The sequence below is a fragment of the Chelmon rostratus genome, chromosome 19 (assembly GCF_017976325.1).
Source record: "Chelmon rostratus isolate fCheRos1 chromosome 19, fCheRos1.pri, whole genome shotgun sequence".
In the NCBI taxonomy this organism is placed as follows: Eukaryota; Metazoa; Chordata; class Actinopteri; order Chaetodontiformes; family Chaetodontidae; genus Chelmon; species Chelmon rostratus.
Genome location: NC_055676.1, coordinates 12,038,836 through 12,108,464, shown reverse-complemented (window position 1 = coordinate 12,108,464; position 69,629 = coordinate 12,038,836). Strand labels below are relative to the sequence as shown.

The 69,629-nt window shown below is 41.9% G+C and overlaps 6 protein-coding genes across 8 annotated transcripts; 4 read left to right on the top strand and 2 right to left on the bottom strand.

The window, feature by feature from the left end:
• The first annotated feature begins 20,280 nt into the window (after positions 1–20,280).
• Positions 20,281–27,034, top strand: mpx (myeloid-specific peroxidase). Of its 2 annotated transcripts, XM_041960278.1 has the most exons (16): positions 20,281–20,320; positions 20,450–20,515; positions 20,658–20,745; positions 20,873–21,048; positions 21,267–21,399; positions 21,808–21,934; positions 22,026–22,232; positions 22,326–22,689; positions 23,475–23,635; positions 23,718–23,976; positions 24,060–24,230; positions 24,333–24,570; positions 24,859–25,076; positions 25,208–25,245; positions 25,474–25,524; positions 26,122–26,268. In XM_041960278.1, the coding sequence occupies exons 2-16, from the start codon at positions 20,452–20,454 to the stop codon at positions 26,128–26,130; spliced, it is 2,304 nt and encodes a 767-aa protein (XP_041816212.1). In that variant the 5' UTR covers positions 20,281–20,320; positions 20,450–20,451; the 3' UTR covers positions 26,131–26,268. The 2 variants fall into 2 exon arrangements, with proteins under 2 accessions (XP_041816212.1, XP_041816213.1); XM_041960279.1 differs by lacking the exon at positions 25,208–25,245 and having other exon boundaries at positions 25,486–25,524; positions 26,122–27,034.
• Positions 27,035–34,954: 7,920 nt separating this feature from the next.
• On the top strand, positions 34,955–39,801 carry loxa (lysyl oxidase a). Its single transcript, XM_041960123.1, has 7 exons — positions 34,955–35,808; positions 36,091–36,199; positions 36,661–36,798; positions 37,924–38,080; positions 38,764–38,859; positions 39,047–39,162; positions 39,264–39,801. The coding sequence occupies exons 1-7, from the start codon at positions 35,175–35,177 to the stop codon at positions 39,268–39,270; spliced, it is 1,257 nt and encodes a 418-aa protein (XP_041816057.1). The 5' UTR covers positions 34,955–35,174; the 3' UTR covers positions 39,271–39,801.
• Positions 39,802–41,671: 1,870 nt separating this feature from the next.
• snx24 (sorting nexin 24) lies at positions 41,672–48,816 on the top strand. Its single transcript, XM_041960308.1, has 7 exons — positions 41,672–41,842; positions 43,277–43,360; positions 44,885–44,989; positions 45,228–45,322; positions 45,453–45,482; positions 45,722–45,786; positions 45,983–48,816. Exons 1-7 carry the CDS (start codon positions 41,711–41,713, stop codon positions 46,051–46,053), a joined length of 582 nt encoding a protein of 193 aa, XP_041816242.1. The 5' UTR covers positions 41,672–41,710; the 3' UTR covers positions 46,054–48,816.
• On the bottom strand, positions 48,714–55,201 carry ggcx (gamma-glutamyl carboxylase). Its single transcript, XM_041960307.1, has 15 exons — positions 54,999–55,201; positions 54,518–54,718; positions 54,233–54,391; positions 53,112–53,277; positions 52,945–53,023; positions 52,741–52,847; positions 52,471–52,634; positions 52,064–52,365; positions 51,491–51,622; positions 51,035–51,186; positions 50,735–50,904; positions 50,503–50,633; positions 50,270–50,417; positions 49,809–50,004; positions 48,714–49,690 (listed from the first exon to the last, which is right to left on the bottom strand). Exons 1-15 carry the CDS (start codon positions 55,021–55,023, stop codon positions 49,531–49,533), a joined length of 2,292 nt encoding a protein of 763 aa, XP_041816241.1. The 5' UTR covers positions 55,024–55,201; the 3' UTR covers positions 48,714–49,530.
• A 3,044-nt stretch (positions 55,202–58,245) lies between these two features.
• On the top strand, positions 58,246–65,702 carry gmcl1 (germ cell-less, spermatogenesis associated). Of its 2 annotated transcripts, none has more exons than XM_041960003.1 (15): positions 58,246–58,563; positions 59,311–59,488; positions 59,615–59,738; positions 59,840–59,936; positions 60,220–60,317; positions 60,439–60,551; positions 60,665–60,730; positions 61,239–61,323; positions 61,415–61,505; positions 61,610–61,750; positions 62,432–62,501; positions 62,613–62,688; positions 62,785–62,930; positions 63,310–63,397; positions 63,506–65,702. In XM_041960003.1, the coding sequence occupies exons 2-15, from the start codon at positions 59,313–59,315 to the stop codon at positions 63,641–63,643; spliced, it is 1,509 nt and encodes a 502-aa protein (XP_041815937.1). In that variant the 5' UTR covers positions 58,246–58,563; positions 59,311–59,312; the 3' UTR covers positions 63,644–65,702. The 2 variants fall into 2 exon arrangements, with proteins under 2 accessions (XP_041815937.1, XP_041815936.1); XM_041960002.1 differs by having other exon boundaries at positions 59,306–59,488.
• An 810-nt stretch (positions 65,703–66,512) lies between these two features.
• Positions 66,513–69,340, bottom strand: fam136a (family with sequence similarity 136 member A). Its single transcript, XM_041960542.1, has 3 exons — positions 69,088–69,340; positions 68,831–68,971; positions 66,513–67,286 (listed from the first exon to the last, which is right to left on the bottom strand). The coding sequence occupies exons 1-3, from the start codon at positions 69,172–69,174 to the stop codon at positions 67,098–67,100; spliced, it is 417 nt and encodes a 138-aa protein (XP_041816476.1). The 5' UTR covers positions 69,175–69,340; the 3' UTR covers positions 66,513–67,097.
• Positions 69,341–69,629: the final 289 nt, after the last annotated feature.

Here is a 69,629-nt window from a genome sequence, read left to right as displayed (position 1 = left end):
AAGTGCTGTTATTGATAACATTCAAAACATGTTTTGCCAAATGATGAGTTCATTTGTATAAAGGGACACCTGAGACATTATTTCTTGCCAGAGTCAAATGAATTATGGCAATGTTATAAGTCCTTCATTGAGCCATTGGTTTGGAGCTTTAAATATAAGGACACACAGATAAAACATATCCTAGTCAATCTATTTAAAAAGAAAATTCCATCAGATTATTATGTAGATCAAGCAAGTCCAGTCTTTGTTTAACCTTTTATAAATAATACAATTGCGAATCAACTTAATTTTAGCATTTCTCTCATCAGATATCTAATCCAAGATGGCGGCGTGTGCAGACGCAGTGGCTCGTAGATCCCGTGTTTACGTTTTTCATTGTTTGTTTTTACTCATATCTACGTTCACCACTCTTATGCTAAATTAGCATTAGAGGAGCTGTACTGCCTAATCTGCGGGAAGAAGAACGACAACCTGGAGGTTGCTGTGATTGTGGCGGGGGACTTTAATCATGTTGGACTGAAGGCAGTGTTTCCCAAATCTCACAAATACATAAAGTTTCCTACCAGAGACAGTAACATTTTGGATCAGGTTTACTGCAGCATCCCTGCTGCTTACAAGGCTGCAGCAGCTCCACACCTGGGCATGTCAGACCACATCTCAGTGAAACTCATTCCTGCCTGCAAGCCTCTGGCCTGCAGAACAAAGCCGACCACCAGGACAGTACAGCTATGGACTGAGGAGGCCTCCTCTGCACTTCAGGACTGCTTCAAGCATACAGACTGGACTGTGTTCAGAGAAGAGAAAGACCTGGAGGAGTACACATCGTCTGTAATGTCCTATGTTCAGTTCTGCACTGATGCTGTCCTCCCTGTTAAGACCATCACTGTGTTTCCGAACCAGAAAACATGGCTGGACAGCACAGTGCTGTCCCTGCTGAAACCCCCGGGATACTGCCTATAGAGCTGGAGACAGGGTGGCTGATAGCAGGGCTCGAGCAGAGCTGAAGAAAGGAATTAAGCCGGCCAAGCTCTTGGACAAAAACAAAATTGAAGATCACTTCAATTACAACAACCCCTAGAACATCAGAACCATGACGGTCCACAAGCCTAACACTCAGGTCGTCAGCCACGACTCCACCCTGCCTACAGAGGAAGAGATGGACACAGAAAGACAGCAAAGAGGCTTCATCCCCTCGGACCTAGACAGCCTTCATTTTGCCGACAGGTTGAATCGGTCCACAGAGGATGCTGTCTCCATCACCCTGCACACAGCCCTGACCCACCTGCAGCAGCCCAACACCTACTTCAGGATGCTATTTGTAGACTATAGCTCAGCTTGGCGCTGAAGCTACACGCAGTGGGTCTACCTGCGTCTCTGTGCCACTGGATCAGAGACTTTCTCACCAACAGGCCTCAGGTGGTGAGAATAGGGAACACAACATCATCCCCTCTGGTCCTCAGCACGGGCACGCCACAGGGTTGTGTGCTCAGCCCAGCCCTCTTTACCCTGTTAACTCATGACTGTGCTGCCATCCACCCCACCAACACAGGCGTGAAGTTTGCAGTCTCATCTCAGATAACAACGAGACCCACTACAGAGAGGAGATACACCAGCTCACCCAGTGGTGTTCAGCCAACCTGGTGCAGAACAGACCAAGGAGGTCATTGTGGACTTCAAGATTCAAGATTCAAGAGTCTTTATTGTCATTGCACATGTCAATGAAATTTTCATTGCAACCCCCATGTTAGATGGTAAGAAAGATAAGACTAGAAAGAGTGAATAAAATTAAGATAACTACAATAAAATAAAATAAACCAACATGCAATAAAAAAAATATTCGTGAAGCAATTAAAAATATAACAGAATGAAAATATACTTAGGCAATAAAATATACTAAACAATAAACAATAAAATATGGAAGTGAAATGTGCAAACAGAATAAAATATACAAGCAGAATAAAATATAAAATATACACAGTGAAATGTACCGACAGAATAAAATATGCCAATGAAACTGAAATGTGCTGATATACTAAAATGTATATAATTATAGTATACGTGTGTACATAAAAGTCAAGTACACAGAAGGTGCAGGTGGAGGTAGAGGTGTAGGTGTAGGTGTAAAGTGCGGTGTGCAGTGTTCACAGTTCACACAGTCTCTCACTGCAGTGAGGGGCTGCTGGGGGTGATAGCTCTAACAGCTCTGGGGAAGAAGCTGTCCCTCAGTCTGTTAGTGGTGGTGCGGATGTTCCTGTACCGCTTTCCTGATGGAAGCGGTACAAACAGTCTGTGGCCCGGGTGGCTGGGGTCCGTGGCGATGGATCTCGCCCTCTTTCTGACCCGACCTTCATATATAGAGTCTAGGTCAGGGAGGGGGCAGCCCACGATGCCCTGTGCAGTTTTAACCACCCGTGCCAGTTGTTTCCTCTCCTGTGCCGTGCAGCTGCCATACCACACTGTCACACTGAGGCAGAGGATGCTTTCAATTGTGGCCCTGTAGAAGTTAACGAGCAACCGAGAGGAGAGTCCAGCCCGTTTCAGCTTCCTGAGGAAGAAGAGCCTTTGTTGTGCCTTCTTCACCAGGCGGGAGGTGTTCATGGACCAGGAGAGGTCAGATGTGATGTGGAGGCCCAGGAACCTGATGTTGTCCACACGCTCCACCACTTCTCCGTCCATGAGGAGGGGGGCGTGATCCGTCTTCCTGGACCTCCTGAAGTCCACAATGACCTCCTTGGTTTTCCCTGTGTTCAGCACCAGGTTGTTGGCTGAACACCACTGGGTGAGCTGGTGTATCTCCTCTCTGTAGTGGGTCTCGTTGTTATCTGAGATGAGACCCACTACTGTAGTGTCGTCCGCAAACTTCACGACTGTGTTGGTGGGGTGGATGGCAGCACAGTCGTGAGTAAACAGGGTGAAGAGGGCTGGGCTGAGCACACAACCCTGTGGCGTGCCCGTGCTGTGGACCAGAGGGGATGATGTGATGTTCCCTATTCTCACCACCTAAGGCCTGTTGGTGAGAGAGTCTCTGATCCAGTGGCACAGAGACGCAGGCAGACCCACCGTGTGTAGCTTCAGCGCCAGCTTGTCTGGGATGACGGTGTTAAAAGCTGAGCTAAAGTCTACAAATAGCATCCTGACGTAGGTGTTGGGCTGCTGCAGGTGGGTCAGGGCTGTGTGCAGGGTGATGGAGACAGCATCCTCTGTGGACCGATTCCCTCTGTAAGCAAACTGAAGGCTGTCTAGGTCCGAGGGGATGAAGTCTCTGATGTACCTGAGAATAATCCGCTCAAAGCACTTAATGATTACCGGGGTCAGTGCAACAGGCCGGTAGTCATTCAGGCAGGTGATGGATGTCTTCTTCGGTACCGGAATGATGGTGGAGGACTTGAGGCACTCAGGAACCGTGGACAGCTGCAGGGACAGGTTGAAAATGTCCAGGAACACTCCTGCTAGCTGGTCAGCGCATGTCCTCAAAGTCTTGCCTGACACCTTATCCGGTCCTGCAGCTCTGCGGGTGTTGATCCTCCTCAGGGTGGATGACACCTGGTGCTGCTGCAGGACGAGGGGCTGGTGCTGCTCCTCCAGCCGGGGTAGGTGTGTGACTTCTCTGCTGCCTGATGTGTCGAAGCGGGCAAAGAAGCTGTTCAAGGTGTCAGGCAGGGCGGGGTCGTGGCTGGTGAGCTGAGTGTTCGGCTTGTAGTCCGTTATGGTTCTGATGCCTCTCCACATGCTCTGTGGGTTGTTGTTCTTGAAGTGATCTTCAATTTTGTTGTTGTACTGGAGCTTGGCCTGCTTGATTCCTTTCTTCAGCTCTGCTCGAGCCCTGCTATAAGCCAGCCTGTCTCCAGATCTGTAGGCAGTATCCCGGGCTTTCAGCAGGGACCGCACTGTGCTGTCCAGCCATGGTTTCTGGTTGGGAAACACTGTGATGGTCTTAACAGGGAGGACAGCATCAGTGCAGAACTGAACATAAGACAATACAGATGATGTGTACTCCTCAAGGTCTGCCACTTCTCTGAACACAGTCCAGTCTGTCAGTTCAAAGCAGTCCTGAAGTGCAGAGGAGGCCTCCTCAGTCCATATCTGTACTGTCCTGGTGGTCGGCTTTGTTCTGCAGGCCAGAGGCTGCTCAGCCCAGCCCTCTTTACCCTGTTAACTCATGACTGTGCTGCCATCCACCCCACCAACACAGGCGTGAAGTTTGCAGTCTCATCTCAGATAACAATGAGACCCACTACAGAGAGGAGATACACCAGCTCACCCAGTGGTGTTCAGCCAACCTGGTGCAGAACAGACCAAGGAGGTCATTGTGGACTTCAGGAGGTCCAGAAATACGTATCACGCCCCCCTCCTCATTGAAGGAGAAGTGGTGGAGCGTGTGGACAACATCATGTTCCTGGGCCTCCACATCTCATCTGATCTCTCTTGGTCCATGAACACCTCCCGCCTGGTGAAGAAGGCACAACAAACCTCAGGAAACTGTCATGACCCGTGCCTTGTACGCCTGTTTTTGTTTAGTGTTCTCCTGTTGATCTTTTGCCTCATTCAGTTTGTAAGTGTTCATTGTAGTGTTTTCTTAGTTCATCTTCGTTTCTCTGTTCAAGTCTGTGTTATCCCTAATGTCTTTAAAGTCATGCCACGTTTTATGTAAGAGTTTTTGTATTGTCTTAGTCTCAACCCTTGCCCCATCGTGTTTGTGTTTTTGTTAAGTTTCCCATTGTGTGTTGTCTTTGCCTGGTTTTTGTTACTTCCTGTTTTATTTTGAAGGTTCATGTTATGTGTCTTTGTGTTGCTTTACTTCCTGTGTTTTCCCTGATTGTCTGATGTGTTTCACCTGTGTGTCATTCGTGTTTCCTCCCTGTGTATTTAAGTCTGTGTCTTCCCCCCTGTCCTTGTCGGGTCGTTGTTTGTGATACCTTGCTGTCTATGCTCCTCACGATAGTCAAAGTCTGTGTTATTGTCATAATTCTAGCCATAGTCCCTTAGTGAGTGTTTGTCATGTTTCATGTAAGTGTTTCTTGTTGCGTTGCCTTTGTTCATATCCGTGTTTCTGTTCAGGTCTGAGTTGTTCCTTGTTTCGTCTTTGTCTTTTATTGTCCACAGTTCTGGTTAGTTTATCGCCTTGTTCTTGTCTTTGTTCATGTCTTGTTTTATGTAGGATCCCTGTCCTTAGTGTTGCCTGCGTTTCCCTTGATAGTTTAAGTTCCATGCCATGTTCCGTTCATGAGTGTTTGTAAAGTTTATAATTTAGTTTTCTGCCTAGCCGATTTGTTCTCCTCGTTAAGGGCGATTTTCTGTTTGATTACTTTTGTTATTTAGATTCTTGTTCTTCCGTTTGCTGGTAGTGAATTTTGAGTTGTTAGATTTTCATATCTAGTTCTTTCAGTTGTTCAGTTCCGTCTCGTAGCCCTTTGTGTTTTCCTCCTTCGGGAGCGTTTTTGGTTTTCTAGTTTTGTAGCCGTAGTGCTTTAGTTTTGCCATGTTTCATGTATGTGTGTTTCTTGCCTTGCCTTGTCTTAGTCGTGCCATGTTTTATGTTAACACCAGTTGCTAGTCTCGTCTGTGTCTTAACTTGTCTCGTTCCAAGTTAGTTCTTGTGCTGTCCCTGTTTCATCCATGCCCCGTTGTGTTTTGTGTGTGTGTGTTCCTATTGCTCAGTTTTTCCCTGTGTTGCCTTGTATGTATAGCCCTTGTCCCTAGTGTGTGTGTGTGTTAGTTTCCTTAGTTGTGGATTTTCGTTGTGTCTCAAATAATTTGAATCTTGCGCATCCCTTGGTTTGTCTGTGTTCATGTCCTGAGTGAGTTTTCCTTTTATTGTTTTGTCCATAGTCTTACCATGTTGTGTGTTAGTGAGTTTCTTGTGTTGCCTTAGTCTTATCTCTAGCTTCGTTGTGTTGCGTGTTATTGTTAGTCTATGTTCCCCGTTGTGTCTGCATCTGGGTTCTATCCCTGACAGAAACTGAAACGAGCTCAGGGTCAGGAAGAGGGCAAGATCTATTGCCACAGACCCCAGCCATCCGAGCCACAGACTGTTGGTAACGCATTCATCCGGAAAGCGGTACAAGAACTTCCCCCACCACCACCAACAGACTGAGGAACAGCTTCTTCCTCAGAGCTGTCAGAGCTATTGCCCCCCACTGAAGTGAGAGACTATGAGCCACTACACGCTGCACTCTGTCCACCTTCACCTGCACCTTCTGTGTACTTAACATTTAAGTAAACACACGCTTACCTAAATTGTCAGATGCACTCAGTATGTACATTTTGGTATATTTCAGCTGTTGTTGGTATACATAATTGTTTTTGTTTTAGTATATTTTTATTTCAGGTATATTTTTAGTGCATGTTAGTTTCCTTATCTTGTTTCTAACAAAGGGGATGCAATGCAAATTGTCCATGCTCAGTTAGAATAAAGGCAATCTTAATCTGCAGGGTCTGAAGATATTTTTTGGTTTCAGGATTCCTTTCTTTAAAAGCAGTGGTTTTTATGAAGTGCATCTTCAGACTAACCGTTGGTCACCCTTTCATCTTTTTGGACAAGGCCATGTTACTCTGGCGACTCCTAGTGGTATTGTGACAGAGCTACGCACACAGCTACCTCCCTGCCCCAGAGATCTGTTCTGGGAATACTAACATAAATCAAAGTGATGATGATAAAAGTGATGCCTGCACCAGTTTTTACTGTGATAGCCTCATTGTTTCTATGAGAATAGTCCCTGTTTTTCTCTCACTTCTTTCAGTGTGTGTTCTAGAGAATGAGCGATGGACAGTAATGTGCATTTTTTATGAAAAGGAATTCACCTCCAATCTTCCATCTGATGACAAAATTAAGGTCTTAGACGTTCACAGACTGTCACAAAGTTTCATACATGGAACAGAAGTTCGTACAAATTTCTAATCCCGTTTAGTAAAAATTGGACCAATTACACAGAATAATTGCTAAGTTTGTGGTTTTCAGCATTTCTTTTATTTGAAGATCAGTAGTAGTGATCAGTAGCTTGATGTTGAAAGATCTGGGTCATCCATGGGGACACAGAGGCTGACTCATGTTTTGCACCACCCTGAAAAGAGGAGTTAGGAGATATTTTATACAGTGTTGAATATTTAATTTTGTATTAAAATTGTCAAAAAATTGTCAAAACTCCTGCATTAACAGACAAATGAATGAAACATTATACAGTACATACATGGGCCTTCTCAGGCAGATCCTTTTAATTGCATGTGTGGTGCTGATTAGTCGATGAATCGATAAATTGATCTACAGAAAATTATTCCACACCTGATAACTGAAGTCATTTTTCAAATGAAACCGTCAAACATTTCAGTTTCTCAAACATCAAAAGGATTTTCAGCTTCTCTCCTTTTTTTGTGATTGTACTGTTCATTGAATATCTTTGAGTTTTTGACTGTTGGTCAAGCATTTTGAAATACTAAGAAAAACAACGACTGAGAATTATGGGGTTCGACATGAATAATTTTCCAACAGCTACTGTACAAAATGATCAATTAGTCAGAAAAATGATTTGAGATATTACAAGATTAGTTGCCACCCCGAACATGTGACCGAACAAAAGGGCAGCTGTGCTAACTCACCTGCAAAAGTAGCTTCCCACAATCAAGGCAGCGGGAGAGCTGAGCATATGGCTGATGGTACAGCTCCACTCAAGATTAAATCCACTATCTTCTTGCCATACTTGTCAATTATTTGTGTACACTTGTGTTCGACGAAGGAGGGCAGAATATGACAAACCTTCTCCATGGCATGAACCACAGCTTCCTGCAGAAAAACAGGATGTAAAACAGAGATTAATGTGAGCTTGCATATCTGGCACACAGCTGTCAGTGCTGTCTGTGTGCAGGACAAAATGATATTGTGTTTGTTCATGTGCATGTGTGCTCTTTCACAACATGAGTGTGACACACCTCAGTGGCATCTGTAGGAAGCATGTCAATCAAGGCTTTCATCACCATTTTGCAGATAAAGGATGTGAGTGGCCCCTTAGGCAGAACCACCTGTGAGAGTAAAGCACAGAGAGATCAAACTGGGATGTTTCCACAGATAATATTGTTCTATTTTAAATGTTTCCCTCTAAGTTCTACTTAACTGACATTCTCAACTGCAGAATCATTGCTGTGCGTCTTTGTCTGCGGGTCAAAGAGATGAGACATCAGAAATACAAAGAAAGCAAAGACTACAGAGCTCACTGTTATACTGGGAAACGCTCCAGTCTGCCTTACCATGGAGGCAATAATCATGTTGACGGCCAGCGGAAGCATCTTCTTCACCTCTCCTTTGCAAATTTCTGGAACAGTTGGTTGGAACTCTGTCTGTTTATGACACAGCTGTTCATCCATGAACTTATCCTGGAATAAAGGGGTGTATTAGCCACCTGTAGGCACCATTATTGTTCTCTTCTTTGTATGTATATGTGCTTTTGTTTGTCTGGTTGTGTTTGTTTGTCTTTCTCTCTCTCTGCTGTACTTGGGTTGGTCTTGCAAAGATATCTCCGTCACAATGAGATTATTGATATTGATATATTAATGCTAACAAGTTTAAATTTGATCTACGACATTACAACAAATTAATGTGTGTAAGAGGTGTTATGTCAAACACTGTTTCTTGTTGCAGCTTTATTCTTTGCCTTCTGAAGCACTTCACAATGATAATGTAGACAAATCAAATTTTACGTTCTTATTCAAACCAACGACTTGATGATACTATAGCTACTTTTTTTTACTGACCACTAAGTTTTCACCAAAATACTGGAGAGGTCGATGTTCGTGGAAAATTTGAGTTTTTATAATGTGTCTTTCAAAGCTGTTATTTGAGGTCTCTCTTTTTGTTCTTGGACAGCTGGGACGCCTCACAGATCTCTAATCTGCCTTTGTTCAGTGGCTCAGCTCTGGGACTTTTCCATTGATGTGAGTGTGTCTGTGTGTGAATGTATATGTCACTGTGGGTGTTTGCAAGAATATTTCCATGCTTTTGCATCTCTAAATGTTAAGAATGTGCTTCATTGTAAAGACTTTACAGTTACATGAAGTTGTTTTTATGAAACCCCTGCAAGCATAGATGTATTTCAGTTTTGACCTATGAATATGGACAAAAACAGTAAAAAATAGTATCAGTGAATAAATGGTGATCCTCAGTAATAGTTAGTCAACTCTTGTACTCACCTGGAGGTCTGCATTGGAAAACAGGTCAGTAAGGAGTTCAAATATTTCGGTGCAGTTTTGGCAGACTTCCCCATTCTGAGTATCCTATAAAGTCACATGATGAAACTAAATCAGCACCTCAAACTGATGTAATCACTTACAAATATCATATGCCAGATTCTAAGTTGTTGCATGCATGAGAACATTTGTGAAAGATATTTTTATATAGTATAATATTATTATTGTAATAATTATAATTGATTATTTCTGATAGTGACGGTTGTTTGTTGACTCAATTCATGTTTCAATAAGTTGTATTTAGGTTTACATCATATTGTAAACCTGCACATCACAACTGTCACTTATTATCATGATTTCCTTCAAAGTCTTGTTTCCAGTAGAAAAAACAAGTTTTGTTGGAAAAAATAACTCTCTTACGGTTTTCAAAGCATCAGAATCCAGTTTCATGACTTCAGCAGCAGAAGTCAGAGCTGAAGGAGAAAATGTCATAATTAGCAATCAAAATAATCCTCACCAGTGCTGGAAAGTTACTAAGTACATTTACTCAAGTGATGTGCTTAAATACAGTTTCAAGGTACTTACACTTTACTTGCATATTTCCATTTACTGGTGTTTTGTGCTTCTACTACACTACTTTTCAGAGGCAAATATTGCACTTTATACTCCACTTCATTCATCTGATATCTTAAGTTACTTTGCAGATGCACTTTGCAATCGGAGTTCACCGCCTAGCCTCCTGTAGGTGTCGTGGGAAGAAGTAGGTGAAAAACTGTTGAAGGGAGGTTTCCACCTGATGACCCCCAGAGACGTGTTAGGAATCACTGCTCTTTGGCATGTATAGAGGCAGATTAGGGCTCCAAGGTTCTTCACTGATAATGAATCCTCTTTTTGAGCACAAGTATTGTGTTTAAATTAATTCAACAATGTACTGAACATTTTTCTGAAACAAATGCTAATACTTTTGTTCTTGAGTAAAATTTTGAATGCAAGACTTTCACTTGTAACAGAGTATTTCTACACTGTGGTATTGTTACTTTTACGTAAGTCAAAGATCTGAGGTCTTCTTCCCTCTCTGATGCTCACTGTAAAACTGTCATCGTCGTCCTCACGCAGCAAAGTGAATAAAATTTGCAGTCTTACCAGAGCCAAAGAGGCCAACAGAGAGAAGCAATGCAATCTTGAGCGAGGCCATCATGTGTGATTTTGAGGCTGTTAGTTCAATACCTTCCTTCCACAGATCTGTGGAGGGAACAGTGGGTGCAGCTTATATTGGAGAGGGTCCACCTGCCACCCACAGTCCTCACCAACCAGAATTTGGGAGGGAATAAAACCAGTTTGTTACAGTAAACCATTTGTTTGCCAGGCTTTCAGCCAATTTAAATACGTTTCCCAACCGTTTCTTTGTGTACATAAGTATAAAGTACAATTTTTTCACACTGTTTATTTTATGTACATGCAGATCTAGTTGTAGAACTTCATCTTATCCCACATTTTGTTTCATTCTAGTTGTGAATACTCGCACATATTGTGTCATTAGTCCACATTAAGTGCTCATTTACTTAAGATTCCACTTTTTTGTACAATATTAACCACTGTGGACAAAAGACTCCACAGTCTGTTTTGGTGTCACACAGCTACACATTCATTCTCCCTGTACTTTTTAAAGTTATTACTTCCTATATACCTACACCAAAGTTAATTAATATTTCACAAGACTGTGATCACTGACTTCTCCTGCCTTATACGGCCCACACAACATCCGGAAGTTAGACTAGCCAATCACAAAACCCTTTTTTTAACACTGATGTCAATCTCCATTCATCATCTTAGTCTCATCATGACCTGCAAGACAAATGAAACAAATACAAAGCAATCTTGAGCAAGTCCATCCTCTGTCATTTCCAGGCTGTTAGCTGAGTGTCTTCCCTCCTGAGGTCTATGCAGGGAACTGTTAGTGTATCTTATAGGAGCGCCTGCAGAGGAACAATGCCAGAGAGGTTTGGAGGGTCTTCCATCCTCACGCCACTTCACCACCCTCCATTCCACATCACAGATCACTGACCCCACCTCACTCAACTGGAGCCACCGGTTTCTTCAGGTTTGACCTTGGCTTCATTTAACAACAAAAGGAAGGACAAAATCCAATCACTGTCACTGCCTGTTTCCTTTCAAGTTATAATAAATTATTTTGCAGTGAAACATTTTTCTCCTGACTGTCATCTTGCCAAAGTTTGAACTTTGTGCTTGATGGTAGCCCTTGGCTGTGATAGGAGTTCTGCTCAAGACCGAAGCTACCATTCAACTCCCATAGATTCCTCTGCTTTCAACTTTGTTTTCAGGCCCGGTGCCTGTTAGACTTGTGCTAAACCCTGCATCCCTCGATAATTTATTGAACATGGCTAAGAAATCTAGGCTCCACAACCTGGTTCACCAGATTTTGCAGCTGATTTATATTTTGTTTCCTTTTACAAGCTTCAGGCACAAATTTTATCGTTGTGCATGAAAAACTACTTTGACTTTTTCCTGCCTCTCACTGCTTGTTTCCTCCACCTGAAGCTCCCTTTTTGCAAGCTATGGTACATTACCATGTTCCATGTAGTTTTGCACCTGTCATGAGTGAAGCTCCACAACCCTGTTGTACACATCAGTGTGAAAGCTTCTTCTTCTTTTGGCTTTTTTGTTTCCATTGGTCCAGGCTTTCAAAAGGTTTCTCCAATTTTGTTGGAGCTCACCTCTGATTTTTCAGCTGACACAGTAGATATCCATTTGTTTCCCTGGTTGGAAATCAGAAGAGCCAATCTGAGCTTTGATGGGGAAATTAGGAATGGAGGACATTATATTCCTGTGCCAGATCCAGAGAGATGTGAAAAGAAAATTTGGCACAAAAAACATTTTGGACGTATATTAGACTGATAGTTCTCACTGTGTGTGTACATGTTCTTCGTAATGAGGTCCAGTTTCTCAGGTTGGTGTATTTTCGCTTATCTTTTTCGTTTGTCCACAAATGATAACACACAAAATACAAAGTTGGTTTAACCCGGACAAGGGACATCAGGATCAATGGCCTGTGGTCAAGCTGAGTTAGCTTACATCAGAGGGCAGTGTTTGTGTGTAAATGTTGATTTAGAAAAGTAACTGATTCTTCTGCAGTTTTAATATGACACAACAATATGGTGCAATTGTTTTAACATTTTGACTTGACCTTTTCAACTTTACTATCATTCAAATAGAACTGGACAAGTACTCATAACAGCCTGTCTTCAGCCCAAGAGGAGACAGAAAGCTGTAAAATAATGAATGCATGTGACTGTGAAAAAAAGTGCTGTGAGTGGATCCTTAGGGATTCAAATGAAATATAGCAAGACTTGTACTGTTCGTTTGTTGTGGTCCAGATGTTCTGTAATGAGGTTTCTCCAGATTTGTTGGATCACACTCCCTTCAGCTTTTTCAAGTTTTTCTAACTTGATACTCTGAATGATGTAAATTGGAAATTGGAAATAGTCTGCCCACCTTGTCATTGTTTTTTTAGCTGCGTAAAAATAACTGAAGGACTCATAACAGTTCCATGGGTGCATTTCTTCAACGATCTAACCAACCGCTACAGCATCTTTAGTGTCAACTGAAAATGACACTGACAGGATGAATGCAAGGTAATTATTGTATGATTAAACTCTAGAGAGATGTTGACTCAACTCTTCATCCATTTGGAGGCTGGTGGTGGTAATATTGTGTAAACCCACATGTTTGCACCCTTTAACCAAACTGCTTGGATGTTTAATTAACCTTGTGTCCATGACCCAGTTGTGTGGACATTGAAGGGAACTTTAATTAACAACTAGATCAGTGCTAGTAAGAAGGCTGATAGAAACGTGACAAGGTACCAAACAAGGTGCCAAGGCTGACTGGTCTGCATTTTCTCAACATAGTGGCGACAAATCACTTGCTTTGAATGACAGATGCTGGTACCAACATCACCCATTGATAAGTATTATAAAAGGACACATTGGTTGTACTATGAGTGGAGACCTCACTTGCTGTCTGCATTTTGCCACTTCTGCATACAACCACAGAGAACTTACATCCCTTTTTAATATTGATTGAACCATTTTGGACATATTTTAGACTGATAGGTCTCACTGTGTGTGTATATGTCCTTTGTAATCAGGACCACTGTCCATACATTGAATCTCAAGGTTTAAGTAGTCCTGCTTATCTTTTTTGTATGTCCACAATGATGACATCAGGATCAGTGGCCTATATTAGAGACTTTTGTGTCCAATACCCAAAGTTAAATATTAGACAAACAAAGAACATGCTCATCAGTTTATTAAGTAAAGCTTTCATTATGGATGATATGTAGCTGGTGTATGATTAAATACAGATAATAACAATGAAATTGGCTTTGAACTAAATGTAGATGCTATCCCAAAGGAGAATTGTTGAAATGACTTGTAAAGTGAAAACAGGTTTGGTTGTCTTGTTAAAATTTGCGGGTCAGGTCCTGCTCAGAGACCTTTTTAACGTGCAGATCCAAACCTAAAGACATGCTACTCTGTCCTGAACAACCAGTACGCATGTTGCTGCATGCAAGTTGCTCTTTTTTTGTTTGTGGCTGCATAAAGTCTGGTCACTGGCTAACGTGCTTGGGCATGCTGGCTATGATCAAGATGTACTACTGAGCAGGCCATAGCATTCAGATTTAATTGCTTATCAAGCCAGTGGCATTGTCCATGTGAGATACAGTGTACAAGGCCCTCCATTCTTGTGTGTGTTTTTTGTTACTTCTTTTAGGATAGTGTGTGTTTGGTGTGTTTTGGTTTGGTCTGTCTCTCTACTCCAGGCATGTCAAACTGATTCCATAAAGGGCCGTGTGGCTGCAGGTTTTTGTTCCAACCAAGGAGGAGCACACCAGGCCAACCAATCAACATCAAGGGATCACTTAGTTATCAGCTGAAGACTGAGATCAGCTGATTAATTGATTCCAGCCAGGTGTGCTCCTCCTTGGTTGGAACGAAAACCTGCAGCCACACGGCCCTTTATGGAATCAGTTTGACATGCCTGCTCTACTCACTCCTTCTCTCTCCTTGCCCTCTATTCTCTGTCTGCACACCTGCTAAGCTCTGGTTATCAGCCAGCCCAGCAGCACACCTGCGTGCCATCAAGCCAGCACCACCTGAAAACAAGAATCCTAAGTGTCATGACCCGTGCTCTGCACGCCGGTTTTTGTTAAGTTTCCCATTGTGTGTTGTCTTTGTCATGGTTTTCTCACATCCTGTTTTATTTTGAAGGTTCATGTTATGTGTTTTGGTGTACTTTATTTCCTGTGTTTTCCCTCCCTTGTCATTAGTGTTCCCTCATTGTGTATTTAGGTCCGTGTCTTCTCCACTGTCTTTGTCGGGTCGTTGTCTGCGCTACCTTGTGGTCTGTGAATCCTTGTTGTCCACGTTCCCTTGTCATAGTCCTAGCCTTAGCCACAGCCACAGCCATAGCCAGTAAGTGAGTATTCCTTGTGTTTTCTTAGTTCATGTCCGTGTCTCGGTCCATGTCTGTGTTACCCCTTGGTTTGTCTGTGTTCATGTCCATGTTGTGTTTCTTGTGAGTTTTTCTTGTATTATATTTCTATAGACAAGATTTGTTTTGTTTTCGCTAGTTAAAGCCGAATTTCAGTTCTTGGTTAGATTGTTCCTTGGTTTTGTTTTGTTTAATAGTAGAGTTACTTTTCCTCTGAGCTTTCAGGAGTGATTTTTGTTTGTCGTTTTGGAAGTTAAGTTCTCAAGGTCTGTCATAGTAGTTTGTTTCTTCCTCCTACGGGAGCATTTTCTGTTCGTTATTTTAGTCATTGATAATTTGCTCATAGTCTTGTCTTTGTATATAGTCTTGCCATGTTATGTGTTAGTGAGTTTCTTGGGTTGTCTTAGTCTTGTCCCCCACTCCGTTGAGTTTGCGTGTTTTATGTTCATTCATTGTTTCCCTGTGTTGCCTTCGACGTATGAATAGCCCTTGTCCATAGTGTGTGTGTTATCCTGGTTCCCTTAGTTGTGTTTCTTTGTGTTTTAATAAATTTAATTGAACCAAGTGCCCCCTTGTGTGTCTGCATGTGGGTTCAACCCCTTAGTTCTTTCTTAGTCCCCACTTTCCTGACACTAAGGCCCCGTTTACAACTGACATTAACATGCAGTCGAGACACATTCACATTCACAGTTCACATTTGTGTCTATCATGTATCTCCAAAGTGTGCAGATGACTTTGTTACTACCTATGTCTCTTCCCCTGCACGGTGAAGGAAGCCCACGCACAGTTATTACGTGTTGCCATGTTTGCTTCACACTGGCTAACAGCTAGCTAAGAAAACAAAACTGTGTCAGGAACTAATAATGATGTGCAGGCTATTCCAGCTGTTGAGACTGACAGGACAAACTGCAACTGGCAGATGAGTGCAGGACAAGATGACATCAGTGCTTTTCTCCATTTTTTAGGGCATTAGTGCACTGCAGCCAAAACAACCACCACATCCTGCACTGATGATGCATGTACTTATCGCGTCTGGGATACGTCAGGAATTAGTGAAAGGGTGGAGTTTTTTAGCTGATTTATATCTCAAACTCTCATAACGTCGTCTGGAGCAGGTTAGGTGTCCAACCAACCTGCCTCACCAGTTTGCCAAGCCCATCCGCCAGCTCACATACCTGGGATACCCTCTACCAAGCCCTTCCCCTGGATTTCTTTCCCCCTCACCCTTTCCCCCTCACCCTTTCCCAACTCAAGCCAGTCATCTACCAACCATCACTGCCAGTTTCAAATGAAAGATTTGTCTGTTTGGGTTCTGACTTAATTCATGACATAAACACAAGCTGAAAAAGACAGTCTGACTTCCTACTGTCATGCATAGTGTTATCATGTTGAACATGGCTTCCATATCACATCATGACCTACTTTGTCTGTGTCAGAAGTAGACCATGGTTCCCTCTATTTTTCTCAGTGAGCCCCATACTTCCAGAGTCACTTCTAGTAGGAATGACTGCGTATACCAGACATATCTTGCTGGGTACTGCCACTTGTTCAAAAGGATTAGCTACTGAATTGAACACTAGTTGTTGAGCAATAAAAATACACATGCCCTAGACTAACTGTGCGCACATTTGTCGAATTGGTGCATAATTACCATTTGTCTTGCTTGAAATGATTTCCCAACACCCCACTTGGCTTATCTTTATGACCAGTAGTTTATGGGGGAGGAAGTGTGTCATTCTAGTGATAAAAAAAAATCAGATGTGTGTGCCTATGTGGCATTTTTATACTACGCAGTAATATAAACCAGCTTGAAGTGAAAAATCAATTTAATCTCTGTTCTACTTTGATGTTGGATATTTGAGCACTTTTACGACATTGAATTGTACTTCCTGTTGTGCATGTAGTCGGGAAAGTGGCCTTTAACATACTTAAGGGGAAGTACAAACAGAGGGGTGCTGACAGACACTAACAATAGAACGTTTTAGAAGTGTGTTAACGTGCCTTTGAGGTACCTGGCGTCACAATAGTTGTCTGAGAAAAATAGTAGGCGGGATTCCATGACAGCATTTTTGTTCTTCTCTCAGTTTCCACGTTGGTGCTCTTTCTTTGTGATAGTTCAGCTTGTGAAATCATTCTGCACATCGCCACTTCCTCCTGCCTCAGAATTTGCAACAGAATCTGCAAGTTAGTGAATTACGGGCTGTTCTCTGCCGAATGCAAAGCCCCCTTCAACAAGGAGATGCAAAGGCCTTTTTGTCTGTGCTGTTTTAGACTGATCAAAACAGTTACCTCAAAAGGGCCACCAAACATAAAAAAATTAGTGCCACAAAGAAATTACATCTGTAACTAGCTCATCTTAAACTGCATGTGTTTGCCCAAATAATTAATAATAAAAGTCTATTAGGATTTCTGAGATTCGAACAAGCTTTTGTCTGTCTGTGATCCTTGAATAGATGTTGGAAAGATGTTCAGATGTTGAAAGGGCCAGAAGTAAATAGGTGACCAAATCGAAACCATTAGCAAGCAAAGTTCACCTTCAGTTGTAAATCATGTTGTAAATCGAGCTTATTGGAGCAGTGCTGACAGTAATATACCATCAGATTGAGGCCACAACTAATAAAGTATTTGCCCTAATTTCAGGCACATGTATGAGGGCTTCGGTGATAATAGTCCTTCATCACCTGTAGAAATAACGTAACACACGGAAGTAGTAAATTGATGTAACCAACTCCAAAACACAGCCCACCACCCAAACAAAATCTGGTCTTTCAAACTGTGTTATATGCAAAGCCAGTTTATCCACAGAAATCATTAGATGCTTGTTAAATAAATAGCTTAATTGAATTTGAGCACAAATAGTGAATTGCAAACACTACAGCAAATATTTGGCTTTTGCTTATTAGCATTCGAGCCTGATAAGACATCTGGGGGGCTGGAGGAAGTTTAGGTTGAGATATGTTCTTTCCTTCAATTTAATGAAGCATTTTAGAGTGTGTGCTGTACAAACAGAATGTCTCCATATAAGGCTTGTCTTTGTGTGAAAAAAGGAAATACATTTTTAAAAAAGTTGTGATTTTATGTTCCCCAAACTGACATTGAGTTTAGGACACTTTAAAGCTAAACCTAGCTGTTGGCCCTACGCTCAGGTCAAATATGAAAGTCATGTGTTGCTGTTTATATAATGGCAGTAGTGAAACTGAAAGAAGCTTCTTGATTCTTTGTGCCAGTCGATGCTCATGTTTGCTAACCTGATCCGTTCTGCTGCGGCCTTGGCGAGACAAACTCAGACTGGATGTCTGCCAAATGAGAAGGCAGCATTGTTCTCTGCCCTTTTTACTGACAAGTCTGTCTAATTTCTTTAATCCACAGGTGTTTGCTGCAGAACTGATGCTGTTTAGTGCCATTTCATATTTATTTACTTTGTGCAATTTACATCTGTGTTCTTAAAGCCCCACTTTTCCACTGATGAGCACGTAAGCTCCTGCACCTTTCTGTCTTTGTGTTGGAAACCCCTTTTAACGTAATCATTCTGGCTCAACCTTATTGTCTCCAGCATCGAGCGCATTACTTCCTTATGTTCATACCGAACGTGAAGTCTGTATTATACAACTTTGTATACTAAGTTACTGTTATAAAGGCCATAACTGACTCATGCAGTTTCCAAAACACCTCTGCTTCCTGGACCATGGGGAGTTCCCCATGGTGTAATTGCACTAATCACCAACAAAACTATGAGGGCAACTGGAATCTGTTGCTAAGTGTGGAATTCTGTGCATGACTGTGCGGACAGGGACAGGATTGCTTGGTTGTACAAGCAGAGTTTCCCAACATGATGCGCCTGTCAAATACGACTGACAGCTCACTAACCAACCCACTGGAGAAATATGATTTCTTGCTAAATCTTGAGGTTGACTAACAGTGTTTCAGCCATTGCTGTTAATTTCTGCTTTTCTGACCTCCTTCAAAAAGGGAACTAGACATGATTGGTGCAACTCTCCCATGGATGTGGCAAACACAATTATTTGCTGACAGAAAGGTGAACCCTACTGTGTGCAGGAAGTTTAACGAAATGTACTTTTTTCTGTACAGTGCTTAAACATGATGATGCCTTTTTTTTAAGCAAGCACATAATTGTATTTTAAAAGAATTGTGAAATGCGCAACCTCTTCCTCTTCTTCCAATAATTTCTACGATTGTGATGAAGCCATACCTGTTAAAATTTGTCTTCAAGTAATTGTAAAGCAAAGAGGGGTGATCGTGTGCGCATCCACACCCAGCGGGGTACAAGTTCAGGACAAAGACAGCAGGAGAGGGTGAAATTTGCAGTGTTTGCCTGATGACAGTGTTGGACAAATTGTTGCATCAATGCACAGCTTTTTTCTTCTTTTGATTTAAATCCTTAAGTCTCTAAATGATTTTAAAACCTCACTTTTTTGTCGATTGGTCAGTGGGATGAATGATTAAGGCTTCAAATCTCTCACCTCCTGACATGCACTTGGAGGAGCCATGATTAAATCCAGCGTCCAACAATGTGTAATCTGTACTGCATCGTATTCATTTTATCAGTAAGGATCCGTTAGTTACTGGAAGTCAGGCTTTTCACAGGCCGATGGACCTTTCTCAAACCTTTCCTCGTTATGTTATCAGTGACAGTTTTGCGTGAGAGCTGTGAAAAAGCCATTGTACGTGCAGCAACCACAGGGCTCCTCACCCAAACAGATACCTACAATTCCAAGATAAACAGGTGTTTGACCATCTATCTGTCCTTCCTTTTCCTCATTGCACAACCACTATCTCACAAATACAACCTTTACTATTACTTATTTACCTACTTTGCTCTGTGCAGACACCTTCAGTAAATACAGCACTGGTTTGAACCTCACTCTTCCTTACTTTTGTGAAGTGTAATTTCTTCCTTCTTTCAGGGGCTTTCTCAAGTTCATCAGTTTCTATGTGGCAACACTAAAGGCCATCAGCCACAACATGGCAACATCAGTAAACAAATGGTGAAAATAAATAAATAAATAAATAAATAAGAAAACTGTCCAATTTCTTTTTCGGAGCTGAAAAGCATTTTTTCCAGCGAGGATTTTCGGATTAAGTTACATCCAATAATACAATGAAAAGGGGCAGTGTTAAGCCTGTTCACTCTAATTTACTCAAAGATAAGGCTCAGAAAAAAAAAATGTCAAAAAGTAGAAAAAAATTACTTCTATTTCTTAAACACTTTGATAACAAAGTTGACATTGTTTATTCAAATAGATTCATAGTAAAATGCTTTAAAAAAAAAAAAAGCCAACTGCAAATAGGGATCATGCCAGGAAAATGTAAAGACTGTTACTCATGCCTTAATGATGTTACCGCCACTGGTTGCACCCGTGTGCTATTTATTATATAGTTTTTCAGTAAAGATGTCAATGAGTTGACCAGAAACAATAAAAGATAAGAAGAAAGGATTTCCTTCAGCACAGACAGAGAAGGAAGAAGGAACTGCTCTTTACTGTAGCCTCACCTGGACAGCCCCAGAGGGCGAGGCCTCGGGGCTCACGCTCAATATAAAGGAGGTGACGGTGCTTTACACAACACTGCTAACTCCGATCTCCAAGAGCATCTGAAATCTTCACAGACACAGGTATTCTTCTTTTTGGGGGGGATTCTTAGATATTTTTCATTTTACATGATCCCTGAGAATTTGTTTTTGTGCACGGCTTTCGACAAACTAAATGCATTTAGTTTTTGTACTTTTTTGTCTTCATTTTAGGGATGCTTTTCTCTGTCCTTATTGCACTGGGTGTCTGCCTGGTGCCTGCTCACTCCAAACCAGCAGGTACAGGCTACAACCTTCACACTGCAGACACATTTCTAATTGCCTTTTATTTCTGAATATGTCTGTGTGTATGTCAGTAGTGAAGTTTAAAGCCATTTTTGTGTGGGGGGGTTGTTTTTGTTTTTGTTTTGTTTTTTTGCAGGACATTATCTGGGTAGTCCTCTCCTTCGACGCTGTTTTGAGGAGGCAAAGGCACTTGTGGATGATGCCTACACATACTCCAGAGAAGAGTGAGTTCATCTTCTGGGTTATTTCATATGCTATGTCTTTGGCGTGCAGGCCATTCATTACAACAACTCTTTAACTCCCCCCAAAAGTCCACAGTTTTCACACAGCTGTGTGTGTTCTCTCCTCCAGGAGTCTGAGACGAGTCCGCAAGGATGTGGTTAGTCCTCACGATGCTCTTCGTCTGATGAAGCAGCCTCGTGGTGACACGCGCTCAGCTGTGAGATCGGCAGACTACATGGCGCAAACCCTCCGTCTGCTGCACGAGAGGGTGCATCATGTGCACAAACGCTCACTCAATGCAACAGGTCAGACATGCAGCAGACAAAAAAAGACAACACAAACAGTGCTCTCTTTGTTTTTATGACAGCTCTTCCTGGTCTTGGCTGAAGGCCAGAGGTTCACTGTTTCATAATATGGGCGTAGTGGAGCACTTTAAAGTTGGAATTAGGGACAGCACCTACAAAGTTGATTGACATGCAGACACATTGTGAATCCATGAATTGTGCCTTTAACATTTTTTCAGACTTGCTTTCTGAGGAGGACCTGAAAAAGCTTGCAGAAATAACTGGATGTTCAGCTCGAATCAGTCTTCCACAATGCCGTACCACCCCAAACCTCAACGAGTATCGCACAATCACCAGCGTCTGCAACAACCTGTAAGAGAAGCATTCAAGTGTGATAAGTTCTCATTTTTGAAAATTTAAGTTTCTTCTTGTTATTATTTATTATTATCCCGACTTTTGTAATCCCATCTTGAACATAAACAGATACACTTTTGCATGCAAATCTTTTATGCAAACTTAACCAGCACATTTTAAGATTGCAAAGTTTTTTCAATATCAGCTTTGGTTTCCTATTTTACTTTCCAGTATAGGAAAAAATCAGTTGTACAGTTTCTTTCCAAAAAGCAATCTGTGTTAATGGAAACAGGGTCTGTGAGGCAGAGGAAAGGCTTGTGAAATAGACCTAAACATCTTAGGCCATATGCCACAGAAGATGTGTACACTTCCGTGTCATTTCTCAAGCAGCATTTCCAAACATGGACATCTCCTGTTTGATTTTAGAAATAACCCTCGCCTCGGATCCGCCAACACCCCCTTCACCCGCTGGCTACCCGCCGAATATGACGATGGCATCTCCCAACCAAAAGGCTTCAGAAACCAAACATTCAACAACTTCTTGCTCCCGCTGGTATGACCTTGAAATCCCAGACACTCACTTCTGTTAATAAACATAAATGCTTCTTTTAAATGAAAACCACACAATTCTCCTCCACTCTCAGGTGCGACAGGTGTCCAACAACATCTTAAACACAACAGATGCAGGAGTGGTCAACGACGGACTGTACACTCACATGGTGACCTTATTTGGGCAGTGGAATGATCACGATCTCACCTTCACGCCGTTCTCCCCCAGCATCCGCTCTTTCAGCAACGGGGTGAACTGTGACGAGAGCTGTGAGCGAACTGAGCCGTGCATCCCCATCCCGGTGGGTGTCCAAACTCTAACCCAGACACTGAGATGTTGTTTTCACCGAGAGATTCTCTCCATAACCTTTGACCTCTCTTTTCCCTACAAACAGATTCCTCCCGGTGACCCCCGCTTGCCATCCCGCCCGGACAGCTGCATCCCCGCGTTCAGATCCGCCCCTGTTTGCGGAACGGGATACTCGGCCTACAATTTTGGCGGAGAGCCCAACAAGAGAGAGCAGATCAATGCCCTGACCGCCTTCCTGGATCTCAGCCAGGTGTACGGCTCTGAGGACAAACTCGCCCAGTATCTTCGCAACCTCGAAAGTAACGACGGCCTGCTGCGCGTGAATACAGAGTTCAAAGACAACGGGCGCGAGCTGCTGCCCTTCCACCCTCTCCAGGTGAACATGTGTGCCACCCGCAAAAGAGTCACCAACGACACAAACGCCAGAGAAGTGCCCTGTTTCATTGCAGGTGAGTCATCTTGCAAGTTCATTGTAACTAATAGCTTTATAAGTGGTTCGTTAATAATTGATCAGTGCCTTAGTAATAAGCCATAGGCGCTGCAATAAGAACTTTGGGTTGCCAGGTTGTGAAGAACTGCTGTATATCCTGCTCTAGCCTCTAACCTGCTGTCTTTCTAAATTACCTGGCAACGCTTTTTTAAAACCCTCCATTTAGCATTTATCAGCAATAAATAAACACTTAATAAATGGTTCAGACACACTTTGATGTAGTTGTAAGCACTCATAAAGGATTTTTTTAGCTATTAAGTATTTGTCAAGAACTGTAACTCCTATTGAGTCTCCACAACTTGATGTTGGTGCTTCAATAGATAAAGAGAAAATGATATACCACAGTTTTAATGTCATCATATTAACAGTTATAGCTCTAGAAAATTACTGTAGTGGGTAGAAGTACTCATACAACCACATTATATGTGTATGTCTATAACCATTTATTTCATGTGTATAAATGCTAAATTAGGAGGTAAATAGTAAAGTGATGAGTAAAAAAAAAAGGGAGAAAAGCAGGACTGTGTACTAAATAAAAATGCAGACTTGATGGCTCATTAGAAAAGAAGTTTTTCATAAAGTCGCACAACTAATATGTCCTCATTGACATCTTATTGCTGATCTATAAAGAATATAAAAGAATAATAGAAAGAGGTGCCAAACATCTGAACCTGAAGAGGAAATGAACAAATCATCAGGCATTTGTCGGTGTGTGATCTTGATGTTTACATTTCTGTCTGTTAGGTGATGTCCGGGTGGATGAGAACATCGCTCTGACGTCCCTTCACACACTGTTCATGCGTGAGCATAACCGCCTGGCTCGTGAACTGAAGAGACTAAACCCACAGTGGGACAGTGAGACCCTCTACCAAGAGGCTCGCAAGATCATGGGTGCTTACACACAGGTAGTTCAATATCTACTGTACATCTCTGAAGCGTCCTCCGCTCCAGTCTTTCACTTAAACTACGTCTCTCTGTCTCTCTCAGGTGTTTGTGTTCAGGGACTATCTACCACACATTGTGGGCCCCGATACAATGCGCAGACAGCTTGGCCGTTACCCCGGCTACAATCCCAATGTTGACCCAAGTATCTCCAACGTCTTTGCAACAGCAGCCTACCGCTTCGCCCACCTGGCCATCCAGCCAAATTTAGCCCGTTTAGATCCAAACTACAGGGAGAACCGTCAGTTCCCAAGTGTCTCCTTGTACAGGTCCTTCTTCACCCCCTGGAGAATTGTCTTTGAGGGTGAGATGTACAGAAGGAAGGGTCATCACTTATCTGTCGCTCTGTCTTAAACTGTCACCCTAATTTTCATTTTACCTCTGCAGGTGGCATTGATCCTCTGCTCCGTGGTCTGATTGGCCGTCCCGCTAAACTGAACACGCAGGATCACATGATGGTGGACGCCCTGAGGGAGAGGTTGTTCCAGTTTGTGCAGCACCTGGCTTTGGACCTGGGCGCTCTCAACATGCAGAGGGGACGTGATCACGGCTTGCCTGGTACATCCCTCACCCTGATTTCAAGCCTTTGACATATTTCTTCAGTGTTTCATCTGTTCCTTCTTCATCCACTCTTTGCTCAATTGCTGTTTGCTCCTCTAGGCTACAACGCGTGGCGTCGGTTCTGTGGCCTGTCTCAGCCCAGAAACCAGGCAGAACTCGCTCAGGTCCTGAACAACAACAACCTGGCCCGCAGGCTGCTGCAGCTCTACGGTACGCCCAGCAACATCGACGTCTGGATGGGAGGCGTGGCAGAGCCGTTTGTCCGTGGCGGCCGTGTGGGGCCTCTGTTTGCTTGCCTCATTGCATCACAGTTCCAGAGGATCCGCCAGGGCGACAGGTCAGTATGTGTGGACACATAGAGTCATGTGTATTTATACTACAGGTGGTGGATTGTGAAGGCATGGTATCTTTTTGTTTTTAGAAAATGTAATGAAAATAGGTGCAGTCAGCCCAGTCATCTCAGGTGTTGTACACATGTACATGTACACATAATGGATTTAAAAACATGATTTTGTTTTGAAAAAAATAATGCATTTAATAGCAGCTCTTGATTCAAGTTCAGATTTAGACCCACAGGGAGATTTATTACTTATTACTAATCTACCCTCTTGTTTGAAACAATCAGGCTGTGGTACGAGAAAACGGGCGTCTTCACGCCAAGTCAGAGAGCCGCTCTGTCTGGCGCCAGCCTGGCCAGGATCATCTGTGACAACACCGGTATCAGGACCGTCCCCACTGACGTCTTCAGCGTCCTCTCAAACAGGAACCGCCTTGTCAACTGCTCCAACATTCGACGCCTGAACCTGTCGGGATGGAGGCAGAGACCCTGCACAAACGCTTTAGGTGAATTATCGCTGACTTTGAGAGGGGGAGAGAGAGTCTCAGTTTCAGTCTGAGTTTAACCTGGTGTGTTTATTTCTCCTCTAACCGCTTGTGTGGAAATAGTTCTTCATATGTGGTGTTTGATCTTGCAGGCCCGGGTGGTAGCTGTTATGAAGTCAGTGGAAAAGAGGTCGGTTTTAAGTACTAACAAGTGGTACTCAAAATGTATTAGCAGAATGAAGCTACCTTCTTCTAAAGAAGTGCAGATTCAAATCCTTTACCTGTTGTTCTTTTTGGCATCTTGGTGAAGGTGGTTCTTACTCAAAACAAAACCATTCTTGTTTTACTAATACAAGCACATTTAGAAAAAAGTTATGAGGCTGAATAAGTATAATTTCTGCATCTTCTTCATATTCAGAATGTGGATCAGCCGGACCCCCTGGACCAAGGGGACCTCGAGGACAACGAGGTAGTGTATTTAGCCAGCGTATGTGCTGTCTGTTCAGCCTTTTGTAAAGGGCATGCAGTGTAGAAAGAGCTTAAAAATACATGCTGACGCCACAATAAGTCACAGCAGTTTTAGAAAGAATATTGTTATTATGGATGCATTATTTAAAAGGGTAACAACACACTTGACATTCACCCCCTTTCTTTGCACATATTATAGGAATGTTATTACTGTTGCCTTAATATGTGGTAGAAATATTTCTACTATACGGGCAGAATTTTTTCTCACTTTTTAAAACTTAGAGGACTCAATTACAGACTGAAATAAAAGAGATTTTTTAACTAAACCATGCATCATGTTTTAGAAGATGATCGTATGTTTTGTATGAAAAATAATCTGCAAAACAACCAGTCACTACATAGTGGAGTAAAAAGAATGAAGTAGTAGCAAAGGAAATACTAAAGTACAAGTATTTCAAAAATGTGTATAGCGATTCAGTAAATGAACTAAGTTCCTCTCCATCTCTGGATAATTCATAATGAATGATGTTTACAAGCCTACAATATGCTGTGTGTTTTTACAGTGTTTTGAATGAATTGTGCTTTTGTTCCTCTGCAGGTCCAGTAGGACCTCCTGGTCCCAGAGGCCCACCTGGACCACAAGCACTCAATATCAACGCCTCACAGCCGCAATCTGCCTTCTCCATCCGCCTGGGCAAGTACAACCCATCCTCAGAGAGAACCATTCACTTCCGTCAGGTGATCTACAACGATCAGAACCATTACAGCACTAAGACGGGCATGTTTACGTGCGTCATCCCCGGCGTCTATCAGTTCAGCTTCCACTGCATGTCCTTCACCGATGCAGGAAGTGTAAACCTTTGGCGTAACAAAGAGATGGTGCTGCGCAGTTTCAAGGTTTATGTGGGAGGTCTCCACTTGTCATCAGGGGACATAGTGCTCCGGCTGCAGACAGGGGACAAAGTGTGGCTGGAGGTCACCGACGGGACCAACGGCCTGAGCACCAAAAGCTACTTCTCGGGACACCTGCTCTTCGCTGTGTGACACAAACACTTCTCTTCCAGCCTGAACCGCCTCTCTTTATATACCGGTGGTCTTTCTTCTGTAGGATCTCTCTGCACTGAACTTTGCTTTTCATTAATCAGGATATATGAATTATCTAGATGTATGAATTATCTATCATTGACAAACAAGTTTTTTGAGCCAATGGTGCAGGCTGGGGCACACCATACAACATTTTTGGTAGTTTTAACAAGTAGCCTAATGAAAATCAAATATAATAGCACAACATTATTATACTCTGTTACAGCATGCAGTCTGTTGGAAACATCATCAGTGGCCAGTTTTGATGGTGGGATTTAATAGTATTATTATGAATGTTTTATGCACTGATAAAATTGAAGCCAGCCTTGAAAATGCTATGTGTTGTGCTTGTGTCTTTGAAGCTTGTTTTACTGTAACTTTCATATCTGTTGTGTTTTGCATTTAATAAATAAAGAAACTGAGCTGCAGTAAATGTTGTGTTCACATGTTCTTATTTATGTTAATCACAAAAAGAGAGAGCAGTCATTTTTTTGCTTGTAACCTGGGCCCATTTAGTGTCTGAAGGCGGCATAAACCACAGAAGAAACATAAAGAGCTTGATGACATTTGTGTGAAAAAGACGCTACAAAGCACAACACTAGAAGTAGCTGAGAAGCTAGAGGTGGGTCAAAGTCCCTACTCACCTTGTTGTGTCAGTGCTTTGGAAAAGATACAAAACAAACATGCTTTTAAACCCATTGTGTTCATGTTTTTTGAGTGTTTGGAGGGGTCTCCCTCTCCCCTGGGTTAAGCCCAAACCTATTGTTTCCTCTATCCGGTATTTAATCCTGACCAGAACCGCTCTCTGGCAAACTGAATTCTACAGCCTTTGTTGTGAACTTCTGTGTCCACTGCACAGTGAATGCAACTCACCTAAGCCAGACACAGAATTGGACCTGAAGGTTTGTTTTTCTTCTGCATGGTGCACGTGAGTTTTATGGGCTTTTTTTTCTCTGAAAACAGCTGCCTCGTGCGGCTGTAAATGCTGTGAGCAGTGAGAGTGAAAATCATAAATATCAGCTATCTGAGTGACACATGCATCCATTCTGGAGTAATAGTATGGCTGAAACTACACTTTCTTTTTATCTTCTGTCCAGAACATGCCTTAAGAAGTGATGATGTGAAAGACTGAGACTACATCCAGGATTTCCTTGACAACAGCCATGTTTTCTGCGAACCAGATGAGAAGGATGGATGATTACAAAACCAACTGGAGAGAGTCTTTCAGACAGCTAAGTACAAGCAATCCCCTCACTGAGACTACTGTACCTACAGTATGTATGCTCTTTATCTCCTGAATAGTACAATAAATCAATCAAACAAGCTTGGACACTTCACATCATAACACAGAATATTTTATTCTCTTTCAAGTAGTCACATTAAACAAAACAGCTAACGTGGTTTTGTTTTTATGTTTACATCAATTCCCTAAGTGGATCGACTCAGAAAAAAATATTTAAATGTACTGAACGCCTCCTGTAGGGGGAGCCATTGTCCTTTTTTAAACGGGACCAATGAATGACTCTTGCAGTGACTTCATTCTGACAGCTAGGCCCTGAAATCATCAAAATCACAGTCGTCCTATTTTCTTAATTCTTAAGCAAGCTTCCCCCAAACAAAACACAAAGAAGAATTTCAGCAACACCAATTTCATCATTTTGACCATGTTAAAGTCACTGTCGGGTCACTGGAGGCTGGAACCAGCCCACCATGCAGTATAACAAACTAACACACTCACATTTACAGTTGTGGTCAGCTTATTGTGTATTCTCCAGCCCACCTGGGCTGCACGCGTTCACACTGCAAAAGGCGTCCAGAGGAAGCGGAGGTGAAATCGGGCTGAGGTTTGAATTCAGGACATTCTTGCGGAGGGGTGACCGTGTTAACCACTGAGCTTGTGTCTTTAAGCAAATGTTTGACATTTTGGGAAAAATCCATATTTTCTTTCTGGCAGAGAGCTAGATGATATCACTCTCATGTCTGTGTGGTGATCTTAGCTTGGCACAAAGACTGGAACCATGCAGCCCGGCTCTCTCCAAAGCTCTCATAACCTGGCTCATCTCAAAGCACCAGCACCTCTCAAGCTCACTGCTAAACAAAAGCCTCACCGGTAAACCGTGAACTGTTTTTACAGGGTGTTACGTGGACTGTTCCTTGGCACTAAGACTCCAGGAAGTTACCATGGCGCGCCAAGAAATAGTCAGAGTGATGAGATATAATGTGCTAATTTGATAGCTTTGGAGGAGCTGGTGGGTGGATTTTATCCTCCTGACAGAGCCAGGCTAGCTGTTTCCTGCATCCAGTCTTCCAGTCTAAGCGAACTGGCTGCTGGCTATAGATTCATATTTAATGGACACACATGACAGTGCTTTTTGATCTTCTCATCTAACTCCCCACCAGAGAGCCAATAAACACATTTGCTAAATAAAGGAATAGTTTCCTTGAAATGGTGATAATTTGTCAGTATGTTTGCAGCTTGTTTCCGCCGTGGCCAAAGAAACCAGTTACTGCAGGTTTAAATTGGACCGAAAATCACATTTCACATATTTAGTTTGACATTTTAAAAGTGGAGCTTCAAGGCTTCCACTAAACAACACTGACTTGGAGTGTTATTGATGGTATCCCCACAGTTTATTCTGCTTTTGTCTTGGCAAATAGAGAAACATATAAATCCATGCTGTAAATAATTAACACAACATCACACGTCGAAGGGAAGCGAATAAATCACTTCATCACCGGATTAAACTGTAATGTCTCCCTGCATTTCTGCTGCCGTGGGATGAGAAAAGATACCGGGAGTGAAAAGATAAAGAACGTCTGCGTGAATCATCGCACAATGTAAAGTTTTTTTGGGTTGTGTCCTGACAAAGTGCTCCTCCTCCTGGTTACAGGGTCTATAGTGCATGTGCAGAGTGCCACGTAGTCCACCACACAGTGTGTGTCTGTGTGTGCCTGAGTGTGTGCGTGTGTGTGTGTGTGTGGTGCAAGCCCTAACTTGGTGTTCCAAGAGTAATGGAAACCCAGTATTCATGAAAGAGGAGAAAATATTTGAATTGTCTGTTTTTGTCGTAGAGTTTTTAGCTGAACTGAGTGTGGCCTTATTTGAGTTTTTGCAAATGGGTGGAGGGAATTCCCACTACTAGAAGGAAATGAAAGAGTGTAAATCTCAGAGTGTAAAAAGCTGCAAAAGGGATTAACAGAAACAGAGATGTTCTGGGAACTTGTGGGGTTTAAGTTGAGGGATGTGATAGAGAGGTCTTGGATTTAGGCCTTGCCATGGACGCTTTGAGAGATGTGTGTGGTCCTGTTTTACTCTGATGAGCTCATAATGGTGCTCCAAATTAATTATTAAATGCAAATTGCAGAGAAAAAAATCAGAGCTGGAGAAAAGAACACATATTTTCAAACTGATGCTGCTGAAGCTGGGTTTTGCACAGATTTTAAGGATTCGTTTGAGCAAACAAAGCCACCAGAGCTACAGCAGTATGTGTTTCTTGTCATAGCTGTGATGGGTTACATGCTCATAAAAGCATGTTTGATAAAGTATCTATATCAGCCTTAAATCTAGACACTGGCTGCTCAGAAGTAAGCTTCACGTCTCAAGTGCAACGCCAAATGTCTGCCAGATGTTGAGTCAGTGATGGCACTGAATAACTGGTGTTGGTTTTAAGGTAAATTTAGCATCATGAAAGGATGGAGATCTTTTTTTTTTTCCTCTTTACACGATGATGAGTCTCATGCAGGAAGCCTTGTCACTATTTTCCCACCTTATTCTGCTCAGACGTGGATTTATTCAAATTCTTTTAGCTCAGTCGAGTGCCCAGAAAACCAGGAATGGGGGTGAATTCCAGCAACGTGGACAAAAGAACACAGCTAATTCCTTGCAGATGTGTCTCGGAGCTGTGTGAGGGAACACTGTGCTGCCCTCACTGGAGGGAAAAAGGACTCTGCACTGGAGAAAGTTCAATGAATTACGAGCGAAAAACATCGGTGACCCGGTGCAGCTGGTTCTGACTGTCTGTCTGGTTTTCCAACCAAGAGAAAGGAGGCAACACTGGAGCACATTCCGCTCTCTGGAGGAGCTGTCGGTATGCAGAATCACAGGAGTGTATGTTAGTCATCCTCAAAGCAAAAAACACAATCACATACTGGTTAAAAAAGTGCATCTACAGCTGTTTTATACTGGAACCAAATCCCTCACAGTTGAATGAATAAAAGTGCTAGAGGGCACCTCTGGAGACAAAACAGGAAACACAAAGGAGCAGCCAGATTCACGGCTGATGTTGCTGTGATTCAGTTTGGAGAGATTTTTGGAACCTTTTATTCACTTCTTAATCGTCGGGAACTGATTATTTATCAGTATACAAATGCATCTTCTAGTTGATCTGGATTAATGAGCCACTGGCATCCTCATCCTGTTTCTGTATCAGTATTATCTTTTACTCCTGCACGACTCATAGAAGTCTGACGGGAGGATTCATTTTCAGGAGCTCATATAACTCCACTTGGCTCGGCTTCATCCTCACAGCTTACACAAGCTGAAACGTAATGTCACGTGACTGTGAGATGATGTGTGCCCTCTGTTATCCAAGAACAATACAACTGCTTTAACTGTAATTTACAGCATGATTTAATCAGTGTACTCTACCATTACATTGAACCCACACTCAGACTATTAACTATTTTTAGTCTGCTCTTAATTGTTGAGCTCTTTCTCGGCTACTGTTTGGGAGGAAAAGATTCTCACTGGGAGCCCAAATGTTCGTGTTAATTTTTAAACCACCGTCACACTCTTTTTAAAGCGCCTGAAAACAACAACATAAATATCCATAACTGAAATGCGACAATCAAAGTTAAAGGCACCCTGTGATGACCACTTGTAGTCTTACGGAGCAGTGTTTTTAACGAGTGGGGCCCTGCTTCGTGTGTTCTTGTGCACGCACATAATGGCCTGGCAACACAAGCCCCACAGCTGTCATCAAATTTTGACTAAAATATTGCGAAACTCTGATGGGTGGAGGTATGACACCACCTTTTCCAATTTAGTCCCGCTCTCTTCAAACCAGGGAGAGGCGCGACCTGTAATCTCTTATGTGGAACAAAAAAGGTTCCAACTTTTCCAGAAAACTGCTTTTGCAGGATACCATCACTCCAAGTAGAAAGGTTAACTGTGAAAACATTTTTTCTGGGCCTTTAAATTCAGCAACGCTGCTAAAAGTAAATAAGTTCATCCGACGTGCCTCCGAAGAAGTGTTTAAGGCTGTTCTGAACAGCCACATTCAAAGTTGGAGCAAAGTCTGTCATTATAGAAAGACGTGAGACGCAATAATTGTTCAAATGAGGATAATGGCGCCCACTTAAAGGCATTGATGGCGTTGCACTTCTTTGCACATGTAAAAAAAAAAGTGATCCGACAATCACACCCTCACTTTTGGAGTAGCTGTGTGAAGAAGTAAAAAAGAGAGCTTGACAGAGACGTTGAAACTCTGCCTACTTCCTCACTTTCACACGGCTGGACAGTCACTGCGTAAAGTGTGTGTCATTGTCAGATCACTGGTTCTGGAAAGTTATCCCCAAATTCTACAGCTGTGCCATATCCTGGATGTCGCTGCAGGACCTCATCGCTTTAGACAATGTTTGCACCTCTACCAGGCGCACCATGGCACTTTTCAGAAGCGGCCCAGAAGTGTCTCCTCGCTCTGCCCCGCGGAGAATACGTGTCTTTTCTTGACGGATGCTGCATCAAGCTGCACAGAGCAGATGGAGCCAAGCAGGAAGTCAGACACAGGAACGATGCAGAGAATCAGGCAGATCCTTTCAGAATCATGTGAAGACTTCCAGCTGCTTAGCTTATCTTAGCTTAGCTTAGCTTAGCTTAGCTTAGCGCAAAGACTGGAAACAGGGAACCAGTTTGCTTGACTCTTGTCTTATTTGTTTTATTGTTAATCAAGCTAAGTTGAGAATGGTGTCAATCTTGTTTAACTCTCAGCCTGAAAGGCAATAAGCGGATATCCCAACGTGTTGAACTATTGCTTTAAATGTTGGAGAAGCAACTGCAGAACATGAAAAACCAGCACTTGATCTTCCTGCATTAAAACCACTGGGAGAAAATTGTTTGTTCAGCAACACGGGAGCTGCTTGCAGTTAAGGGTCTTGAATTAGGGGGATCTATGGACAGAATATGGTAGAAATGGAACATAAGATTCATATGTATGTTTTCATTAGTGCATAATTACCTATAAATAAGAGTCGGTGTTTTCATTACCACAGAATAACCTTTTCATATCTACAGAGGGAGCAGGTCCGCTTCCACGGAGTCCACCATGTTGCATTGTCATATTTCTACTGTCGCCCAGAACAGACAAACCGAACACCGGCTTGAGAGAGCACCTTTTGTGTTTTTTGGGAGTTTTGCGGCCACTGAAGTTTCTCCTGCACGCTTGAAACGGGTGAGGCGAGACGTTTCCTTTAGTTGCAATCTGCAACCTCACCACTAGATGCCACTAAATCCAACAAACTGGACAGAGAGGTGGTGTTACTGAGCAAGACGCCAGTCCTCCAGCTGCTCCAATGTCTCTGCTCAGTGCGTCCAACATTCAGTGGTTATCGTTGCCTCACAGCTAGAAAGTCATAGGGGCCTTTCTGTCTGGAGTTTGCATGTTTGCATAAGAAAAACATACATGCTAGATGAATTCTCTGTCAATGCCCGTAATCAAGACACTGACTTAGAACTGAAGTTGCTCCTCAGGCGCACAGTGGATTAAATGATTAAATTTCACCATGTGGTATTGTGTGTATGATTGCATGTGACAACCCTGACTTGATTCGTATGAGGTAGTTTCCAGGTGTAAAGGTGAGTAACTGTGAGTATGATCAGGACATTCCTGAAAAAAAGCGTTGTTCTCAGTGTTACTGCTCTAGATAAATAAGGGTTTACAAAAAAACCCTCTATATTACATACTTTTTCATATATTTTAAAAGATAAAATAAGAATGTAGAGTGTGTCTAAGGTCACAGCACACAATGCCCCACTTTTTAAAAAACCCTCTGAGGAACTGATAAGATGACGGCATGCAGCACTTCAATATTAATTGCAGTCACCTGCCCCCTAGTGTCAGGATATGGGACACTGTAATTGGTCTGTTAGTAGATCACAGGGACTCTTCATTTTATTTGATCCTGCATCTGTTGTCCTGCACCTGTCACGTTACGTTTCTCGTTAGAAAATGCCTTAGCTGGTTCATTTTATTTTTCCATTTTTCTTCAGCTCGATTTAGAATCAAAACCTAAAACCTGTGAAACATATTACTTGTTGCCTCTGGATCACTTGGTTTTTCATGATGCATGTCCAAATTCTTCACATGTAACTGCTTTGAAGTGAAGAGCTCTCGTAAAACTTTGTGATTTGAGAAACTGTGAATTCCTTGAGACCCTTTGCTGTGGTTTAGCAGCATCTATCCTGCGGTCAGTTGTGTAGTTGTTAGAAAGAATTTCCTGGTTTGCCAAACAGAAAAAAATGACTACCTTGGATCAACTTTCCAAAGCTGTGCATTATAGCTCTGGTGTTAGCAGCAGGGCAGTGATTTGACTGGGATGCAGCAAATTGCTTAGATTTATCAGCAGAGGAGTGTAGCGGTCACCAGTCTGCAACCAGGCGCAGTAATGCAAATATCAAGTATCACCACAGCCTCATTCTGTTTATTGCTCAGAATAGACTAATTATGACCTTATAGAAGATTACTGTGAGAGGCATGTGATGAGGCTTTCACGTTGTCAGCAAAGATCCAGCACAGACAGGACTGAGGCGCGGCTGATGTGGAGGGGGGGTTTGTGGGAGATGGTTTCCCAGAAAAAAAAAAATGAAAAAGTTGCAGGGCCATCAAAGAGTCATGTTTAGGTTTCTGCCTCCTATGAGAAAGTGGAGTGTAGAGACTTCTGGCAGAGTGTGTTGCAATTTGGTTGGGAATTCATCCAGCAGTCAGGGGAAAAAGTATTTATCATGACATTTTGTTGATCTGGCAGAGAAAGAGAAAAATTACAATATAGACAATAAATAGTGGTTTCCAGGCAATGATAACTTCAGTGGATTTCTCAAGAAACTTAGCATCTGTTTTTGTGCCTGTTTTTGATACAGCCGTTATGTGTCTAAATATGCATCTGTTTCCATTCATCGCGATGAAGAAAAATTGTCACTAACACGCGTGAACCATCGTTCAAAGGGCCAGACTGAGCAGTTATCAAACACACTTGGTTGGGCATGATCAGACATCACGTATCCAGTCGTTATATGAGCAGCAGCACCAGACTTGTGTAACAGATTCGAAAACTCCAAATGCTGAACTCCTCCTCCTCATCATCATCATCATCATCTCACTGGGCGCATCTGCAGTCTGCAGGAGCAGAGCGATATGAGTTTACACGGATACATTCAAACTTAGCTTTTCTTCCCCGCTCACTGAATATCCTTCAAATAGACATGAGGGATATTTGAGCTAAAGACGAGTGGCAACCCCGGCTCATTTGAAATAGTCGCTTTGTCACATTAAATCTTCTTCCATTAAGTTCATAATGGGATTACGCATATTTGGCACGCCACTTTACGCATATGCGTGCGTCTACTTTTTTGTTTTCATCCTGCAAGCTGCCCAGTCTCAGAGGGATCCGGGGACACAACAAGGAGACAACCAAAGAGCGGCTCTCCGACAGACGCTACAGTGGTCGCACAACGGCAAGATTTTTAGCATTTTAAGCCAGGGCTCGGAGTATCAGCCGCCCAGACGCAGAGGCGCACCTCAGGAACAAGTGCAGGCGCGACCTGTCACCATCATTCGTGATGCGGACACCTCGAGCCTGCCGGCGGGGCAGCAGCAGCCTCCCCGGCCGGCGTCCGATCCGCAGAGCCCCGGTGGCCTCCCTCCTCCACTCCAAAGGCTCGTGAGAGGGCACGAGCACCGCCAGCATCACCATGACCGACCCGGTGAGCGCATGGGAGCACGGAGGAGCCTCAGAGCCAATGAGACCCAGGAGAAAGTCACCGTCAGTCCGCCTCTGCCCAGGAGAGAAGACATGATGGTCGGCGATGACCCGTACGACCCCTACAAGTCCATTGACGGTGATAATCCGTACTACAATTATTATGACGTTTACGAGAGACCGAGGCCGAGAGCGAGACCCGGATATGGAACAAGGAACCATCAGTACGGTAAGACTGGGGACAGTGTCCCCAAAGCAACAATCAAGTCATTAATGAGACAGATGTGATGTCATGAAGTGGTGCTTGGCTTCCGGTCATTCAGACAATCAGTCATTTAATCATCTGAGTGCCAGTCTTGTCTCTCTTTGTGTATTTGCCATCTTTTCAAGTGTTTATATGTATGTGAAAACGTATTTCAGTTTATTTCTTCACTTTACTGATGGTGTATGTTTGGTGTACCACCTTTACCGACTGTCATATTTAGCTCTTATCACTGCTTTGTTGTTTTAGGTCTGCCTGATCTCGTGCCTGACCCATACTACATTCAAGCCTCTGCTTATGCCCAGAGAGTCCCCATGTACAACCTGAGATGTGCAGCCGAGGAAAACTGTTTGTCAAGGTAGACTGCTGTCAGAACTGATCCACATGGGGGGAAAAAAGGCTCGCAGCCAAGTCTGTGTGTGATTCAGAGAGCTTTGAGCCATAACAACCACCTAAAGTGTTTGTGGGTGAGGGCTGCCCAGTGGAACCATGAGGTAAAATTAACCGAATCCTGCCACTGATGGTGGAGAGGGGCGGAGTGGTGAATTTCTGTAAAGTTTAATCATAGTTTGTCAGAGGAGAGAAAGCCCGAATGGTAAACACATTATTGAAAACTAACCCAAACAACCACGTGCCTTCCAACTATTTTTCCACCCACCGTTTATACATACGAGCTGCCTTCACTCACGCTGGAAGTCTGCTCCACTCTGAGGAGGGGATGGAGCAGGAAAAACAATCTCAGTGATGTCATCATGTCCATATATGACCTGTGTCCCCCCCCCCCCCCCCCTTCACTCTTCCTTTGGTTTGCGCCTGCAGCTCAGCCTATAGATCCAGTATTAGAGACTACGACACCCGTATGCTGCTGAGGTTTCCCCAGAGAGTCAAGAACCAGGGGACAGCAGACTTCCTCCCCAACAGGCCACGTTACTCTTGGGAGTGGCACAGCTGTCACCAGTGAGTGTAATGTCATGTCAGTGCTGTCCACCTCACCATCACACAGCCAAAGAGTCTCTGTGACTTGTGGCTGTGCCCTTGCATCATTTGTTCTCGCTGGCCAACATCGTACTGGCATCAGGCAGAGTCACGAACCAGATCTAGACTGTTGTGCTTTCATCATCTAAACATTGCATTATTCACATGCTTAGGTAGATCTGTGTTGTTGTTTACCAGTTACAGCTGTAAGCAATCAATAGTTTCCAAGAGATCACATTTGTCACTACACTATTTGTCTTCTCCCGTCTATAGTTGTGGTATGGCACCCCCTGTTGAACCTCAGCTGTGCTACTTTTGGCTGTTTTATAGCTTTTCTTGGCTGTTTTATTGCTTTGCAGAGATTTTGATATCAGGACTAACATCTTAACGTGAGTTTTATTTGTGTCTTCAGGCTTTCGTGGCTGTAATTTTCTATTTTTACAGTCTCAGCGTAAGAGATGGTAAAACCCACTGTGGGCTTAAAAAAAGATGGTGTGACTGAACTTCACATGACCTTTGAGTTCCAGTTAATTCACAAGTGCAAAGCCAGACATTGTAAAATAAAGTTGTGTGAGGTGGATAATGAGCCAAAAAGGAAAACCACTGCTATTCCTGTCCCTTTATTGAGCGTTTGGAAAAGTGCCCAGTTCTCCTTGATTCTACAGAAACTACCTCAGTCCAGAGTTATGTCGTGAAATAGCCACTCCACTGTGCTAATCCCCAAGATGGAGCACATTTGGCAGAGGTCCAATAAACTGTAGTTGTAGACTGTATAGATTTTTCGCCAGTGTTTTGAAAGTCAACTGATGTTAAAATCCAGACTGTTCCTTTCTCATTAAACAAACTCTGCCTTTAAGATAATGGAGTGAAAGCAGATTCACTGCAGCTCTACAGTGACTTACAGCCATTTGAATGAACACAGGGGGAAATGTCCAACAAAATGTGTTTAGATGTTAATCAGTGATTGTAGAAATGTGACTCAGTAACAAAAACAGCCCCTGGTCAAGCTCAGCATGATGGACAGTGCGTAATAAGACCCAGACTGACGTGGAACTGACTCGACTTGGATTAAAAATGTAGTATAATACAGTTGCTGCTGATCCACAGGCACTTCCACAGCATGGATGAGTTCAGCCACTACGAGCTGCTGGAGGCCAGCACCCACCAGTCGATGGCTGAGGGCCACAAGGCCAGCTTCTGCCTGGAGGACACCTCCTGTGACTATGGCTACTACAGGCGATTCGCCTGCACCGCACACACTCAGGTCTGAAGGCAACTGTTGAAATGTTGCTATTACTCATGTTAAAGCTGCACTTATCAATATTTTAATATTATCAATGGAATTCTTGAGACCTGTTGCAAATGCATAATAAGCCACATGCCACGCCAAGTTTTTCAGGCGCCTCCATGAAAAATGTCTGGGGGCTTGGGTGCACAAGTGTTCAGACCCAAATAGAGGATAATGTCTCTACTGACTCGCTTTTTACTTAATGACCTGGTTGCAGAATTTTGGTTCATACATTTGTAGAAACCAGACTGGAGCTAAGAAAAACAAGCGCTCTTTCACTGAAGCAGCCATCCTTCAGAGAACTAGTTTAGTATTTCCTTTTTGCGTGAGCCAGAGGTGATGGTGATTTAATGATTTCCTGTTTCTCCTGCAAGATGATCCCACCTGCCTGAACATCTGTGATCAGTTGTTTAGTACAGGATTTCTTTTTCCATCCCAATCTTTTTTCTGCTTTTTTCTTGTTGAAATTGCATCCAACCATACCACTAAAATTGAACCAAAAATGCAGTTAAATTTTTCTTTTTATTCTAAGATTTTTACTCCTACCATTACATTTTATACTACAATAAAACAGTAAAGTCATTTTTAAAGTTACAGTTACTGTTCTGAAAGCTTCTTTGTTTATTTAATGCTTTGCATGGATGCTGTCCAATGTGCAGGGCCTGAGCCCAGGATGTTATGATACCTACAACGCAGACATCGACTGCCAGTGGATTGACATCACAGATGTGAAACCTGGAAACTATATCCTCAAGGTTTGTTAGAAATACCAGATGAGACCTCCTGAGACACTAAACCTCCTTAGAAGAGTTGTGTGGAAGCACATTGAACTTGTGAACAGGGTGATCAGGGTTTGTGCTGTTTCTGTCTTTGTTGTCTTTGTTGCTGTGCTATTGATTCCTATATTTTTACATGTGCTGTTTGTTTTGCTGTTCTCCACAGGTCAGTGTAAATCCACACTATCAGGTCCCAGAAAGTGACTACAGCAACAACATTGTGCGCTGTGATGTTCGCTACACTGGCAACTATGCCTATGTGTCAGGTTGTCACATGTCAACGTAAGTATCATGTCTCATCTAACATATATTTCTTAGCTATTCCTCGTGTCCTCCATTAGTCCTTATGGTGTTTTCGCTCTTTTCTTTATCTTTCTTTTCAGGTATTAAGAGATGCAAGTCATTCCCAGCATGTTCTGTAAATGACAATGAAGAGGACTGCATATGAAAGCATATAAAGCATCATGAAATGCATTTTAAATTGTTCGTAATGTTGTTTCTAATTTAAAATAATCCAGATTTAAAGAAAAAGTAGTAATCATCTGACATCATAGTGCCAGATAATGTCTAACTCTTCTTTGCTTGTGTGAGAAAGCAGTTTGTTTTTTTATCCTTACTGATAAGTATATTCTTATCTCTTCTTATCTCAAGATTTTTTTATTTCCTGCTTTTATTGCTTGTACTGTATGCTTGTACTTCATACCAACTGTAAGATAGTTAAAGAATAGAATCCATGAAACTTAGAAACTTAGAAAAAATACAAACGTAAACCGGCTTGCCCTCCTTGTTAATTCAATATCACTTATATCACAATGTTAAAATGAACCAGTTGTTTAAAGGAACAATGTATTTGTTATATTTATAAGCAATGGAAGAAGCTCTCTTTACTCTAAAGCTTTTGGTGAAATTTAGTTGAATAAAACATTGCGAAATGGTATCAGTTTTTTAGACTGATCATTTTTAGGTGAGTTTAAGAGTTTTTTGTCTTACAGTGTTTGCCACAGACACACTAAATCCCACACATGCCATTCACCTTTTTCTGTGAAAAGGTGAATATAAAAGGTACAACATAGGGCTGCAAACTAATGACTACTTTCTTCACATGTTATGATTATTTTATGATGAATCCATTATTGATTAGTCAAAAGAATGCCAGAAAACATTGCAAAATGCTCATCACATGTTTGGCCGAAGAAACATAATCATATAAATAAAAAATAGAAAAAGAAGAGAGAAGAAGAAGAGGAAACTGGAATCAGAAAACGTTTTGTACTTCAAGGATTTAGTATTTCATTAATATGAAGCACAAAATAAAATGAAAGTTATTTTGCTTTAACAGGGCTGCACAGTACCTAGCTGGCTAACTAGCACGGCAGTGGGAGCTTGGATTGTTAGCATCAAAGTGAAGAGTCACCATTAACCATGTTAGCTGGCTAATGTTTGCTAGAGCAACCACAGAGCAAGAAAGGTTTGTGTCTCTGAGGAACATCTTTAGACACTGCAGAGAAAACTTTAAATTAATGTGAGCTGCTGCCATTAAAAACAGGTCTTCATGTTGATACTCAATTCACTGCAAGCCCACAGCTGTGTTACACTAAAAGGATACTTGATTAAATTTAGTAATTTAGTTGTTGAGCTTGTTTGCTTAAACCTGCATTAACTGAGTTTTGGCCACATGGGGGCAGCGAAAACTATAAATGCAATGCTAACATAACCTAATAAGGTTGATATAGCAAACTTGCTAGCAAGCAGATGCTTTTTTTACACATCAAGCAGATACATAGCCACATTAGCATTGATTTGGGGTTGTGTTTCTGGCCATCAGATGTGCATACACCAAATGTAGTCTCCTATTATCTCTGTTTTTGGTCTCCACCAAGTCCTGAAGGAAATACCTGGCTCTGTAGGGTTGAACTATGTGTGCAAGCTAGTTACTAACTTTGTCGGCAGCGGAGAGCGGTGAGCGTGAACCAAAACAAAAACAATGAGCTGAAAGATGCTAAAATGCTCTTTAAAGCCGAGGGGGAATTTATCAGTGGGTTCATGAGTGAACCCTTTCACATGCAAGAAATCATGTGATCCATTGTAACATAAAAATATTGAAAATGGCCACAAGGGGGCATATGATGGGTGAAAGATCAGGAGGTGGTGACAGTAATGACATGTGACATCATAAAATAAAAACACTTTTGAAAAAGGATATTTTAAATCAGGGCTGTAATTGTAATATCTATTGGTTGGAAACATCAACCAACATTCAAATATGCTAAAAATGCACCCATATGAGTAGGAATAATCAATGTCAAAAGCCGTGCTATCATTCTGTTCCATAACTTTCTTCTGTCTCTGTCGATATAGACAGTGACAGTGTTATGAAGTGTTGATCATTGTTAATTGATCAATGATCATTTTATGAATTGTTATTGTCTCACAATATTATCTTAAATTCCTGTTTGAATGTTAGCTAGCTAGCATGCATTCCTTGCAGTAGCTAGCAAACATCCCATACACTGAGCATACTTTAATTAATCACTGATCTTTGCCATTACAGACAATCACAAAAGAAAAGGTAAAAAACAAAAAAACAGAGCAATGTAATACAATATACCGTTATTCAAAAATAAATGAATAAGAAGTTTATCCCATGGGTGATTTTAAAAAATATTTTATATAGAACATAATATGTTATTATTATAACGATGTGTGATGTCCTCCGCTCCACCAGGGGGCAGCACTGAGACTCTGTTCAAGTTTTTTGAATCCAGTGATTTCTATCAGTCTGACAGAGAAACTGGAGTAAACCACCAGCAGAGTGTGCGTGTGTGTGTGTATGTGTGTGTGTGTGCCACAGGATCAAATATTACCTACGAAACTGTTCGTTTTTCAAGTCAAAATGCATCCAGTCAAAGTGTCGATTCCGTCGTTTCGTTCAGAAAACAGCTCGATGGAGAAAGGGTACACGGTAAGCGGCTTACCACTAACCTCTGTGTGTCTGTGCGTGTCGTCTGCTCTGCTGCTGTCATCACTTTTTCATTTCAACTCACATTTTCAGATGAGAAACTGTCGTCTGTGTAACATCAAGCGGCTTAAACGCTGATCTAAGGTTTTTGCCTGTCTGATCGTCGGCTGTTAAGGTGCCTCTAATCAGCCCTGAACTCACCTTGTTTGTATACGTAGTAAACATTTCAGCGTCCAATCATAGATCGCAAAAACGTATACAGAAAAAAACGCGCTATGGATTTAATTTAATCTAATTTAATATTTGTAATGTCAAGAATTCGTATCTGGTTAGGGCCACTGAGCATGTAAGCCAACCCACCCAGTCCTCTAGGTCAGACGATCCCCCCCGCTCCCCAGCTGTCTGACATAAATAAACACTTATTTGAATAAAGCTTTATGACATGAATTCATTGTATTTGGGAACCTCATATTAACTGTTAATGATCCTATTAACTCTATTTTCCCCATACATGTTACTTTAAAGGGTTACACCAGCAAGTTAGTGTTGCAGTGGGGCTGAGACATACTGACTTTTAACTTTAAGTATAGGTCAGCCTCCAAAAACACTGGATCCTACATTTCCCATAATGCCTTCAAAAGCCTTTTGGTTAGGCCCTAAACTCCCATGTCTTTCAAAGTCCATGCCTCCAGATTGAAAAGCAGACTTGCTGTCATGCAGTAGTCCCACTTCCAGCACCTTCTTTCAGGGTGTCTGCTGATTCTGAGTACTGCCTCCATCCCACTGCCTTCTTCTCACCACATTTAAAGCTGTAGTTTGGCATTCTGGGAAACTTGTTTACATGGAGTCAGTGTCCCCCTGCTTCTAGTTGTAATGCTAAGCTGAGCAAACTGGCCTCTGGCCTCAGCTTCCTATTTACTGTCCAGACATAAAAGTTGTGATAATCCTCACACCTAACTCTTGGAAAGCCTAATATATACTGAATCAATGAATGGAACTGAAACACTCGAATTTGGTCATAAAAATTGGCAAAGACTGTGTTTAATATGGTTTGCTCACATCATAGAACGTCATAAGACTCTACAGGATTAGTTAGTAGCTTTACTTGTTGGCTGTCTGTCCTGGGAGGAACTGCATGTATGTGTTTATATTGCCAGCCCAGTATTGCATTAACTACACTGCCATCACTAGAGTGGATTTCCTCTTTTACATAATGCTGGTGGGAACAGCAGTGTTTCTGCTGTATCTGCAGCTTGTACGGAAGAATCCAGCTGAGTGAGGGAAGTATGTTTAGTGATGTTAACAGTAACTCTGGCAAATCCTTTTTTTTTCAGTACAGCAGCCAGATGTTTCCTCTTGGTAACTCTCAACTGACTCCCAACAACAGAACTCACCATTTTCCCCCAAAAGAACTACTAACTTTTTCCTTCCTTTCAGGTCTTCAAAATTGACGTGCTGATGAACGGCAGACAGCACACTGTTGAGAAACGCTACAGTGAATTCCATGCATTGCATAAAATGGTGAGATTTAGTACATCCCCTAAGTTTATGATCATTTATCGGTGTTGAGTTTGAGTCCTCCTTTCACATGAGCTCAAATTTAGTGTTAACCTTTGCCTTTAATGAGTGAAAATGTTCCGATTTTGACATACTAAGCCATCATATTTGATGATGTTTTTCACAGATATTTGAGTTGCAATAATATTTTTTATGTCTGTGTGTGTATTGTATAATGTTCAGGTTGATTGATCAACTCACTGAAAATGAATCGACAACTATTTTAATCATTTTAAGTAACTGATCATATGATAATGTCACCACAAGTGTCAACACTTTTGGGCTCTGTTATTAACTGAATCCATTTGGGCTTTTTGTCTGTTGTTCTGTCAACTAAGACAATTAGAAAATTACACTTTGCACTTTCTCATCTTCACTGTCTGACATTGTAGAGACGAAACAATTAACTGGGTTATCAAGAAAACAATCCACACATTAATTGATAATTAAAAGAGTCATTGGTTGCAACCATGATTGTATACATTAATGAATGAAATAAATAAAACTTCATTCATGTGCAATATTTCATATTAATTTGATACAAACAGATGCGATATAATCACAAAAAACAGATTAAAAAAACACATAAAATGCATGCACAGCAAATAAATACTTAATGTGGTCCACGCTGGTTAACCACATTCACCATACTTGTTTTGTTGAGGTCGTCGCTTCACAGATGAGTTCCCCTTCCTGTCCTGCTCGGTCATGCTCATTTTCTTTGATTGGAGCGCAGCTTTCTGTCCAGGTCTTTACCACAGAAGATGACGTTTTTACGTGTCACAGCAGGGAAAGCAGGGGTATAAATAATGAAATTAATGATGGCCGAATTCCATTTAGCTGCTCCAGTTTCAGGGTCCTGGTATCATGTGTGCTGGCTTACTGTCACGCTGTCATGGCTTACTCGGACACTTGAATAGAGCAGAGCCATCGGTAGTGTTACTAGTAACATCTGAGCCTTTCCCACTAGGGCGAGTCAAAATGTGTGGTAGCAGCGTGGCTCTATGGATGGCAGTGTCGTTTGGGGTTCCACTTATATCTAACAACTACAGGATGGATTGCCGTGAAGTTTTGCACAGACATTCAGGGTGCACAGAGGATGAACCATAATTAATTAGGTGATCCACTGCCTTTTCCTCTAGCGCCACCAGCATGAAAATCTTTCACTTATTTGGTGAAATATCTACTCAAGGGATTAGCTGACTTAGGAAGTCAAAAACGTTGTTTATGATAATTCATTTAGTGACCAAAGTGGCAGACAAATTAGTGACAAAAATAATAACATTCCCCTCATGTAGTTTGAGTTTGGTGCTAATTAGCTAAACTTTGCATGCTAACAGGCTACAGTAGGTGTTAGCTTTTACCTCACAGCACCACTGTGCCTAAGTACAGCGTCACAGAGCTGCTAGCACGGCTGTAAACTCTTGTTGTCCTCTTACCTAATCTGCCATGTATTTTCCTTTTTGATGATGTATTTAATCCCTCCAGCTAAAGAAGAGCATAAAGCCACCAGAGATCCCTTCGAAACACGTCAGAAACTGGGTTCCCAAAGTCCTGGAGCAGAGGAGGCAGGGTCTGGAGCTCTACCTGCAGGTACTGTGACACAGAACCAAAACATTTCTTTATGTGCATGAAGTCTGTATCATGAATGCATCCTGTCTGCTTTTACCAAATCCAAATTTTGTCTAACCCAAAGTAAACACACACACTACAGTACAGATGTAGGGAATTCAAACCTTTCCCCACAGAAAGGTCATGCAGGTCACTTCATTTGTGTACCGCTGCTTCATGCACACATTGTAATTTACTTTTGTTTTGCCTGTTTTGCCAGACTATAATTATGGAAAATGGGGTTCTGCCAAAGATATTCCTGGATTTCCTGAATATCCGCCATTTTCCTTCGGTGCCAAAAACAGAAAGCTGTGGGTGAGTTGAAACTGCAGGTTTTCTATGAAACACAAGACCAATTTGTGGCATTTTTTGAAAATCTGTGGGCGAGTTTGTTCCCAGGCAACTAGAAGGCTATGTGGCTTAACTTTAATTTGTCTTCTCTAAGGTCGTTCGATACGGAATCAGAGGAATCGAGGTGAGTCGTTTTGTTTCCTGTTGCAGTCGATATTTACAAAAATATTGGTTGAAGCAGCAGGTCAGATTCTTTGTTTTGCACCATTTGAACCAGTTAAAACTCTTGCCACCATTTGCTCTGCACTTGAACTTCACTCCACATGTCAGTGACACCGTGTATATTTCTTCACCCTGTTGATTTATATGCACCGTGCAGCCGCCCGTAAATGTTCTCACTTCTCCTTTTTGGACTATTCTCAGTAAGCTTTCACACCAGCCGGTCTTGCTGTTCCTGAGAGACCCGTACCTGCTGCCATCTGCACACGGTGAGTCCAGGACACTTGCCCATGATATCGTAATATCCCAGTTTGTTCAGTGCTTCATAAATCTAATAGTATAGGTAAAAAGATTCATTATTTATGGTAAACTAACTGTAAAAGTTGTAAAAAAAAAAAAAAAAAAGTGGGCATGAACTTCTCACTTATCTTGCCTTTTAATTTCAAAACCTTTCTTTACTTTCAGACACATTTTCAAATGTTGTGATTGAAGGTGTGATACATGGAGTTTTCTACCCAGATCTTCAACCAAGGTAGAGCTGCAGAGCCGAAGCTGAGGGCATGTTGCTACAGACACATGCTCCATATTTTTGCACCATTTTAGGTGTGCATCAAGAAGAACATCACATGTAACACTGAGCCTCATTTACATTTCCAAAGCATAAAACAAAACAAAAAAACTGAATAAAAAAAAGGGATGCCTAATCTCTCAATAAATCACTGGCACTACATTTTCAAATGCATCCATTAACCTTATACCAAGTAACATCTGCACCAGTTGTTCTTAAAATATACACTATTCACCTATATTTCAGTGGAATTTAAGCCTGTAAATCCTACTTGTCTGCATTACATTGTTACAACATGTGAAACAGTTTGGCAGGCGAACATAGATTTTTCAAGGCATTAGAGTGGGAGTGGGATTATTTTTGGAATTTATAGATCTTAATACATAATAATACATTTGCTGATATTTTCCTTCTTTCTTATAAAAAAATAATGAGTGAAATTAACATACAGGATCGACTGGAAATAGAAATAAGAGGCGTGTGAACGCAGGGGAGACCTGAAGTGTGTTTTGAGAGTTTTTCGAAGTTTGTGAATCTCACTCCATCTCCGGGGAACCAGAGAGGAAATGCTGGTGACAGCCGGGCCGAAGGCTTGTTCCCAGACACAGAGGAGGCCTGTAAGGACAAAGCACAGGGCTGTAGTCTGGAGCTGGATCGTGGCCTGCAAACAGGGCGGTGCCACTCCCTTTGTAGCACCAGTGCTCTGGTTTTTGAATTTGTTCCGGGCCGCCACGCCGAACCATCTGAGAGTGAGCAGTGGGACAGCCTGGAACACTTTCAGGGCTGGGTGCTGGTGGAGTTGACAGCTATGTGCCACATGTTAGGGTGGACGTGATTTGAGCTTCATAAGTAGGCGGCAGTGTGATGACGTTTGTGAAAGAGCGCTGCAGTGTTTACAGTGGTGATAGCGAGCTCCGTCTGGAGCTACGGGAAGAGCAGCTCAGTTTGGTCTGGTGATGAGCTTGAAGTTTTGGCCACAAAGCTAGTTCGAAGTGTAACCACGACAGATGTGGCACAACCTATTTGTGAGCAAAGACTCAGACTCACAATACATCGTTCAGTGCAGCAAAGCCACATTCTTCTTCCTCAAATCAGGCGCCTACATTGCCCACAATGCAATTTGACCATTGACAGTTTGGGCGTAGATTCGGGTGTGTAGCCTAAAGCAGAGATAAAGAGCAGGCTATGACGGGCTGATAAACTCACTTCTCTCTAACGCCACGCCAAGCAGATTTTTTCAGATTCAACAAACACTGACTCAAGTGACATCATTAAGGAAGTTTATCAGATTTCTCACAGCTCCCTCCTGAGCCACACATAGCTTTGTACAACTTGACTTGCACATGCAGAAAATATCTTCAAGACCAGTGAACAGACTTTGATATATAAAATCGGTGGAGTTTTCTTTTAAGAGAGGATTACAGCGAACTCGAGGACACTGTTTCATTTCTTATTTATGCCACCTTGCTTCCTTCACTAGCCTCCCCCTCCCTGTCAAGGGCTTCCCATGTCTAACGTAAAATGCAATGATGAGTCATGAGGACTGATGGCGCAGCAGGAAAATTGAACACAGGATTTAAACTGTTGCTGTCTCGCCTTCCCACCTTTGAAAATACTGTAGCTCCAGATTGTGCAATATGTTAATTCAAGAAAAAAAAGATTTCTATGATCATAATTAAATCAAAGCAGAAATCCTTCTTATTACTGACTAGACCTGACACAAGCCTGATCCTGCATTGTCCCAAGAAAACTGCCTTCAGACACACATGCTCGGTTGTCGTAGGTGCAAGTAGATTTTAACATCAGGGTTTTAGTTTGTGCACGAAAACAACAATCATGTTTGATTTGTGTACACGAGTAGGAAGAAAGGCGTCTGGTAAGACTTGCTAAGGGCCAGTATTCGACACCAGTACCAGTCGTGTTACACTTAATGTTGAAATCACACATAACACAGAAGGGCCAGTTTTTCCACTTGCTGTGATTAGACACATAGTCACCCATCAGGTAAAGGGATGCAATGTGTTTTGCTTTGCAGAGCACTTGCAAAATGAGAGATGGTGATTTTTAAGACTTTCAACCAGTAAAACACTGTGCAATATGAAGTAAAATACAGATTGTCTTGATATTGTTCCATGCGTACGAGTGCCTGTGAACGTACAACCCATGTCCTGTTGTGAACAGTCAAAATGACGTGTAGCTTTTGTGGAACATTATGTTGCATCTCACTTCTCGGGCTTAATTTGACGACACAACACTTCTTACAGGACTGGACCTCCACTACAGCAGTGACAGCTATTTATTTATACTGAATGAAATGAGCAATTAACTTCAACGAAACTGATCATGAGTTTATGTTTTCGCAAAGTGAATCATTTCATAGAGCTCCATCTTGTAGATTTGTATGTATTTATACTGTGTAACATTGTACTGTTTGAGCTCGATGTGAAAAGTGTCTTTTATGTGCCATAATGTCAACCTGCAGTGAACACTGGAATTCTACGGTAGCACTTTAAGATGGGCGATATGTAAAATACTGACACCAATAAAATTCATTATTTCCACAAAACCTTGTCAGACTGAAAGTTCAAGTTGATTTTTAATAAAAAAAAAAAACATAAAATTTATAGGTATCATTAGCTCTTTATTAGAAAAGTAACTAGAAAAGGCTGTCGATTGACAAGCTGACAACTGCTTCATATTTCTGTCAGTGTTTCTCACATTGCAGGATTAGCATAAATGTTCAGAGAAGTGTCCTTCCTGGAGGTTAAACCTCCTCATATCCTACTGTGAGTTTGAAAATGTGCTTGATTCAACTAGAATTACTGAAATTAGAGCTGGCGAAAAACACCAACAGACTGAGGAGGTATCGACCATCCTGATCCTGTTCACGCAAGCTTGTTCGGCATAATCGGTTCACTTAAAACTTAAAACCATTCAGTAACATGCTCATACATTTTCATTCAAAAACAAAGAAGCATAAAAGTGTAGTAGTTTGGCATATTTGAAATATGATCTTCCAGCAGATCATTTAAAGCAGGCCTCATCTGTCATAGAGCATTTCTCATTACTTGTCAATGCCACAATATTTCTATTTGGTCATATCGCCCAGCCATAATTGCAATTATAAAATTCCTAAGCTGAATGAAACAAACAGGAAATGTAATCTTGCACAGCAAAGCAGTGAACAGTATTCTAGTTTTGCTGCAGCTACAACAGAAACATGTCCTCTGCATGAATTTAGATTTGTAAACAAACGGTATCACAAAATACTGGCTTTGTACCTGGAAGGATGGAAAGCATAGAAAATTAAAAATCCTTTGAGTTCTGGGCAGCGATGTCCCAGTAATGGTCCAGTAGTAGCACCCACACACACACACACGTTTGGAATGTGTGATCCAGCACCTGGAGGCAATTCAACAGAGTATCTATGGTCCCAACGGCAGCTTTAAAGTTCTCCATGACCGACTTCATCTTTCAGTCGTTCGTCCTGGCTGCCGTCAGCCTGAGGTGCTTTCATGTTGGCGAAGGCAACTTCTCTTGTCAGCTGCTCAAGAGGAGGGAGACCCACCGCCAGGTTCCTCATAGCAATGGCTGTCATCAAGAATCTAAAAGAGAAGGGGATGGAGTTAGTGAGAGACGGTACATTCGTGGCTTAATTGAGTTTTTGAGTGTAAATACAACCAAACCTGGCACGTTACTGTGCTGTTACAGGACAACACTCACCCCCTCCGTATGGTATAGTACTTTTTCACTGCAAAGCGCTCCAGCCGCTCCAGCACGCCAGCCTCCCTGCGTTTCTTCACCTCCTTCATGCGCCGCTGCCTCTTCAGGAACAGCTGCACAATCGGGTCGGTGGCGTTGACGTCGTCATCTTCTGCGGCGATAAGGGGCTGCAGCTCAGGAGGCAGCGGCTCAGTTTCTGTTGGAAGAGACTGTCCGGTCAGCTTCTGAGGACTTTTTTTGAGCTCTTGAGCAAAACTTCTTCATATATGGATGAAAAAGGAGAAAGTTCTCATGGGGTCAGAGCTGTTAAACACTGTGATCTCTGAGGTTATTTTTACACAGAACCCCTATTCCAAAAACGTGACACTTTTTTGCATTGTAGCCTAATTTTTTAAAACTATTTCCAACCGTTAAGCGCTACTCTTCCTGGTGTTAGCTGGCCGCCATGAACACATTTTCACCTGTCCCGTTGCGAACGCGCTCCTGGAGCTCAAACAGCTTGGTGAAGTTCTCCTGTAGCGCCGCCTCTGTGGTGTTGACGTAGATGTACATGTAGCAAGATGGGTCTTCAGATACCGTGTACACCTTATGGTAAGCCCCAGCAGGCACCTACACATGTACATTATGGTAAATGCTTGAGTGTGTTGAGGCTAAACAGTATAATGATCATGTTGGTGATAGTGTGTTGCTGTACCTTCATCTTCTCACCAGGCTGAAGAGTGTAGTTCTTTTTCTCCTCCACTACCTCGACGTTCACTTGGCCCTGCAGTACATGGATGCTGGTGTTGCCCAGATCTTCACTAACAAAGTTTTCTAAATGGAGACCTGAAAGGCAACAGGCTGTCAGTTAGCACAAAGTAAGCCTGTGTAGCGCCAGAATTAATAACTGTATCTAAATGAAAGACAGGACAAGGAAAAGTGGGAACCTGGGAAGTCAGCGATGAAGACGATCTCGGTCTGATTGTCCAAGCTGCCCTCAATCTCCTGGAACTTGTGCCTCCAAGGTGAGAGGTCCACCAGGAGAGGCATCAGCCATGCGTTTGGTTCGAAAGGCGACCAATCAGCTTTCACAATATCCACACGGGGATCAAAGATCCTTAGAGAAAAGTCCCGAGCAAATTACAGAACACACACTGTCACGATTAGTATTTTATAACATAAATCATTTGATAAATCCTACGTAATTGCATTGATAGTATCTTTTTCTGAAGTGAAACCTTTCATACCTTTGCTGGAAGCGTTCATTGATGGACACCCAGATGTCAAAGTAGATTTCAGCATCAGTGATATTATAGCGGGGCAGGAAGTGATTGAGGCACGTGGCATACTGCTTGAGCATGTCTCCGTGGTCCTTCCAGCGACGGCTTTGGGTGAACACCTGCAGTTCACCGACAGTGCAATGAGGAGAATGTCACATTCTTGACGGTCGAGCCAGAAAGTAGTATAACTAGTGATGCCAGCGATGAATACAAAGCTAAAATGCGATATCCTGCAGTCAGCCTATCTCATTTCTCTCAATCAGACAAATGCAGTTTTTTTCAACACGTGACAAATGCAAGCCTTGTTCATACAGGCTCAACATTATGATTGTAGATGCTGCGCTGATATACCTGTGACGCCGAACTGAACAAACAGAGTTAATGTAATGTTCTGTTTCCGGCAGTGTTTCACTTGTTACTCACCCCAGGGTTCAGATATCCAATTTCTCCAGTTTTCCCATCTTTGTAGGTGATCTTAACATGCTGATGGCTGCGGGAGTGAACCATCATGTCCCACGAGTAGCCATACAAGCCATTGGTCCAGTTGTTGTAACCCTGCATGAAAACTAAACATTAGAATAATTCCATACAAATAAAAGTGACATTGTAAATTATTTTTTACACTTCAAGACAAATCAAGACTTCAGACTTCTGAATTCATAAAGAGGAAGAAGAGAAAGTGCAAAGTGTTCATTTCAGAGACCGGGTGATGAGTATCTACTTCTTCAGGGCTTTCAACACCGCTGAGCTGTTGTTTGCTGTGGACCAATGACTATTGACTCTGATTGAGCAACTATCAGTCTGGTGACTCAGGCAGGGTTTAAAAGGCTTTTGCTGGCAGCAAAGTACAATCTTATTACACAGAACTGCTCTGTGCAGGAAACTGATCAGAATAACATAACGAGGCAATTTACTGTTTTGTTTTTCTTTATCAAGTCAACTGTTAAAGTCTTTTATAATCTTCAGCATTAAAAGAGACACGACAGGCAGGTGTACCTGTGTGATGAAGTGGGAGTAAGGCATGAAGAACTGTTCGATTATGTAGAGAATAGTAAAAATGGCCGCCAGCTTGTGTTTAAGTCTCAGTTTGGAAGCTTTGGCGACAGGCGGGGTCTCCCGACGTTCACTGCTGGTGCTGTGGATCTCGTTGTAAACACAGGAACTACTGGGCTGGGGGTCCGGTGAGGTTAGCGGCAGGACCACCCTCAGGAATGCTGGGAAACGGCCGAAAAATCTTCTTGGCCAGTCAGGGTAGCAGAACAGAGGACTGGTGGCCAGCATCGTGTAGGAAAACATCCCTGCAGAGGATTAGCATTCTCGATAAGATGAAGTAAAGTGACAAAATTTTAAATATTCCTGGCAGCGAGAAGAATGTTTTTAATGAGGCAAGACAACAGACTCACCGATGCTGAAGAGCTGGGAGTTCATACAGTGGAAGTACGAGACAAAGAAAAATCCATAAGGTCGCGTGACATCAAAAAACAGCAGGTAGCCAGCACTCAGATCCAGAGCAAGACCACCTCCATGCACCACCAACAGGTTTACTAACTCCACAGGAAGGATCACTCTGAAAAAAGATGTGTAGGACAGCAAGATCAGAGTGCGAGCGTGGACATAAACAGTCAGTGCTTAAAGGCAAAAACACCTTTGGACTGAGCTGCACTAATACCTACTTGAAAGGATCAAACAGCCAATGGTTTGCCAGGTATGACATTGAGTATCCCTCAACCCAATCAGCATCCAGCTTTTTGACTCCAGCGATGAAGTATACAATAAATATCTTAAAAGGACCAAAAAAACATTGACATCATTAGATCGCCTGTCGTCAAGTTGGAAAATATACAGTATTAGCTGCTAAAAGTCATTGGTGCACTAACCTGTGTCCTCAGTACAGTGTAATTCCATAGAGGCACATGAGCATTTCTGATAGAAGGCCTCCGCAACCCATCGATTGACCTACAAATAGACACAAACGCACAATGGGCTTCCTCTGTGGAACTAACACACACAGACGGCAGAAATGCACGAGCAAACATCATCTCACCAGTATCTGTTGCCATCCATGAGCGTGAGCTGAAATCCGATGAGACCATAGAGGTACGAGTGATTGTTCCAGGCTGTTTTGTCCAGGAAGAAGATGTACCAGTACGTCGAGATGAACATGAGGCAGGACAGACGGTAGAAACAGCCAAGCATGATGCCCAAGGCGCCTTCCATGAGAGACACACAACTCCAGTTAATACAGTTCTTCAACAGTGTTTCACAAAGTGGTGAACCTCACCTCATCCTTGCTCGTGAAGGACAGGTCTTTCATACCCAACCATGACACTATCACCTGTTACCAATGAACCTATGAATTTGCCTGTGGAATGTTCCAAACAGGTGTTCCACAACTTTTCCAGGCTTTTGTTCCCCTTGTCCCAGCTTGTTTGAAAAAGGTTGCTGCAAATTCTGAATAAGCAGATATTTACTTAAATTAACAAGGCTGATGAGGTAAAACATTAAATAAGTTGTCTTGTAGCGTTTTCAATTAAGTACATGTCAAAAAGGATTAGCAAGCTATCACATTCTGTTTATTTTTGATTTACACAGCCTCCCAACTTTTCAAGGCTGTACATGCTTTTTTGAATTTATTTTTAGATGACTATGGATGCATGTAAATAATCCTCAAAGTCGAATATAACAAATATTATGTACAAATGGAATACTGAAGTACCACATACAAAACAAACAGGAAGAGTAACAAATGTTATTTAAACAGTACAATGCTGGAAGTGTTGAAAATAAGAGTGGAACATGTTGTAACCAGGCTGGTGTGTAGGCTGAGTAAAGTACTGGATTTGTTACCCTAATGACTCTTCTATCAGTATTGATTTACTTATTTACATTCTGCTTTTCTGTTTGCATTCTTGCACAAGCTAGCTATGAGTTAGCTGGCTTAGGGAAAAAAATAAAAGGTCTGGTGTTTATGTGCTTTCATCTTCACGGTTGCGGCACCACACAGTAACAGTCCCCTATAACATGACTACATCCGGTCAGACTCAAAAAGAAGGGGAGGGGGGGCTTTCTGAACCAAGGCTCAGTAAACACTGAGGCGTGAGCTGTTAAACTTGTCACCTTTTGGACGTAAGCTTCTACCATTTAAAAAAGCAGAGTGTGACCCACCGAGGAACATCACCACGTACACCAGATACATCCAATCCAGTGGCAGTGGCTGCAAGAAGTTGAAGAGGGGAAAGCGGCACACAGGGGCACCATCCAGGTACTTATAGTCCAGGTGGCTGAGGCCACGTTCCTGTGTGACGTCAATCGCCATCAGCAAACCTGCATGGAGGACACATGATGAAGTTGCACACAGACTCACTGCACGAAAGATGACCAAAGTGTGTTATCTCAAGCCTGTTGCGAAATCACGTAAACCAAGTCTGAGCAAATGGCATCTTAACTCACCAAACAAGCAGCGAAAGATGCCCAGGGACGCAGGGTCAGTGGGACGGTTCAGGAGGACTACCAGGCTCCTCCAAGAGGTCAGGTCTTCCCTCCTGAACCCAAAGATCTTCTCCATCTTGCTTCCGGTCTGTGGTTGGGCTTTTTGAGGAGCTGCATCCTTCTTTGTGGTTTGTTCCTCTCCATCGCTGCCCACAAGAGCACCTAGAGGTTGGACAGGACCATAAACGTGACACCGTGTACTATTATTTAAAAGTATGAGCAAGAAATTATGCACTAAAACGCGACGACAACGAACTTGTTGTGCCTTGTTTACAAAACGTGAAAATCCCTGCATTATTTACAAAACATTCAGCTCACTCCAAACACGCCTGTGGTTTAGATAACAGCTTATCCTCAGGAACAGGCTTGTGTAAGTGGTCATTACTTTGGCTAAACAACAACACATCGCCACACTGACTGTCTCCGCTAACAACAACCTCACCTGCAGTCGCGTCTCTCGCCTCCATGTTACAAAATGCTCCGAATAAGACGGATTTTGGTTGGGGACAGGGGGCCAGAAAAGTGCTCTCTCTCTCTCTCTGCTCTCCCTGCCCCAGGTGGAGGTGTCCTGCCTGGTCACGTCAACGAAACGGACGAAGTTACGTGTCAACGTCCCACACACACACACACGCACGCTCCCAGAGCAGGGAGAGGAGGTGCACAGTTTGGGAGGAATTGGAATGTTGTGAAAGAGGTGCTCGTTGTTGATTGGCTGATTCCTCAAACGACTGCGCCTACTACGGGAACACCTCATGCGTCATATCCTGCCGCCGGCAGCTTCCTCTCGGTGCTTTTGTTATTTTAAGGGATATTTACAATATTTTTCCCCGGCATATAACAGTTGTATAGGATATCATTTAAGCAGCAGTATCAATTATTTATATATATACATTAATAAACTGCATAAAAAGTAATTATCAAAAGCTGGAAAATTAGAATTAATTTAAAAATAACATCTATCTTTTACACATATATTACTTAAGTAGTGATCAGGTTTAATAAAGAAAAATATATTTTGAAAGGTTTGATGTTGACATTGGCAACATCTTTTTTTTATTTATGTGTTCTAGAAAATCATTTAGAAGAAAATTTGCACATAAATAATAGTTACCTGGAAACATTTAACAATCAACAAGGCAGCCTATAGAGAGTCTCTTCTAAGAATAAATTCCCCAAATATTCAAACTGTCTTATGAATATGATTAAATTATTAAGTTAATATGCGCTAATCCTAAAACAGAGATCTTTCCCTTCATCAAGAGGATTCCCTATTATATGTGTGCATCTCTCCCTCTCAATCTGTTAAATTATACTCATGCTTTCTGGAATTCTCTTTGCATCAATAATTTTTCTTCTTACTTTACAGCGCGTCCAGAAACACAAGGCTGAGGGTATCTTGTGCTCAAGAGGAGAACAAACCCTGGTGATCAAGTCACACTGGCAAACCATACCATAAGCAGAATCCTGCTGGCTATTGTGCCTAAAAAATTAACAATTAACAAAGGCTTATACTTTTACATGAGAAAAGTCTTCATGTATGAGGATAGAGCATAATTAAACTGTTGGATAACAACACATTAAAATGCAGTCTGTGTTACACTGAGATCTCACTAGTCAAGTAATCAAAGATTCAACATGTTGGCAAAACGGCTTTTGCTGAAATAAGGCCCAAAAGAACACATGAGACAAAATTCAATGCAGATAATTTATATTTATTATCATCATTGTGTATTTTTGGCTTTGGATTTAGATTCAGAAAAACATCAACCATGAAAATCAAATATATCAACAGAGATTATTTGTGATATTATTAAATGATGAATCTCAAAAGAGGCACACAGCACAAAAAAAACAGCAAGCCAATATGCACAAACTCTTGCGGGTGTGCATGTAAGAAAGGAGAGTACCATGCAATACCACTCGAGGGCAGTCATGCATTGTATATTAATGTCCTGTTTGCTTTTTCTTTGTTGACCCAGAGGTTTTGGAGTAAAGGTTATGCTGTGAGGAATTTTCTTTCAGGACGCTGGGACTCGAGCATTCACATTATTAAGAGAGGTGTTAAATGCTATTTATTCTGCACCTAAATTAGAGAGGTGAGTAAAGGGCATCCTTGTCTTTCTTGAGCAGAGTGTTTGAAGGCTAATTAATGGTGCAGAATCCTCTACAGGTTTAAGTATCCCCTCTTTCACAATGGTAAGAGGCATTAAGTTTTAAATTATGTCTTTAATGGTTTGGAAGGTGACCACAGCTGCCGAATCTCAATTGTCAGTAGAAACTGGTGGTATGTTTTGGCCTCTGCAGATGCTTGTAGACTAAACACTTTGTCACACTCAGGGTTCCGCAAAGCCTCCATTCAGTGAGGTCTTGGTCTTCCTGGGTGGGTTATTCAGATGTGACTAGGAAAGGGTGTTAGAGGTTTTGAAGTCGTCAGAACAGGCAAAACAACAAAGACCTTTGTACATCGGTGTTGACACTGTCTCACACAGGCAACGCAGGTGTACAAAAGCATTTCAGCATCACCAGACAGAATGTTGTTTTATGTCCATCACTGTTTCCATTAGTACACATTAAAGGAAATAAAAGGAAAGAGGAAATAGAGACAAAGCTCTGAGTTTAGTACAAATTTAGTTAGTTGTGTTTAGTTTTAAAGCAGCTTTTAACTTCCAGAGAAATTTTCATGGAAGAACTTCTGCAAATAAACCCACATAAATAATCGGACATTCTTCACAAGGCACTAGAAACTTTATTCTTCATGTGTTTCAAACTGTATATTTGCCTGAAGACACATTTCACAAATCTGAATGATTAACTGACTTGCTGTATATTGACTAGGTGACCCCACCATCAAAGAATTGGAATTTATTAATCAGACGTACACCAACTCATCTGTCAGGAATCTCTTCCAAAAGAGATTAAATAAATGTAATACATACTGTTTTTCTCCAATAATTAGTGACAAGTTACATAATTCTTTCCAAGAAACCTCCTTGACATCTACTGTATTAGTAATATGCTATTTGTGGAGTGTAGGCCATAACAAAATGAACACAATTTTTCGTTGTTTTCACCTTCTGAATTCAGCCAGCAGAAAGCATAGACTGACACTTGATATGGAGCATGCTTGGCTGTTATACATTGTAGTTTCACAACAGGAAATGGTGGCTGCTCTACCCTATCTGCTTTTAGTATTGACTTAAATACATTTTAAAGTTAGAAAATTACTCCTTAACAGTCTAAATCTCCATTTTTTAACAGTTTTTATGCACAGAAATTTATGAAATGATCGTTTTCCTTTTAAAAAGTTTCATTGCAGTCTTAATTAAAGTCTGCATTAGGCAAAGGAACATATATGACTAAATACTGTTGATTTGGCTGTGCCCTTTGAACTCAAAAGGAACCAGACAGACTGGTCAGAAAGGTTCAGCAAGGACATAATGCTGCACATTATGTTTATATTTTTGGGTGGTGATGATGAATTCAACGTTTGAGTGTCTTATTAATGAATTATTAAATAACAAACTTATACATATAATGGAAACAAAAAGATTCGCGAGATTTGACTGACACTTTTCCAGACTTGTGTAATCTGTCCGTCTCACAGTGGGTGGCGCCGTTGAGCTGAGAAGCCACCTGTGGCGTATAAACGGTGATGAAGAAGAAGAAGAACAACAAAAGCAGCCGCAGATTTTAGGGGTAGTTACACATCATCTCCTGTCTGCGGGTTTACATTTCCTTTAATTAAACAAAATGTAACTGGAAGCGAACAGGGTTTTGTGTTCTGGAGGCTTGTGTGGAGTCGCAGGCTGTCAGAGGCAACGCTGTCACTGTTTTCAGTCTTGTTTTTCGTTTGTGAGTTCGGCAGCTAAGCTAGCTCTCAGGTTAGCTCTTCAACTGGCACACCAACGTCAGACAGACCGACTGTCTGACCTGAGATAATCAGTCGGTGTCTACCGTCCAAATTAACCCGACACCTCTCTCTCAGCTTTCCCGGTGCTAATCATCAGGTAAGGCTGCCCAGTCGTTGTTTTTTGCTGAACGGACTGTACATCTGGTTTCCATATGCTGGAGGAGGGAGCCCTTGCTGCAGACTTTGTTATGGAAAGGTGTAGCTAATGAAACTCGAGTCAGGTTTTGTTGTGTACTCAAACTCGAAAGTACAAAGTACATTTTTTCTCTTAGCTTTCTTTCGGTTAGATAGGCAGATTATAACAGACCCACTTCAACTAACAGGTTTGTTCTAATGTCATTTGCTGTTCTTGAACATTCAATAACATTTTTGATTAAGACGTTAAGAAGTGTTTGCATATCATATAGTAGATGGGAAGACAATACGAGGGTTAATTGTTGAGGAAAAAGCCTTATCGACAGAGTAAAATCATGTTTTGTTTTGAACCAAATACTTATGTATGTATGTGATGTGCTAATATTTTGGGAATGTTTAGAGGTACTTTTAGAATATCACAACACATTTTTGAGAAATTATTAGTGTGTAGAATATGATGACAACAAACATTTTTCTGGTTAAGCCCTCACAAAGTATGAATTTGCTGCTTTTATTTACTGACAATTTCGAGACTAAACAATTAGGTGATCAAAAAATGAATCAATAGATTTATCAGGAATGACAGTCATTATTAGTTGGAGACCTAAAGAAAACGAAAAGACTCCAACTTCTTTATCACAATACAAAAAAAGTCATAGTCCCCAACAGATGACTGTTTCGCTTGTGTTATGTCTCTTCAAAAGCGTAGAGATGGGAAGTCTGGGTAGCAGGTTCCAGTCCCCGTCACAGGGACCAGAGGAGGCTGTGGAGGGCACAAGTACCAGCCGCAAGCATGGATGTGAGTGTAAGAAGAGGAAAAGAAATGGCCAGTGTGACTGTGACAGTGAACAAGAGGAAGACGACGCCATCCTAGATACACCTCGCAGGCAAGTCCATTAAAAAACAACAATAATAATCAATTAGGTTTCAGATATCTTTTACGTTGTCAGTATTTGGTCTTATATTTGTTTTGCCACTTCTGTCGTTTGTTTGTGTTTTCCAAACTTGAACAGAAAGAAATTAAAAAGCACATCAAGATACATTTATCAGACTTTGTTCCTGAATGGGGAAAACAGTGACATTCGCATCTGTGCACTGGGACAAGAGTGGAACCTCCACAAAGTGTACCTGTGTCAGGTAAAACATAAATACAAACACACCAATCAGTCATGTGGGTTATTGTCGCCTATCATTTAATAGTCTTTCTCTTTTCTGTCTGTCCTTCTTGCATTTTGAAGTCGGGGTATTTCTCCAGCATGTTCAGCGGCTCCTGGAAAGAGTCCAACATGATGGAAATCAGCTTAGAAATCCCAGACCAGAACATTGACACTGAAGGTGAGAGAACATCACTCGCAGAAAGCAGCAGTCGAGTTTGTTTATGCTTCTAACTGAGAGAACCTTACCTGTGTGTGTGTGTGTGTGTGTGTGTGTGTGTGTGTGTGTGTGTGTGTGTGTGTGTGTGTGTGTGTGTGTGTGTGTGTGTGTGTGTGTGTGTGTGTGTGTGTGTGTGTGTTTCAGGCTGATGTGTGTATAAAGAATATAACTATGGAGAAAAAAAAATTAATTTCCCCCAAGGGGAATAATAACGTAATTCTTCTTCTTCCTCCTGTGTGCTCAGCTCTGCAAGTCGTATTTGGATCCCTGTACCGAGATGATGTTCTGATCAAGCCCAGCAGGGTTGTCAGTATTCTTGCCGCTGCTTGTATGCTACAGCTGGTCAGTACATTGGATGAAGTAAATTATTGCCTCAAGTGTCAAATTCCCATGTTGATTTTTGTCTACGCAATCACTTGATAGAAAACCCAAACAAGTCTCATGGTTTTGTTGTTGTCAATAGGATGGCTTAATCCAGCAGTGTGGAGAGACTATGAAGGAAAACATCAGTGCGAAGACTGTGTGTGGCTACTATGCTTGTGCCAGTATCTATGGCTTGGATTCAGTCATGAAAAAGTCAGACTTTAATTAATTTGAAGTATTTCAGATATAGTAATAAATAGAAATTCATCTTTTATGCTGTGTACTTACATCACAGTGTGTATGTGTTTGTGAATTTCTTTCTGCAGGTGTCTTGAGTGGCTTCTGAATAACCTAATGACCCACCAAAATGTTGACTTAATGAAAGAACTTGGGTATGTGTGCTCATTTCACAGTGCTTCAGCTTTTACTGTTCACCCTCTTCTAGCTTCTATCCTTTCTTTAAGTGTACTTATATTTTTAGATCATAGCACGAACCTCACTATTTCAATGTGTTGCTTATTTAGAAAAGTGTAGCTAATGATTAGTTTAAGCTTTGTGACTTCTTTAATAAAATACAATCAAATGGCTGTGTTGAGTAGTTGTGTTTCAAACCATGGTGTTAAAATAGCGCAGGCATGTCAAACTGATTCCAGAAAGGGCTGTGTGGCTGCAGGTTTTCTTTCCAACCAAGGAGGAGCACACCACGCTGGAATCGAATAATCAGCTGATCTCAGACTTCAGCTGATAACTAAGTGATCCCTTGATGTTGATTGGTTGGCCTGCTGTGCTCCTCGTTGGTTGGAACGAAAACCTGCAGCCACACGGCCCTTTATGGAATCAGTTTGACATATGTGAAGTAGCTTATGTGACCATATTCACCATTTATCTCTGCACTTACAGGGCAGAGGTGATGCAGCAGCTCATCCAGTCCTCAGACCTGTTTGTCATGCAGGTGGAGATGGATGTATACACTGCTCTGAAAAAGGTACATAGAAAACTTAGTAACTCCCACATATATTCACTGTACCATCAGACCTCTTTCTAAGAGTTTTCTTTGCAATTATTTGTCTCTGCAGTGGATGTTTCTGCAGCTCAACCTGTCATGGGATGGCCCAATCAAGCAGCTTCTGGCTGATGCTGATGCCTGGCTTTGCAAACGCAGGACAGGTACAGAAAGGCCACATCATTAAACAGCTGTCTTCATATGCAGTCTGTTTTGTTGAGACACACACAGATGTTTTGCTCTGTTTCCACTTGACTTTGCTTTACAGACCTGTCTGAGAAAGAGCCCTTCTTAAACACAGAGGAGGGTGCACCTTTTCGTTCGGTGTTCAGATACGTTCGTCTCCAGTATATCATCAACGATCTGGCATCTGCACGCATCCTGGAGAGGGACAATATTTTGCCCCCTGGTAAGATGTGGCTCTGTCTGACGTAATTTAATCATGAATTTGTTTTGTCTGTGCTCTGGAAAAAATAAATCTTAAAGTTCATTATCTAGTATCAAACTGAATTATTTAAATTCAGTTTTCATGGGCTCTCGTGTTATACCTGACTGATAAATCAAGGAAAAATAAGACCTCATTTCACTGACTACATTTACATGCTCAAAATATTCTTTCTAGCTGTTTACATGGCTAATGAAAATAAATATTCCACTAACATTGCAGTTTACATGCAGCGCGCAAAAATAGGATTTTTTTCAAAGTTTTCCATTAGTGACGGACTTCTTCAACATCGCGAGCACAGCCTCCCTCTTTCATTCATTCAGCCACCTTCTCACAAAGGTTGGCATTGCATAGGTGTATTTCTCCCTCCCACCAGAAATCATGCTTTTCTTTTATTTTCCTCTACCCCAGGCTTGCAAACTGTTGGCTAGTTGGTTGTTTACAGCACAATAAATTCTCCTAAAACCTGAATATTATCAACATTTCCCAACTTATTAGACTTGCTTACTTTTAAATTAAATTTAACAAAAACTCATAAAGCATTGTTACCATCATTCATCCTAACGTGTTTGTCTTTACGAATGAGGAAAGGTCTTTTCCATGTATCTATGCATTACTAATATTTTCAATTCAATCTTATTCCAGATTGGCTGACATCTGTGTACAAAAACCAGTGGTTCGCTATGCTCCGGACAGAGTTTGAGAATGATAATGGGTGAGACTGAGCAGTTGTATTGCCAGTGGACTGTTTGATATAACACAGAACTGTATGCATTGAATATTTTTTAATGCTGCCGGGATGACAAAAGCACGTGTCTGTCATTAGTCCCCATGAAGCCAACAAAGAGGAGTTCGAGCTGAGCAGCATGAGGTGTGGCAGGAAGCTGACTAAAGATGGAGACGTGAGTTGAACAAACCTATTGCTACAGTATCTTTTGCTCCTGTACAATATGTTTTGTTAATTGTTACAGGAAAAAATGTTATTTTCCTCCCTTCAGTACTGTTGGAGGTGGACAGGCTTTAACTTTGGTTTTGACCTGCTGGTGACCTACACAAACCGTTTCATCGTCTTCAAAAGAAATACTCTGAGTCAGCCATGTGGGGGCGCTGTGAGTCTGCAACCTCGAAGGCATCTTGCATACAGGTCTGTAGTGCAGTCACCCTTTGAACATTTATGTAGCTAAGCTAAGTGTTTATAGCTGTAAACTCTGTATGGACTTTAAAATAAGCAAATTAAGATGATAAGTAATAACTAGATAATACAAATTAGATATAACCTGGAAAGAAACTTGTGTGCATGAAAGGGCTCCAAAAACCATATTTAGTGATGGAGCATTTGAAGCTGTTAGTGGTAGCTTCATGTTGATGTGAGTGGTATCAGTCTTCTCATTTGACACTTGGCAAGAAAGCAAATAGCAAATTTCCCAAAATGTAATGTTAATCCTTTTAAAAACAATATCTATGTATATGTGCTGCTTTAGTTTTGGAAGGTCGTTAACCTTTGACCATTTTTAATTGTTCAGGTTGCGCCTCGCTTCCTTTGATAGCCGTGGAAAACTGGTTTGCAGTCGCTCAACAGGTTACCAGCTTCTTACCCTTGAGAAAGACCAGGTCAGTGAGCACTGTTAACCTGTAGATTTAGATGGCTCACTTGTCATGCCATCACCTTGTACAAACTGCTGTTTGCTAAATATTCCTATTTTCCCCTCAATGACTCAGGAGTATGTGGTGATGAACCTGGACAGCCGGTTATTGTCATTCCCCCTCTACGTGTGCTGTAATTTCCTGTATACGTCGCCTCATTCGGACCACCGTCCAGATTCAGAACAAGAAAGCACTGCTCAGAGCGTGTCTTGATGCCCTGTGGCAAACCCAGCAGCCATTATCTGCGACTGTTCCTCTGGTAATGCAGAGACACTGACACAAGTTTGTATGTACAATCCACCGACTCATTAAACATCACTTTGACATCGGACATATCATCTGCATGCTATGTAACGCAGTGGATTATGGGAACATCATAAGGGAACAGTACCGGAGGGTGACACTGGACCTTTGCTGGCTTGTATGGGAAGTTTCAAGTCTGTTGCTCCTTCTGATCATACTGCATGTAAACGGACTTCGGGGTGATGGTCAGACGTGTGGCTGTGGCCCCGCTGATGGATGTGCTCGAAAACAGAGTGCTGTTTTTACGATGCACATTCTCCATGCGATTTCTAATCAGCACACAAAAGAGCACCCGTCTTTTGTACTGACTAGAATCGACGGCTCTGTGTAGGAAGCAAACAGAAGGGGACATACGGTATACCAACAGTGTCATAACATAGACTAATGAACACGTATTTCACATGGTTCGTCGTGACTGAATCCAAATGGCAAAGGTACTGTACAATCACTGCCAACACTTAAAACCTGTAAAAAGACTAGTCTGACACAGCTTCTCTTCCACCTGCTGCTGCTTGATTATCGACTGATAGATTCAAAGTCACACCTGCTGCCACATATCACCACTACTCAAATATGTGGCTTTGTCTGCCATTACATAGAAAGTGTCTGGAGCCCAAAGCTCACTTTGAATTGTGAAAAATGAACTGTGAGATGCAGTGAAAGCAGGATTTTCAGCCTGTGTTTTAACCCTAGTAGGTCCGTGTCCATCTCACTCAGTCTTTGTTGGACATGAATCCGTGCTGTTGTACACCAGAGCAGCTTCCGTTAAGGCTTTCGGGTTGGAAAGTCCACCGCCTCTTCAGTAAACTGGAGAAAACGGCCTCACCCCTTCCAGATTATACTCTGTATCAACTTTGTATTTAGTAAAGTATGCTGCATAATTACAACCTGGACAAAAATGCTGCTTCAAGTGATAGAAGTAATCTAGCAAAGCCCAAGTAACCAACCTGAGCCTCATTTACACAGTTTACAGATGGACGAATGATCATTGACACCAGCTTTGTGACGTTCACAGCATAATGTTGAAACTCACAGAAATGTTGATACACTGCAGCTCTTGAGACTTCCTGCAGTGTTTACCACACGTTCGTACTATTAATTGAGTCACAATTTGTTTGGCAATTTTGGAAATCTGTTGTTACCTCATGCTGTTTTGAAAACCAGTAAATGCGGGGAGTTTTAGCAGACTGATGTACTGCTCACTCATTCTACTCAGTATGACTTGCCTGTATAGCTGCAGCTGTAACTGTAATGAAGTTCAAAGTTAAAGGCGTTTTTGTTTGGCATTTATTTATTTTTTTACTTGATTTGTGTTTGTATGGATTTATTTTTGCAAAAGAAGTATGTATACATTTCACGACGGTCAATAAAACTGCCCAGTTACATGGGCTGTGGTGCTATCACATGATCTCTTTTTCCAGCATAGGTCTTTACTACAGCTGCACAGTTGTCCGTGTATTTATGCTTCTGTAGATATTGCAAATGAACTCTTGCTAAATATTGTGTCTTCTGCTACAATTATCATATGGTGTCCTTTGGTGCTCACCCTCATAATTTCCTTTCCTCTTGCTGAAGCCTGATTTCCTATATAGTGATGTTCATTTGGACGTACTTTCAGTAACATATCTGACAGCCAGTTTTTATTCTATTAATGTCAGTGATCATGTTCTGTATCACCCTACACGAAATGACTCAGACTACCCTCACAGCTCAAAATGATCTTTGTTGTGGTGACTAATCCTGTAATGACTACTCCTGTGTTGCATGTATCCTTCTCACGTATCAGACGATCACTGAAACCACCCACACAACATATTCTCTGCAAGATGGTGCAGATTCCAGTGGATTTCATCTGTTCAAAACAGCTGATCTTTAGTAGGGGTGAAACAGGTTGGATGAAAACTAGCAGATTAGTGCTAATTAGGAAAAAAAAAAAAAAAACTTTTCTAACGCGCATCCACAGATTGGCTGTCTAACTATTAAAAATTAAGATGGTTTCCATGAGGTGTGACCTAAATTTTTGAGGAGTGAGAGGTGTTTCTGTCAGAGTGTGTAGGTGGCACAATTTTCACAGTTGGCTCATCTGCAGGGTCTCTTCTTGAATGTAATTAAGAAATTTTAGAGAGCCTGCTTTTGTCAAGGTTTTGGCCTCTTCGTCTCTCATTTTTTATTCTACATTTATATGACTTGTAGGGACTTAAAATGAGGATTTAGTCTGAAAAGTTCGGTCAGAGATTATCACACATTCTAGTCCTGTTAAGAGGTCCTTTTTAGCTCTCAGGCTTGTTTTTCTACGTTCCTGACACCTTGTTCTTTTCGGACTCCACGTGTCATTCCCCTCAAAGGGCGGTTTGTCATAATGGCAAACTTTGCAAGTCACCCGATTGATTGCATAATTTAAATGGTTTGACCAGCTGTGACATTAAAACATCGACAATATGTTGGACTTGGACCAAGTGAATGTGGTTGTAGGACTTACATCAGGGCTACAGTGTTTCCTGCGTCTTGTTCTCCTGCACTTACTCAGACTGTCACCTTACAGTGTTGCCTTTCTTGTAACATTATTTGTATATAACTGAATATTCTTTTGCAATCATTAAAATATGTAACAAAAGCATCTCTGGAATTTGCTTTGTCTCAGTACTAGCAAGCAGAGCTCATGCTGTTGATATGAGTTCAAAAACAGGTACATCTATCGCACTTTTAATCCAGATATAAACATCTCTCATGAGGGGAGGTCAGATAATCAGAACAACTCACAGTAAAAAGACTTAAAAAAAAAAAAAGAATGAGGGATGAGAGGGCCCATACTGGAGAGGAACTTCCATACTAAACTTCAAAATGAAACATGGCTGAGAGCAGTTAAACATAAAGGACACTCACAACTTAACACATGAATACATGACGTTGTACTCTGTTTTAAAATGTGACACTCATATGCATGTTTTTTTTTTAATGCACACCCAACAGGTCTCTTCAAAGCTTTTTTTGAGCTGCCGTCTTGTTCACATGGTGACGTGACACCAGATAGATGACTGGATTTCTTGCTCGTTGCAGATAAATCAGGATCTGACAAGTCCGAACCTCTCAGCTCCCAGTCTCCGCTGTTTGTCGGTTACACGTGGTACAATAACAAATCTCACAGCGAACAGTTTTAAATCTCCACAACACCAACATTCAGTCACAGCCTCTAAAACTTGCCAAAATGTTTTGCATCAAATGATCCATTACAAAGTTCACTCTCCCAGCCCTGTCATGGTGTTCCAGCCCTCGATTCTTCAGTTGTAACTGGTCAAACTGGCTGAGCTGACTAACCCTGCACTGCTGTGTGTGTGTGCGCATCTCCAGCCGCCCATTCCACCCCTCACTGCTCTATAGAGTCCAAATTCTCTCTGAGCCTTCGGGTCATGCTGGGGATCAGGTTAACGTGGTCATCCACACAGCTGCCCACACAGCGGTCCATCAGCGATCGAACAGCTGGCTCTTTAGCGCCGGAGTCAAACAGATCCTTCGCCTTATCGTTGCAGTGCATCGTGCATCTGGTGAGGCGGTCCTGAGGGGCAAAGAGAACATGGGTTTTGACACACAGGGAGAAGACCCAGTAGGCAGGTTGAGGGATTTGCAGGTGAAAAATGACAGTAATGATTGGACGTCAAATTCTTCGAAGGAACTGGAAGATGCCTCCTTCTCAGGTCTGGGTGACTGAATTAGGAAAAGATGTGTGACAGGATAGAGGTAGATTTATTTAAGCAAGTGTGCAGTTTCTTTCAAGTGGGGTTTGTATATTTCTTTTTATAAATGTGAAAGGGTTCTCATCAATGAGTGGTACTGCAATCAATCATTCACAGCAGGAATGGGGTGTATGTTCAAGACAGCAAATACAGCTCATTCAGGTTGCTAACATTTACCTGCAGTGATTCATCCAGATCCAGATATATGACATCTAGAACAATATTATAAGCATTGGCTAGCATTTAACAAACACACACCATGACTGACTAGAACAGAGTACAGCTATAAAGACAAGTCTCAAGGTAGGAAGTAGCACAAAATATATAATTTCTTATGTAGGTGCTGTGAAAATATACATGCTGTCCATAACAGGGCAGGATTTTGCTACAGCAGCTTTCAGTTTGCAAACGGTATCTCTATTAAACTCACTGCCTTATCCTTCACAAATGATCATTCTTAGTTCACTAGTTAATTCAATTTCAGTTCAGTTGAATTGTACTTATATAGAAGCACATCACAACAGAGGTCGTCTCGGGACACTTTCCACACAGAGCAGATCAAGTTAGTGAGCTAACTGGAAAAAAATATAAAAGCACAAAAAGAGAGCCAGATTATTTTTAACCATGAATGGCAGAGAACATTTGAACTTTAGACATAATATGAGCTGCGTGTTATGTCTATTGCTGCTGTACCTAACTTGATATGGGATTTATAGCTTTGCTTTCGTGGCAACAAAGCAGAAGCTTATTTCTTATGGACATTGAAACGTGGGTTGAACTGAACTGAATTACATCCACTTTGGTAGAATCCCACTGCAGGTCTGATGCGAGTCAATTACTAATTAAAAGTGCTAAAAGTTGACAATTGCCCCCTGGTCCTAGATTGTCAGGGGTCCCAAAAGCCTCAAGTCAACTGCATGTATACTTTAGGTTTTTTTTATTGCATGTGATGAATTTGATTAATAGCAGATTTGTGAATATGCACCACTTAATTACAAAATAAACTGATACAGGGTTTTGAACAGATCCTGGATTATTAAGGCCTGTCTTGCAGAAGGTCCTATTGCCAAAATTAAGTTTTATTATCTCCTTTGTGCGAGATTTCATTGGTGCATGTTCCTACATAAATCTGTTTAATGTGTTCACAATGACACATACCTCAGGGACCCCACGTGGGTTAAACTGATCATAGTCTGTGGCATGTCTGATGAAAGTGAAAGCCTCTATTTTAAATGCTACATTGAAATAAAACGTTGTTGCTGAAATTATGCTGGAGCAGTGGTTACATGTAGCCTGCCAAACACTCAAATGCTGACAGGGAGGCAGGAGATTGCACAGCGGTGAAAGTGGATATCATGTCGCTCACCTGGAACTTCTCCAGCTCTGAAGTGACCAGTCCCTGAGCTTTGGCCAGAGGAGTGTGACACCTCTCGATGCACTGATGCACCTGAGACATGGAGTCTGAGGGGCGATCACAGCACTCTGCACTGCAGCGGAACATGCGACCCTGCAGCGAGAACACACAGATAACACATGTGATGGATACAAAATGCTGCACAGATCAGACCGGTAGAAACAAGGCGCTACATCCACACGCCATGTCTCCACAGATAAGACACCTGCCTGCATTTTACGGATGTGGTCCCTCTCCAGACTTTGAACCATTTCTTCCACCACGTTCTGCATGCGTGCCTGATGTGCCTCTGCCATCTCTGCTCTCTGCGCAAAGTCTTCACTAATGTTTAAGACGAGTTTAGTATATAAACCGGAGCGGACTAGCTGTACCTGCGGTGTCCACGGCAAAGCGGTCGCCGAGCAGCTTTACTTTACAATTTCTTAATAACTAAGGTCACCTCCATTCAAGCATGCTTCAAGACGAGCAGATGATTACGTTATTTCCGCTTTACTTCCGCAATAGGGTTTCTTAAAAAAAAAATCCTCTTCCGTTTTTCGTGAACTGGCTTCAAATTTGAAAAAAATCACTGAGTGATATAATAGACTGTCGCAGACATATTTTTATTATTATCATATCATTACCGGCAATTAACTATTCTCAATATATAATTTATTTTATCGTGAGAGAGATGACAACTTCCGGTCACCTCATTCAAAGTTCCCCCAGCCCTTTTTCCGTGTAGATTTGACCACTAATTAACCACCAAGTA

Coding starts and splice junctions, on each gene's coding strand:
- mpx (XM_041960279.1), top strand. CDS start 20,452: ATGCTTTTCTCTGTCCTTATTGCACTGGGTGTCTGCCTGGTGCCTGCT. Junction 20,516..20,657: donor TGCTCACTCCAAACCAGCAG/GTACAGGCTACA, acceptor GTTTTTTTGCAG/GACATTATCTGGGTAGTCCT. Junction 24,571..24,858: donor AGGATCCGCCAGGGCGACAG/GTCAGTATGTGT, acceptor TGAAACAATCAG/GCTGTGGTACGAGAAAACGG.
- gmcl1 (XM_041960003.1), top strand. CDS start 59,313: ATGGGAAGTCTGGGTAGCAGGTTCCAGTCCCCGTCACAGGGACCAGAG. Junction 60,552..60,664: donor TTGGATTCAGTCATGAAAAA/GTCAGACTTTAA, acceptor TTCTTTCTGCAG/GTGTCTTGAGTGGCTTCTGA. Junction 61,751..62,431: donor GGACAATATTTTGCCCCCTG/GTAAGATGTGGC, acceptor ATCTTATTCCAG/ATTGGCTGACATCTGTGTAC.
- loxa (XM_041960123.1), top strand. CDS start 35,175: ATGGGATTACGCATATTTGGCACGCCACTTTACGCATATGCGTGCGTC. Junction 36,200..36,660: donor GAGGAAAACTGTTTGTCAAG/GTAGACTGCTGT, acceptor TTGCGCCTGCAG/CTCAGCCTATAGATCCAGTA. Junction 36,799..37,923: donor GAGTGGCACAGCTGTCACCA/GTGAGTGTAATG, acceptor GCTGATCCACAG/GCACTTCCACAGCATGGATG.
- fam136a (XM_041960542.1), bottom strand. CDS start 69,174: ATGGCAGAGGCACATCAGGCACGCATGCAGAACGTGGTGGAAGAAATG. Junction 68,972..69,087: donor ACCACATCCGTAAAATGCAG/GCAGGTGTCTTA, acceptor TTCTCGCTGCAG/GGTCGCATGTTCCGCTGCAG. Junction 67,287..68,830: donor CAGAGCTGGAGAAGTTCCAG/GTGAGCGACATG, acceptor TTTGCCCCTCAG/GACCGCCTCACCAGATGCAC.
- snx24 (XM_041960308.1), top strand. CDS start 41,711: ATGTGTGTGTGTGTGCCACAGGATCAAATATTACCTACGAAACTGTTC. Junction 44,990..45,227: donor GTCTGGAGCTCTACCTGCAG/GTACTGTGACAC, acceptor CTGTTTTGCCAG/ACTATAATTATGGAAAATGG. Junction 45,787..45,982: donor CCTGCTGCCATCTGCACACG/GTGAGTCCAGGA, acceptor CTTTACTTTCAG/ACACATTTTCAAATGTTGTG.
- ggcx (XM_041960307.1), bottom strand. CDS start 55,023: ATGGAGGCGAGAGACGCGACTGCAG. Junction 52,366..52,470: donor CTCCCAGCTCTTCAGCATCG/GTGAGTCTGTTG, acceptor AATCCTCTGCAG/GGATGTTTTCCTACACGATG. Junction 50,418..50,502: donor AGCCTGGTGAGAAGATGAAG/GTACAGCAACAC, acceptor GTACATGTGTAG/GTGCCTGCTGGGGCTTACCA.